The sequence below is a fragment of the Thermobia domestica genome, chromosome 4 (assembly GCF_964235325.1).
Source record: "Thermobia domestica chromosome 4, izTheDome1.hap1.1, whole genome shotgun sequence".
In the NCBI taxonomy this organism is placed as follows: domain Eukaryota; kingdom Metazoa; phylum Arthropoda; class Insecta; order Zygentoma; family Lepismatidae; genus Thermobia; species Thermobia domestica.
The window spans coordinates 268634398-268706486 of record NC_137457.1 but is presented as its reverse complement, the minus strand read 5'-3'; the positions used below and the strand labels follow the sequence as shown (position 1 = coordinate 268706486).

At 34.0% G+C, this 72089-nt stretch overlaps 1 protein-coding gene across 1 annotated transcript; it reads right to left on the bottom strand.

The window, feature by feature from the left end:
• Positions 1-16378: 16378 nt before the first annotated feature.
• On the bottom strand, positions 16379-54576 carry LOC145684058 (apolipoprotein D-like). The gene is made up of 6 exons (XM_081755899.1): positions 54315-54576; positions 43885-44012; positions 38712-38842; positions 32138-32229; positions 23719-23811; positions 16379-16867 (listed from the first exon to the last, which is right to left on the bottom strand). The coding sequence occupies exons 2-6, from the start codon at positions 44005-44007 to the stop codon at positions 16617-16619; spliced, it is 690 nt and encodes a 229-aa protein (XP_081612025.1). The 5' UTR covers positions 44008-44012; positions 54315-54576; the 3' UTR covers positions 16379-16616.
• Between the last annotated feature and the right edge of the window lie 17513 nt (positions 54577-72089).

Here is a 72089-nt window from a genome sequence, read left to right as displayed (position 1 = left end):
CCCGGGTTCGATCCCAGCCCCCGTCAAATGAACTTTGTGATGGACAAACACCTTGTGCGTGGGTTTCCTCGGGGTTCTCCCGTTTCCTTCCACTTTCTTCATTCCACCTTTCATTCATTGCTTATCATCAGCGTCTCCTTTAGCCTAACCGGCATAACTGTGGGACGTAAAACTCAAAGGTTTCATTTCATTTTTTCTTAATCTCTTTGGAATCTTGTACTTAGGTTCACAGCGGAAGCGACGAAATAACTCGACTCATCCATTGTAGCTCTCTTCGCAACCAGTTTCCAAAATGTTGGCAATAAGTTTGCGAAACGGGATATGACGACTCCAATTTTGGGTGAAAAGTCGCTATAAAAAATAATAGAGAAATTCATTGTCTATAAGCATTGTTTTAAAGTTGTAGATGTAAACTAAACAATATGTTCTACTCACTGGCGCAAATCCGTGGGGGGAGGGGGGATGACGGATACATGTCCCCTCCAATCTTGGAACTGAGGGGGACTTCTCCCCAATAATCCGATTTGAAATGTGTTTTTTGGGAGAAATTTGATTATTTTTGTCCGATTGCTACAAAGGAACGTGAGATAAAATAGATGTCCCCCAGAATAAGCCTCAAATCTGCAGCCTCCCAACGCTGAAAACAACTCTGATCCTCCACAACATTGTTTTTCAACTTCATAAGTATTTTGGACATCGTCAAAAAAAAGTATGGTAACGGTCTTACCCCCCCCCCCCTCCCAATGTTGAAGACAGATTTGCACCGCTGGTTCTACTCACATCTTTGTAAATAGGGCGCAACCAATCCTTTAATTCAGGGATCACTTTTTTGTAAAAGAAAAAGTGCAGAATAATTAAAAGACCCCAAAGGACAAATATAACAAACATCTTCTTCGCCTTTATTCACGCAATCTATAGCTAATCTTGTTGCTATCGGTAATGATGTATTACGTGTGTTTCTCAACGGAAACTCTGCGAACTAAAGGACATCAAGTTTGTAGTTGTTCTTCGTTAGAGGGCAAGGGTAACATAACAATGCAGGATTGTGGGGCAGTGAGTATGCTGTATTTCCAAACTCTTCATCAGTTGCGCTGATTAAAACAAACAAACAGAAAAAAAAGAACGTAAAAACTGTTTTGAACTAATAATGCTTCTCTACAGATGAACATTTTGTTTGGAGCAGAAAGTCGCTAAATGTGTAAGTAGGTAAATCGTCATTTAAAAATCACCCAAAAAAGTCTCCAATCGGAAAAAAATATTTTTTGTCGCTATCGTAGGGCGACCATACGTCCCGTTTTGACCGGGACAGTCCCGTTTTAGTGGCGTGTCCCGGCCGTCCCGTCAGTAGATGGAAAAAGTAGTATTCGTCCCGTTCTATGTAAATGAAAGAAGTAAATAACAAACCCAGTATCTTTACTCCTTTTAAAAGTATTAATAATTAATAATAACAAAGAGGCAAAAATTGAACTGAAATTCCCTATATTAAACATACTCTATAGTTCGCAGTACTGCTCGAAAGGCAGCAGAGGTTTTAGCAGTTGGTTGTGTGTTGAACAAATTTCAACGTGTCTTTCCTTTTTCATAAGTACCCGTTCTGTAACAAAGAGAGAGAGGAGGAAATCTGATATCAAGGCACTGATAAGAACAAAGGTAGATCTAAAAGTCTAGGGTTGCAAGAACCTGTCCCGTTTTTAACTGAAAATTTTATGGTCAACCTACGCTATCGTTGAGGTCGAATTCCCCTTATTTAGCGACTTTACCCAAAATTGGCAACATTGACCCCCACCGAACAACCAGGGTTGAATTCAGGGGGTAGCCCGGGGGGAATCTCCCCCCCGAAGAAAATTCATTCCCCCCCGGAGAAACTCCCAAAATTTCAGTCACAAAATGTAGAAATTACTTCACCCAATTATTTGCTTTTCTGTCCGTGTACGTGCAGACGAAATCCGATCTCTCAATATACATATAAATGACGCAGACCCATTCTATATAAATGTTAACATGTAACATCTAAGATAGAATACCAAATAGTGAATAAAACTTGTATTTCTTAACGCTATGACTGAGTTTGGCAGAACATGAAATTGTTAACTGTTGAAGAAAGGTTTGTATTTTAGTAGGTACTATACTCTCGCCCTATATTATATATTAGTAGGTAGCACTAGCACAGGTTGAGATACGAAAGGAAAGATAGGGAAGATCTTTCGATCATTCCATATAATCTCTCATGTCAGCAGACTTCAGTTCTTGAAAATATACAGTTCCTACATTATTTGAAATAGGGCGCCTAAATCCCATTTCTCGCATCGGAAGTAACAGACGTAAATGTGTTTTACGATTGTTAAAGTAAACACATCTTTCTTTAATTAAAAATAATTCAGTTAAAGGGTGAGATTCAGTGGGCGTCATTTAGAGGGATCAGGGAGGAACAGTTATCCCTCCTTGATTAGAGACTTATATAGAATTTATCAATATGATAATAGTATATAAGTGAAAGATTGCTATTGAAGGTGGCCAAGATCCTGCTCAGTGCCGTTCCATGGGGGAGGGGCAAGCGGGGCGACGGCCCCGGGCGCCGAAGTAAGGGGTGAAAAATTCGGGAGGGAAAAAGAAAAAAGAAGGAAAGAAAAACAGAGGAATGAAATACATGTGGACATATATAAAATGAAAGGAAAAAAGTAATGAAAAGTGCTCAAAATCAAGGAAAAGCAGGGTTTACTTTTTAAAATTTTCCCACCTTTGGCGGCTGGTCTGTCGACCTCACTCATATATACGGGGATGCCGTCGTATACTCTCGCGCCAAGCGCTGATTTTCCACGACACGGCACTAATCCTACTGAAGATTTCGTCAACTAAACTATTGATGTATATGCAGTGAAGAAACCAAGGCTAATATGTTTGATTTAGAATCAGAAGTGTGAGAAAGAATGATAACTTTTTATTAAGATATTCCTAAGTATGTTTGTTTTAGGAGAAAAAATATTTCAGTTAATTTAAATCTTTTTAAAAATTTTTACATTAGTAACAAACAGTAATTACTGAATATAGGAAATAATAAAAATAGTTACTGTAAATAGCAGTTAAAGTTTAGTCTAAACTATTTTTGCCAGTCTTTATTTAATGTTTTAGATGAAATCAAACGATTGTTTTCTTAAAATTATAATCTCATTGAATATTTATCAGCAATTAGTCTCAATATTAGGTAAGATGTGTATGTGAATGGAATTGTTAAATATGCTGCTTTCTTGAAAAAAATACAGAAAAATAACCCTCCCCGAGCAGTTGACATTCCCCCCCGGGTGTAAATGTCTGAATTCAACACTGCGAACAACACCCCGTTATCTTTAGCCTAGCCAGCATAATAGTGGGACGTAAAACTTAAAGATTTCATTTCGAACAACACTCCCAGAAACCTATTGTTATACCATTCCCAAAACACCCTTTTGTACAGTTCTCCCTATTCGAAAAAAAAATTGTAAATAGCAGTGTTCATATATAAATATGGAACTCAATTTCCCTGAATTTTCCAGGTTTTCCAGGTATTAATTTTTCAATTTCCAGGTCTAGTGGAAGAAACTAATAGTACGAGAACACATAAATTTTAAGAATACTATATTTATATATTTGAGAATGGCCACCCTTCTCCCCAATGAACGATTGCAATTAAATATTGAGTCACAAGAAAATAAATAATTAAAATAAATAAAATTTAAGTTGAAAAATATGAAGTTGAGAAACCTACTAAGGGAATTATATAATACTTTTGTTCCATACTTGAATACATTCAAAATATACAAAAATATTGGCTTGGGGAAGAAAAAAGGGCCCGCGAGATTTTAACTGATTCTTATAGTACTCGATAACAGAAATAAATTACTGAAAGAATTTTCAAAATCGGCGCAGGTAAACATGCAGAAAATCGCATTTTCATGTACCGGTTCAAAATGGGGAAGAAAAGACGACCGCGAGATTTTAATTGATTCTTGTAGTACTCGTCGAGAGAAATCGATTAGTGAAGGAATTTTCAAAATCGGCGCAGGCAAACATAGAGAAAATCTCATTTTCATTTTCCGGTTCAAAGTGGGGAAGAAAAAAGGGCCGCAAGATTTTAACTGATTCTTGTAATACTCGACGAGAGAAATCGATTAGTGAAGGAATTTTCAAAATCGGCGCAGGAAAACATGGAGAAAATGGCATTTTCATGTACCCGTTCAAAATGGGGAAGGAAAAAGGTTCCGCGAGATTTTAACTGATTCTTGTAGTACTCGTCGAGAGAAATCGATTAGTGAAGGAATTTTCAAAATCGGCGCAGGCAAACATAGAGAAAATCTCATTTTCATTTTCCGGTTCAAAGTGGGGAAGAAAAAAGGGCCGCAAGATTTTAACTGATTCTTGTAATACTCGACGAGAGAAATCGACTAGTGAAGGAATTGTCAAAATCGGCGCAGGCAAGCATGAAGAAAATGGCATTTTCATGTATCAGTTCAAAATGGGGAAGAAAAAAGGGCCCGCGAGATTTTAACTGTTTCTTGTAGTACTCGACGAGAGAAATCGATTAGTGAAGGAATTTTCAAAATCGGCGCAGGCAAACATGGAGAAAATGGCATTTTCATGTACCGGTTCAAAATGGGGAAGGAAAAAGGTTCCGCGAGTTTGAACCGCTACGATGTATGTTCACGAATGTCCCCGTCTTCTCAAATTTAGTTAATTACTGTGACACTGAAACATGTGACACAGAGTCACATTGTGGATGACTGCAATCGGCAACCACTGCACATATACTCCTCCCGCCCCACAGTTTGATTATTTCGATCCATTCCTCACGTGCTAACGGCATGGTTCAACATCTGCAAGAAAGAGGTAAATGTAACGTTCAATTGGCAATAGCTTTTCACCAAATTAAGCTGCATGAAATCTGATTGCATATTTGACATACTGAGAAAATTCTAGTCCGTGGCCATATGTATCACATATCCCATCACTTCATAAAAATTTTGAACACAAAATTACGGTCGTCCGTGTGACGTACTCCCAAAAGGCCTAATGTGTATCACCCACCTCACATTCAATGAAACCACATCCGTGTAGAATTTAGAAAGGAACTTCTTATGATGTATACAGGATGTCTCAAACGTTCCCTGACATAGGATAACTCTGTTATTATCAGAGTTACAACAAAATGTAAGAGGAAAAACATCTCGAAATATGACGTTTTCAATCTAAAGTGAACACTTTTTAAAAAAAATCGGACGAGATGTTTGTGCTGTATACTCTTTATGCACCCAATTTTAAATGAAAATGCAACGTTGTCATTTACCTGGACCCACAACATAAGTGAATGAAGTTACTGTTTGAAACGGGGGCTGGCCATCGACATGTTAGCGTAAAAGACAGTAACTTCACTCACTTACGTTGTGGGTCCAGGTAAATGGCAATGTTGCATTTTCATTTCACATTGGACGCATAGCGAGTGTACAGCGCAAACGGGTCATCCGATTTTAAAAATTCCTTCACTTTAGAATGAAAACATTATATTTGGAGACGCTTTCCAAAGTAGTATAATTTAGTTTGTTTAAATTTACAATTTAATACAAGTAGATTCGGATTTATATGCGTAGGATTTTGTATGCATCTAACTAATGAATTCTTTATTTTCATGCTTAACTTAGTGACTTGGCTTTGGACTGCAACTGATTATTGTAACCCATTATTGCTTGAGAAGAAACAAGATATCCGAATCTTCATTTGGAGAAATCAAACGTCTATTGGAAAGCTGGGGATTACAATCATTAATTTCTACATTTCAAGGTGCGTAAATTATATATTCTGTGTTTGTTGTTAAATTACTATTACTATTATTGGGTTTAGAATCAATCAAGCACTTCATGATATTTTATGGGGATCAAGATGGGTGCCGGATAGATAAGTATTTGAGCGTCAGGCTCTTATTTCTTTTCAATTTAATATTTAATCAATGATTATTTTTCTCCCTCATTATTCCACCAAATCGTATTCCAAGATCATATATCCATTTTTGATCGATATATCCATATTTTTGATCTCTTTCATATTTCTATATTTTCGATTTTTGATATTGTTTATATTTCGATATTGCTGTATTTTTCGATATTTCGAACAAGTTTCGATAGTTTGTCAATATCGATTATCTATATCTAAATTCGGATATCCCAAAGCCCTATCGAACCCCCTCCGAAATGAAGTTTTTGGCTATGGACCTGATTAGGGATGCGCACGAGACAAGACGAGACAGAATTTTTGTTACGAAATTCGAGACGAGATAGAGCTCTTCCAATAGAAACGGATCCAGTTTTCGAGACGAAACATAACTTTCGCGGCACCTTTTCGAGAGGAGACAATCTCAAATCTTTTCTCTTGCGCATCCCTACACTTGATCATGAGGTATCAAAAAAAAAAAAAGTTAATGAGAAATACCGGTAACATGTAAATACAATATAGGTAGCTAAAACATTTTTGTTTTCATTCTTCAGTAATGCATTATTATTAATCTCAGGGGGGCGCGGTGGCTCAGTGGTAGAGTGTTAACCTCCGGTGTTTGGGATCCCTGGTTCGATCCCAACTCGCGCCGTGTGGACTTTGTAGTGGACAAACACCGTGCTCGTGGGTTTTCTCGGGGTTCTCCCGTTTCCTCCCACTTTCTTCATTCCACCATTTCACTCATTTCTCATTATCTCCGTCTCCTGTAGCCTAACCGGCATAATCGTGGGACGTTAAACTTAAAGATTTCATTTTTTATTAATCTCTGTATTTTATAGTGTATTCTCTAGCTTAAGGTGATGTATAATTAAATTTTGAATTCAGTTAACTTATTTTGTTTCTCAAATTGTTTTTAAAATGTATGTACAAACGTTTATTTTCATTCTTGAGAGTTTAAAGTGACGTATAGTTATTAAACATAGTATTTAATATTGTACTCTTAACGTGGAAGTGATATACAGTTAACTTTTGAATTCAGTTAACATTTTTCTCTCTGAAATTGCTTTAAAAAGTATGTAAAAACGTTTTTATTTTATTTCTTGAGTGCTAAAAGTGATGCAAAGTTATTAAGCTTACTACTTTATATTGTATTCTTAACCCTAAACTGATACACAGTGCGTTTTTGAATAAATTATGTCAAGTTATTTGAGTGACGAACACTGGTAGAAAATCCTGACTACTACTGGAACATTTTGATTTTAAGGTGACGACTACTGGTGCAAGGATTTTAAAATATTGTTTTTCCTCCAACGGCTACTCCTTTTTTAATTCTAACTACATGGTCATTATAGGAAGGATCAGTGAGTCTCTCCAACTATGGTACAGCTCCGACAGATTCACGATGCTCAGAGAAGAGACAAAATAGTATGTTTTCAACCTTAAAGTGAGAACCACTGGCGTTTTTACCCTGCTATGCAAAAGTAAGTGAGTACTCCAATGGAGTTCCAATGCGGTACTTAATTTCTGCGTTTTAGATATATGGAAATACATGTCTCTAAAATGTAAAGAACTGATTTTTTTTTTTTTTTACTGAAAACTGCAACTCGGTAAGCCTTATGGATACCGAGGTATGGGAAAATAAACTATAGGTATGTGGGGCTTGCATACTTGACGCTACAATTCGGAAATTGAATTAAAATATGACTAACGGCTATCAAGATGTTGTCAAATAAAGGGAGGACCAACACAGTTAAGGGGTTTTCGTGTTAGATGCTAAAATTTCCGAAATCGGTCATGGAAAGTTAATAAACACCAGTAGCAATTTCATCTTAAAGTAATTAGATATCTTCATGGGGTGTTAGAACATCATGGAGTCTACCAAAATTAAATTTTAAAAGCTTTTGAAAATATAATCTGACATTTGTAAACAGTATTTGAAATATGTATTTACCCAAAACTTCCAGCTAGTACATCTAACATCTGGAGAAACACTGTGAAATAAAAACTTGAAATTTCGGAAACAATTATTGGTCGCAACAAAATTAAATAAGATGGTACTTCTATGGGTTAAATCAGTACCTCAGTACAATTTCGATCGAAAGATTAGTTCAGTCCTAGGTTTTCTTCAGGCAATTCCAAGGGTTCATCGAGCTGTGCAAAAGAATGAAAATTCGCTGTCAATATCTAAGATAGTAAATAAGATATAAGGAATTATATATTTTATGACGTGAAAATAGAGATCTTTATGGATTTGTACTTTTGGGTCTTTCCTAAAAGAAAAAAATTCAGAAAACTACTGTATATACCTTAATAGACAATTCAGTGGGCGGGGACACAGTAGCTTAGTGGTAGGGTATTTAACTAATCTTTTTTTTTTTTTTTTTTTTGCAGAAACTATTGGAGTATTCACTTAACCCATAGAAATACGATCATACTTAACTCCCTATTTAATTTTAAAATTAAATAAAAGGAAATATTTCAGTGTAGCGACCCACGATTATGCATTTTAGTCTCAGGGAGATTATGATTAAAGCAAGTGAATGTTGTTGACAGAATTGATGGAATGCAAAGGTGGGAGGAGAGTACCCCGAGAAAACCCACGAATACGATGTCCACTACAAACTGACTTGGCCGTGGATCGAACCAAGAACCCAATACACCAGAGGTAAGCACTCTACCACTAAGCCACTGTGCCCCCGCCCATTTAATTGTCTATTAAGGTATATATGGTTGTTTTCTGAAATTTCTTCTTCTTACAGCAAATACTCAAAAGTACAAATCCATGTGGGTCTCTATTTTTACGACGTCATAAAATACATAATTCCTTATATCTCGCTTGCTATATTAGATATTGACAAAAAATGTTCACTTTATTTCAGAGCCCGATGAACGCTTGGAATTGTCCAAAGAAAATTTAGAGCTGAATTAATCTTTCGATCGAAATTGTACTGACGAGTCTGAGGTTCTCACTTAACCCATATAAGTACCATCTTATTTAACTTTTGTTAGGATCAATAATTGTTTTCTGAAATTTCAAGATCTAATACGCTTTTATTGCATGGTGTCTCTCTAGCTGCTAGATGTACTAGCTGGAACTTTTAGGTAAATACATATTTCTAATACTCTTTACAAATGTCAAAATATATTTTACAAAACTTTTAAAATTTAATCTTGGTAGACCCCATGATGTTCTTAAACTCCATGGAAATACCTAATTATTTTAAGATGAAATTGCTACTGATGCTTATTAACTTTACATGACCGGTTTCGGAAATTTTACCACCTAACACGAAAACCCCATAACTATATGGATCCTCCCTTTATTTGACAATATCTTGATAGTCATATTTTAATTAATTTTCTAAATTGTACTGTCTAATATGCAAGCTCCACGTACCTATGGTGTCGCTTTTTATTTCACCATATTTCGGTAACTGTTAGGCGTACCGACTTGCGGTTTCGGTAAACACACACCTCTAACGTTCTTTAAAACGTTATTAAGACATATTTTAGAATATTTAGAAATGAGAGTTCTGGGAATATCATGGTACCCGAAAACCCCCATCAGGGCGTGTGTGTAGTGTATTTAATTGAAACTACTTTTGAGGTTGTTGTAAGCCCTCGTAATTACGTTTCCGAAACTGCACCATCTAGTACGCAAACTCCACAGTTCTGTAGTGTCGCTCTTTATTTTCCCATATCTCGATATCCATAAGGCTTACCGAGTTGAGGTTTTCGGTAAACAGATGTCAGTTCCTTACATTTTAGAGACATATATTTTCATATATCTAAAAAATACAGACATTAGGTACCCCATGGTAGCCCGAACACCATTGAGGTACCCACTTACTTTTGAATGGTAATACATTTTGAGTTGTTGTTCAGCATCAATAAACACTTCATAGTTTTTCTACGTGCAACCCAAAAGTCCATACCTGACCTAACAGATTTTGTCCATTTAATCTCAAAAATGTTAAGATACTTTGTATTGTTAAGTACAACCAAATTAAGCACACTGAATATAACATTTTAAATATTTTCTGATTTTTGTTGCAGGTATTTCGTGCATCAAACCAGGATTCTGCTTGAAAGACAGTCAAAAGAAGCAGTGTAGGTTGTGGCTAAAAGTACGCCCTTTCTGAAGACAGACTCAGTTGTACTTACATTATTTTGTACGAATATATAACCCTAATAAAGATACTGTACTACAAATTATTTCTTTCTTCCATAAATTATAATAAAATATTATCTCTGTTTAAAGAAAATGATTGTTAATGTTAAGTCATTTTAATTCTTTTTCTCTGTAATAAGAACATTATCCCTAGCAATATTTTTTATCTTTGTGCTATTGCGATTGGATGAAGTAAAATTCTATACGAAGCACTATTATTTCAGACATGCATTAATAACTAATGTATTGTTCTGTATGTAAGACAATGTGTATACTGAACATGTCTAGCGAAGGTGTTGTTTTAATACAGAATCTATAACTCAGCTTTTCAGTAGTCAACTTTATTGGGAATCCGAAGAAAGAAGTTAAAAAAAAAAAAATGTTGGACTTACCAGCGTGTGTGTGTTCGAATTCTGGACTAATCCAAATTATCCAGAGAAATCATTATATATTTCTTTGTTGCTATTTCAGATGTATCCTTTATCCAAGTCGTATGAAACGGAGACTTCATACATCGCTATACTTTGTATGAACTATGTTCCGTATTTACTTAATCACTTTGTAACTTTCTCTAGTGTTGACAAGGCCGCAGGTGTCAATCGAATAGTTTAGTGTTTCACTCATGTCACCTTGTGACTAAGGTACGTCCTGTCGGTATATATATGGTACTGGGTTCAATTAGCGATAAAATACATTTTTAGCGTTAAACAAATGCAAAAATCTATACGAAATGAGATACCGTGATCTCTGACTTACGGATAACACCAAGCAACTAATGGTACTGAGTGTGATTGAGTTTACTAATTACTATTTGGCTAAAATCAGTGTTCCTTTATCTATAGTTCTTTTCGTGCTTTGAATTGCAAAGTTTGAAATAACCGTTTTAAATTATTGTGTATATATATCTTCCGAGTAATTCTGAGAATCATTGCTCTTTCTTTAAGCAATGTATGAGACTGTTAAATTGCTCTTTCCTTAAAATGTTGCACTAAGAAGGATGCATCCAGGAAAGTCCAAATTTGCAGAATGTCTATAGCAGGGAAGAATAAATATGTTTAGTCGATGGCTGCACAACGCCTCCGCTGTCACCACGTTGTCACACAGCGAATACAGCGAACGTTTAAGAGTATTCTGCACTTACTATTAGGTATCGGCCTGGGAACTTTGGCGCATCTACCCAGTCTCCTTCTTGGTGTTTCATTTTTAATGGCGAGTACTGAGTAGGAATAATATTGTAAGCGAATGCGTTTCCGGCTGACACCACACTTTTAATTATTGCGACATTTAAAAAAAAAAAAAAAAAAACTGTTAATTAAAATGTACAGAGAAGTTATTTCTGGAAAATTCTATTCAGGCCTCTTGTGGTAACAACTGCACTTTAGTAGAAGATAAAGAAGATACTATTAAGGAAAAGAATGAGGTAAAATAATCTTTATATCGTACAAGCAATGGATGATAACAGCTTAATAAATGATTGTACGTAAATCTTGTTTGAGTTTGAATATAGGATTGTATAAGGCTGTGCATTTTGCATTATTATTGAGGTGCTGCAACTAACTAACTGCAAACCATATGATAAATTCTTACAGTAATATATCACATATTGATTTACTCTGTATGGAAACGAAAATAGTTTAATATATGGTTAACCTCCTTTGTGCCAGGGGCGGATCCAGAGGGGGGCGATCGGGGCGATCGCCCCCCCCCCCACAAGAGGAAACTTTCTTATTTTATATATAAATAAACCCATCCATAACAAGTTTGGAGCTCTTAAAAGTAGCAGTATTACCGCCGACCGCCCCCCCCAGAAGTCCGTCCTGGATCCGCCCCTGCTTTGTGCCCATAATTTTAAAATTAACGCTTGTGTCACTTTTCAACACTTGACTTTGCAGTAGCTTTCCAACGAATTAGCAGGAAGCCCAAACTTATAGGACACCCTGCAGGTAAATACATTTCTTTGGACAGTTTCACTGCTCCAAACTAAGATTTGAAAAGTGTAGTATTGTTAATTTTATTATTATTGGCACAAAGGAGATCAACCATATTTTAAGCTATTTTTGTTTTCATACAGAGTAAAACAATATTTGACAACATTACAGTAAGAATGTATCATGCACTTTGCAGTATGTTGCAGCACTTTAATAATGGTGCACTATACGTACACTCTAGATCCTGCATATGTCCGATCCATACATTACAAGAAGGCAATACGTATTCGATACAGGTAAAATCTGTATATTTCATATGGACAACCTATTAGCTATATACATCCAATCTATACATTACATATGGCCAACCTGTACGCGACATACGTATAATCTATATGCTGCATGCAGACAGTCTGTAAGCTACATATATGCACTCTGTATGGTGCATACGGATATTCTGTATGCTGTATCTGGACAAGCTGTGTGCGACATAAGGAAAATCTGTATAATACATACGTACAATACGTATACTGTATCTAGTCGTACGTATGGGGCACAAGTACAATATAGATGCTGTCTCGGGGTTGAACGCAAGAAACATACGTACAGAACGTATATTGCATACTTCTTGAAATCATGCTCCGTCCTGATAGTCAGTGTATGTCGTCATTATTAACCCACATGCTACATACGACCCTGACGTCACAAAGCTAGATATTACCTCCGTATATACTTGTTACTGCAGATAACGTCACACGAATGACGTCATTGCACTTGTGCAGACAGTACGTATAATACATACTTTTTCAGCTATACGTTTGCTGCAGGATGTTATATACGGTTGTACGTTAAGTCCAGAAACTACAGGAATTACGAATGTAACCTACGTTTTTAAGTATGCCACCTACATTTTTTTTTCTCAGTGCACTGTCATAAAGAGCTGTGCTGTGAAAAAACAAAATATACCAGTACTATAAGGATAAGTTGGGGCTTCCCTAGCTCAGTCGATAATACGGCTGACTTAAATACAACAGAAACGGATTCAAACCTGGGTCCAAACTAAAAATCTTGTGGGTGCGGCGCACCCACAAGATTGGTTGTGCGGGCGCCGGAGCCCAGAGCATTCACGTAGTCGGCGCGCAGTGGATCTATGATACAAAAGTATATTGAATGACAATGAACCAACTAACCTAAGAAATGTTTGAATAGCCTCCTTTTGTGACCAATCAAAGTACAATTTATCCTTGCCACCTGCATTAGTATCCTTGTTACTTTCTTATATTCTCTTCTTCATATTTCTTAATCTTGATTAATATTCATTAATGATATCTTGATTAATTACTTTCTATATGCCAAGAACTCAACACTTTAATAAATTGTTCTGCTTATTTTGCCCTTCAGCTTGCTAATTAACAAAGTTGTTGTGCTACTTTAAATATTCTTTTTCATTTTATTTTCTTGATAACTTTTTCATACGTTATCTAATATAATGTTTTTTTTTAAACAAAAGATTTAGACGCTACAGTAAAAAAGAATCATAAACTTATTCCGCTAACGAGAGTCAACTGTTGGATAGAATCGTAGTGTAGTTCACAGTAATATGAAACCAACAATACAAGCATTTTTCAAATATTATTATTCTGAGCATGTTATAGCTTTAAATTTTTTAAATTTGCTTCTAAAAAATATCAAAGAATTACATTTTTGAAGGATTATTTTTTTTAGTTCCTAGCACTTATTGTTTTACACTAACTTCTAAAATGACAGTTGTCTGCACAGTTCAATACCCGCGATATCGCAGGTAACAATATCTATCAGCGTCAGGCAAGCAAGCAATAGCGCTGATAGTGATATGTATTGGCGTGAATGTTTATTATTAGGATCATGCAGTAGGACTTATAATATTGCTCCACATCCGTTACTCCACACATAATATTCCTCCACATCCGTTACTCCATACTTATTTCCCCACATCCGTTACTCCATACATAATATTCCTCCACATTCGTTACTCCACACAATATTCCTCTATATCCGTTACTCCACACATAATATTCCTCCATATCCGTTACTCCACACAATATTCCTCCATATCCGTTACTCCACACATATTACTTCATGTTCATTACTCCACACGATAACCCTTTAACGAAAGCGAACTTTTAAATTATGTTTCTTGTAATCAAATAGCTATAGCGATTATCTGGGTCCCAATCGTTATGAAGCCAATCTGTTAACATCTTAACAGGTATAACGGCAACTTATGTTCGTCCGTTACTCCACATGATGACACTTGAACGAAAGTGAATTTTTCGGGAGACACGGTCGCTCAGCGGTAGAGCGCTTATCTTTGGTGTGTGGGATCCCTGGTTTGATACTCGGCCAAGTAAGTTTGTAATAGAGAACGTGGATTTTTCTCTGGGCATTCCCTTTTATGCCTACATACTCATTCTACTAATTTTTCCTACATTCTCATTCTACTAATTACATTATCATTCACCTCCGCCTCTCTTATCCTAAAGGGCATAATCTTGCGACATTAAACTGAAAGAAAGCGAACTTTTGAATTCTGTTTTTTGCAATAGAAACTATTGCAATTATCTCGGTTGACTTCACTAATGGAACCACCAATCCATTAATATTTTAACGGGAAACGCTGACTTCCGTACATTTGTTGCTTCATACAATAACTCTTGAAGAAAACCGAATTATTATTATTATTATTATTATTATTATTATTATTATTATTATTATTATTATTATTATTATTATTGCAATAGATAGCGATTATCTCGGCAAAGTTTGTTAATGGAGTCTAGGCATGCGCACGAGACAAGATTTGTGGCTGTCTCGTCTCGAAAATGTGCTGTAAAAGTAATGTCTCGACTCGAAAAATGTATATTTCTCTATTGGAAGAGCCATGTCTGGAATCGAATTTTGTCAGGAAAGTCCTGTCTCGACTCGTCTCGTGCGCATTCCTAATGGAGTCAATCAGTTAATATCACAGGTTACGGTAACTTTAATAGTAGGTATCTACAGGGTTGTCCAAAAGTAGGTATACACTCCTGCATTGATCAAGAATAACATTCTAGTTTATGGGTTTATTTGCTTCAACTTTTCCGAACTTAAGATGTAAGTAAAAATTCATTAAGAACAAATAATAAAGAAACTAAGTCTACCTGATGGATAACAATATGAAATTATATAAAATACAATGAGCTGATAAGTACGGTAGTGTATACCTACTTTTGGGCCACCCTGTATATCTCATTTTCTATTGAAACAAAGGTTAGTAAACGTTACATATCTCGCCGTTAGATAGTAGCAATCTTCCTACAACGGCTGACATCTACCAGACGAAATTTAAACTTCTACTACGTGATTTCTTTTTGCTCTCTACTAGAGGTCATAAGAAACGACGTGACGCACAGACTGAGAGGTTTATTGTTTACTATTTAGGATACCATCTATTGGAGAATTCTAGGAAACATTTCAAGGCTATGTATTGGAGTCCTAACAGACAGGGACGTACGCAGAAATTTATTTCGGGGGAAATCAAAAGATTTTCAGAGGGGCCCAAATTCAATATGAAAATACATTTATATTAAAATTTATAAAAATCAACCCTAAAATTATATTTAACTAACATAATACCTGTTCTTCGAACGGGGAGAAAACGTTTTATTTTGGACATAAAGGGCTAAATTTGGATTTAAACGGCATCGGAAGTATTACTGTTCATATCAGCCACCCCGAAAACTATGGATTCGACATTAATCTAGGTCATTTTCGATCATTTTTAAATATCTCTCACCTCCACCTCCCCTTAGTTGCAGGGCTGAATTTGGATTTGAACAGCATCAGAGGTGTCACTGCTCACTTCAGCGACCGCGAAAACTGTGGATTCGGTACTAATATCGGTTATTTTCGATCATTTTTTAAAATCTCCTTCTCCCCCTCCCCTACGTTGTACCGTCAAAGTGGATTGATAAAAGCCATCCGAGGGCCGAACCTCATCTATGTTGAAAATTTGATTGAGTCGGGTGGTTCAAATGTTATTAAGTTACAAACATAATGACTTTCATTTTTATATTGAGAAATTTACAGTAAAGTCGGGATTTCGAGGGTTCTGGACCCGCACAACTTACTCTCTGCGTACGTCCCACTTAACAGCCATTCTTCATCAGGGTTATATATGCCCACATCATCTGCAAAGCAAATACATTGAAACCTTCTGCTTTGTGTGGATATAGTACATCTTCTTTTTAAGATTTTACTTTGAAACTAAAGGTAAATTGGAATAGATATAAGTATAACAAAAGCATAAACAAATAACAATAATTTATTAACAACAAACAATGTATAACAACGATCAATAAATTAACAGAAACGTAATTAAATAAGTTTTACTTTATAATAAATACAGGAGTGTACCGAAGTATCCGTACTTCTTTGTATGGCAAAGAATGTTTGGTCCATGTTGTAAGATGGGAGAATAACTGTAGCAGTCTGTTTCGATTGTTTACCACGTTTGTCATGATGATGTATGAAAAAAGACTGTTTTACTGAGATGATGCTGCTGCAGCTGCTGGCTGTGGTTGGTCACCTTGGTCACCTTCTGCTGCGGGTGCCTGGGCAGCCTGTTCCCCTTCAGTGGCTGTTTCGTCGCCACCGAGTCCAACGTCATCACAGTTATCTTGGTTGGTCTTGATAAACAGATTTTTGTTGATGCCGAAGTCATCAAGGACTTTGTAGGCATCATTCCATACATCCTCAGCAGGTTTGCGTTCACGTGTCATTATCCATGTGTTCTCTGTAGAAGAAACAAGATTTAATGTAAATGTATTCGTAACACAAAAAAATCGGTGTCAAGGATATAATTAGAAATATAACTTACTAACTGTGTTGCTTAACTTACTAACTCTGTTGACTAACTTATTAACTTTGTTCTAAACTTACTAACTCTGTTGCCTAACTTACTAACTCTGCTGCTTAACTTACTAACTCTGTTGCCTAACTTATTAACTTTGTCCTAAACTTACTAACTCTGTTGCCTAACTTATTAACTTTGTTCTAAACATATTAACTCTGTTGCTTAACTTACTAACTCTGTTGCTTAAGAATCACTAAGGTTAATTGCTGCAGAAAAACGTCTTTCATTAGGTTCTCCCTTGCACCAATCAGGATTGTTGTTATTCTTTAAGAACATAGGAACGCTGCTAATTTGAGATCAAAGAACACTTAAGAAACTACCAAGACATGAATTGTATACTCAGTGATGGCGTTCAATATTTGACGCCTGTTGCATATCACATGCTTCTAGACGTAATTCTTTGTATTGTATTAGAAAATAAAATGCTTGGAAAATAATATATACCACAATCTATTCAAACACCAACATATCGATATAAGCACTTACGGTTTGATTAATCATGTTAGTAGCAATATCTAAGAATTTTATTTTCATTTCTGGATTTGTCATGTTAAGCTGCTTTGTTAGACATTCGATAGATATCTCTGTATTTGACTTCTTGTTCCCTAGGCCCTTTGTAGAAAATAATTACGACCCTCTGTTACATGCTCTTGCCTCAGCTCACAGTAAAACGAAGGAAGCAGTTTGCAAGGGACGGTTTTTATTTTTAATCACTCTGCACTATTAAATTAGGTTAAGGTTGCCATATGTCCCTTTTTCCTATAGATTGTTTCTGTATTTAGACTTTCCGAGGAAATTCTGTCCTCATTATGTCCCCAAGATCTAATATGTCCCTGTCCCGTGAACGATATTAACGAAGGAACAAATACCAGTAGTACCTAAGCAAATTAATTTGCGAGAAATGCACATTACTAACTCTTAGCAAGCCTTTCTATTATGGAAGAAATTAAGTGAATATCTGCAAAAAGTAAGCCTATCACTTGCTCCTTCAGATGCAAGAGTTGAAGAGTCATTCACAAGTAATTTAGGTTAAAAGATTACGAAGAAACAAGGTTTTGATGCCAATACGTAATCCAAATATACGAGAGCAAATGGATCAAAGAAAAGTTAAAAGTTACAGAATATTATAATGTGGCATATGCCCAGCAGAATCAAGATGCCTTACATCATTTAATAATTCCGGGACCAAACCTCGGCATCCGACACCACAAAGTGTGGCGCAATTACATTACACTTTGAAAGAGGCTGTCAATCGCGTTATGAGTCATAAGTAGAAAATGAAATCTTTCAGTTTTTACGTCCCACGTTTATGCTTGTTAGGCTAAGGGAAACGGGTAATTAAGGCAAGTGAATGATGATGGAATGAAAATGCGGGAGGAAACGGAAGTGCCTCGAGAAAACCCATGAATACGATGTCCGCCACAAATTTATTTGGCCGGATATCGAAGTAAGGACCCCAAGCACAAGAAGTAAGCGCTCTACCACTGAGTCACCGTGCCCCCCCCCCCCCCTTCGTGAGTAAAATTAGCAACTGTGAGTTGAAAGGTATTATAATTTTAGGAATAAACGTTTACAATTATCAACTATCATGGGTTCTTGACTGTTGGGAGATGAAGAAGTACCTGTAATATTGTTGTGAGTTTCATATAATGTTGGCAGAGAACAGTTTTATACAGTGCACTAGCTATTCTGTAATATACTGTATGAGCGGGTTGAGCATGGTTGTTGTGGATGATAATCTAAAACAATATAAAGAAGTTAGAGTGAGAGTTCAAAATAACTTTAACCCATTGGAATGATATATACATCCCCTGCTAGAAGCACATTATTCCTTATTTACATGGCAAATTCAACCCATCTGTCTCCTCTATAAGAGAAAATGAACCCAAGAATCTATCTGGACAAGGAAACACAAGAAATAAATAAATTGGATCCAAGGATATAATTAGAAGTTTAACTTACTAATTCTGTTGCTTACGAAACCCAAAGGTTTATTATCGCAGAAAAAAAAACGTCAACCATTAGGTTCTGCCGCATATTGAACTCTCGTATACTACTTTCGTCTTTACTGATCAGCTATACTTCACGAGCTCTTGTCATCATATAAATTAAACATTTAAATACTTCGTGCGACCACAGCCCTATATGATTCCAATGGATTAATAAAAGAGATAAGTGTTTGGCATTCGGTGACAGAAAGTCTTTATTTATATTTTAGTAAGAGAGTCAGAGCAAGAGAATGGAGTTCCAGAAATATGTCCCAGAGAGTGGAAACTTATTTTGTTTTTCTTAATAAAATGAATTGCCACAATTATGCCCTTTAGTCTAAAGAAGAGGAATGTTTAATGAAAGTGAATCATTGTGAAGTTAAATGTTTATGCTCTCCCACTGAGAAACAAGCTCGGAACCACGCGCATCAAAGGAACACTCTCTAACCAATAGACCAAAATAGCTACGGTGATTAACATTCACTGGAAGCGTGTTTACAGTTTATTGAGACAGTCTGATGGAGGGAGTAGTCCCCAAAAATATTACTTAGGAAAGTGGAGAAAGATAGGATTTTGTATATACCAAGTGTATTTTTATGAAAGATTGTCAGAGGGAGCTACTCCCAGCAGAGAGTATTCCATATAGACAGTATATGAAAATAAAGCAGAACAATGATCAAAAAGTGGCAGCTATTTTGGTTATTGGCTCTTTGTAATTCGTAGATTACTTATATACTGAAGTTAAATTTTTGGAGGATTAGTATGTGGTTTTGTTTTTGAGAAAACTGAAGATTCGACAAATATATCATTTACCTCTTAAATGAAAGTTTATTAGGGTCATCAATACACACACGAAGCTACACTCCTACATAGGCGTCATAGGATGGCGTGGCAAGCATTAGTGAGTGTCTTATAAATAAAAATCAAAGTTAGGGTTTAACAAATCAGGTCTATGTTCGAACTACTCAAAGGAACACTTTTAGCCACAATTCTTCTTTTCTGAAAATGGACGCAGAGTTACCTGTAGACTGCTGGCGAAGTCTTCTTCCTAGCAATAGGTCTCACCTTACCTTACAGATGGGCTTCGTTCTCAGCCTAGTGAGTGACCGATACTTGAGATGACCCAAAACCGATCCAAGTAACAGTTACTAACAACAATCTTAGAATTTCGGGTTTTAATCCCAAGGAAGAGTTCAGATTGATTCTTGTTTCTATATATACTCGCTTGGTTTAATAGAATTTTAGAAAATTTATAGGATTCTCTGCCACGCCCTTCTTTGTGTTCCTTTGGTTGTTGATTTCACTAAAAATCACACCACGAAAGCAATGTGCCCATTGAGTAATAAAAAGTTCTTGTTATTTCGAATGCTCTCCTCCCTTACTGGATGTCCATTTACGTCTATTATTTTCTTTCTCAGCTAAGATTTTATTTTATTGAACAATGGAAGAATATATTACGCTCACAAATGGATTGATTGGATGCCAAGCTGTAACTTTAAAATTGAAATTTTCAATTAGATAGACTCTGAACTTTAACATCTCATGTAAATTGCATGAAGAGGATGTTATTTACTGGCAGCATTAGGAAATATACCTTATATATATGTGATACTGAACTTCAAAGTTGTCTTCCGGAAAATTTCCACTTTGAAGTTACACAAATTAGCATTCAAGAGTGTTGAGTTTCTTCTATGGCATTTTAAGATACAGTTTCTGTATTCTAACAATCTAATATTGTACTGTACTGTACGGTAAGGTTACCAGACGTCTTCAATTACAGGAGACAGTAACCGTATTTCTTATTTTCTCCCCAAGTACTATGAATTTATCCAACTCCAGTAACACTGTTCTTTTGCTTATTAGCTATCACTGAGAAGTTGCCAGAGAACTCGTACAAGAAACTTCTGTGAAAAAGTAGTGTCTACCCGCAAATCTATTTCTCTCACAAACTTTACATATATGTTTTTCTAAATACTTTTAAGTATTTTTCATCTAGTACGTATAAATCCTTATTCTCACATTTCTACTGTTTCTAGTATTAGTAAGAATCTAAATTTAGCTACCTAAACTCCCCTCACCTAGAAAAACTTAAAAATTTGATTAAGTATCTTAGGTTAGATAAGCCAAATAAAACTGAAAGATATGTTTTCTCCTTTATTTTATATGTTATTTTATTTTTTACGTAAGCTCGGGTTGTTTGCTGTTCCTCTTAAGTATACTAACTATTTTCTTTTACCTTCGCTAGACAATAGGAAAGAAGAAAGAATGATGGTCCGAGATTTCAAGGATTTACATGTTTCATGGTCCCTACATGCTGAAAAAGTTATTTTTGGATGTATCTCCGTCCTTTCGTTCCAATGCATGTTCAAAAGCTTAAGGACCGCACCGCGCTACGTATCCAGATTAATTTAAAACATAATGTTATTTATAAGATTCTGCAAGGAGGTTCGAAATTTCTCTAATCCTAATAGCAGCACACATACTACTCCTAACAATGAAGTATGTAGTCCTGATACCGACATTACTTGTAAGTCATGCAAAAAGAAACTGCAATATTTTACCCTTGGGTAGAAAAAAATTAGCAATATTTTTGCTGTCAGGATCATCCCGTTAGATAAGATTGTTGTCTCAAGCATATAAAGCATATAAGCACCTACTGCAAGTTAACCCCAGACGACAAGCCCTTTCATCACTAGCTCTTTTGTCAGTGTGAAATCAATATTTATATAAATTATATTAGAATCTATAATGATCTAAAGAAGTTCTATCCAAAAGAGTGGATATTTTTAAAGGGCAGTAGGGGCTAGTATCCATTCAAGTAAAACTTCATACTCCTAGATTTCATACCTTGACTCAAAACTCCACACTGAACAAAGGCTTTAGTTAAGATCAAATAGGTTTCCATTTAAATTATCCAAAGGAATTATACATACAATATATGTTGCTATCATACCTACGAGTATTCGAATTCAACTGTTTTACGTCCCCCTTCGCCAGACCTGCACCAGATTTACTTACATGTTACTTTCCTGAGATTTTAAAATTTCACTTTTGTAGAGAAGAATTATTTAAGAGAAAAGTTGTATGAAAGTTGCTAAAAGTAATCTGAATTTACGTTTGTTGATTTTCTGGAACTTCCAATCAACGCAAATAACGAAGTTGTAACGGAAATTGCACACTCAATAATCTACAAATATACATGTTTTTACCACATACGAACACACAACATGAAAGTGTGAGTTTGTGAGTACGAATATTATATAAGTAAAATAGAAAATTTTATTCATGTTATATATGAAACTATTTATTTAAAAAAAGAATACGGATATTTTCCTAACAAAAAATATATTTTTGTTGAACTATATAGCAATAAAAGTAATTTCTTATTACTCACAGATCATGTTTGTTTTATGGTGGACAGTATCACATATTTTGCATAAGTTTTTTGTGGTTGTCCGATTCTTTGACTCATCCACTCTTTCGTCAATAATCTTAACTTGCATTTATTATCAATTTTACTGACTAAAATTGCAGTCGAGTCGATGGAAACGTTTTAAACTTTACTCAGGACTTGCTAAAGAAGACTAGAGTACTGTTTTCTATTATAAAAACGTGTTGTAGCTTCAAAATTTCCGCACATAGGATGCTGTGTGAAAGAAAAGTTGAGAACAGCTGACTGTAAAGCAGTATCATCATGATTAGAGACCGGATGTTAGGCAAAATGCTTATTCTTTAATATTAAAGATATGATCAAAACTAACGTTTTAAAGTTTATATTGGGTTATAGTGGGGTTATAGTTTCAATTTAAGCCAATTGCATTTTGCCTATTTTTCCTATTTCGCTAATTTCTGCCTAAATAATTGCTTTAGTGACTAACGTTGCCTATTCTATGCATTTTCTTCAAAATAAGACTTTATTAGGAGAAAAATATATAATTTAGTATTTCAAGAAAGGATTCTGCCTCTTCTGAGAAATATAAGTGTTGTTTGTAGTGATAAGATGTAAAACTTTGGACTGCAATGTGTACTGATAAGGTGCTGCAAAACTTTGCTATGTGTACTGCTAAGTGTATAAAATTTGGACTGTTATGTGAAGTGGTAAAATGCTGTAGAGAATGTATTTACCAAATATATATGGAATACATATCAAGCTTTGTTAACAAACAGTATGTTTCTACATTTTTTGAACGTTATCTATGACTTGAATTTATTTTTTAATTGCATTCAGTATTTATCTTCACTATTTCGAGTTACATTTTAGTGCCTATTTTTAAATTTTAAGTGCCTATTTTCCAGATTTTTAGTGCCTAAACATCCGTTCTCTAATCATGATGAATAAAATGTATCTTAGACGCACAATTAAATTCATGAAACTCTAAAGCAAATCCGCGAAGCATATTCGGATGAAGTGTTTTCTTTTTGAACGATTATTACACTGTAAAACATTTTAAAGTTACGTTAACTTCGTTTCTTGAATTACAAGAATTTGATTACTGAACTGGAGATACGCTTCGAGACTCAGATGGAGGAGTCCTCAATGAGTGCATGAAAAACCTGAAGCACAAATTACATAACTGTATCATCTTAATGCATACAGTTTCTTCATATTCAGGTGAAAACTTTTCGACCGACCTTCGTAGGTCAAAGATGAGTACAAAATAAAGTTACTCATAAGCATAAAATATCTTAAATAAATTAGGTATGCTAAACTACAATTCCCATTTGATTTCTTTTCATACTTACGTGCACTGAAAAGTCCCAAACCATAGCATGACCAGACAACAGAGTATCTATCATAATCCGTATCCAAAATCCAGTAGGGAGTGTCAACGGGAACTAAAATAAATAAATATATTACAATTAAGTGTTACATATAAGTTCCGTTAATGATATACAAAAAATTATCTTTTTAAGAGTCTTCATCCCGGCAAAATTAAAATACCGCTAATTTTACAGTAATTATGTGATATCTTCAAATAGATAAAAGATAATCGAAATGTGGAACAAGAGCGCCCTAGACAATATTATTTTACATGAGAAACCGTTATCACGACTCACTTATCTGCTTTCGATTTCGAGCCATTTTGAAAATCGGCATTTATTTTCGCGTTTCTAAACAGCTGAAAACGGAAAGCCACTAGGTGACTTTGATAACGGTACCGGGGATGAAGACTCTTAAAGTTTTCAAACGTATTAGCACTATGAGTTATATGACACCTTTCTGAATATCATATATGCTGTCTTTGATTTGAAAAGTCTCGCAAACAAAAGCTTAAAACTGCTTAATGTGAGGTTAGTTTGGTAAAGATTAAAATGGCTTTTAATCTCAGTAGAATACTTTTTGGAGATACTTGTAAGTTTAGGTAGTATGTTTTAAAATATTTGTCTATTAATTGTACGTCGTAATTTATGTGAGTTTCAATTTATATATGAATGGTTGAAAACCATAACAGTAGAAATAACATTTTTTTCAAAACTGAGACGGGTTCATACATGATAACTACACACAAAAAAAAACATATAATAAGGAGATCTAAGAACATTTATGTTAGCCAAAGATATAGTTATTTAAAATTACCAGTACACTTTCCTTTTAAAAACAATTATAACAGCCAACTTCAAATTAGTTTTTTTCTCAGAGACAAGATTTATTCTCCCATTATCATTCTCACCCATTCATATATACTGTATGATCAACCATTGATTATCATTTATATGTGATATTATTATTATTATTACTTGATATCACTACTTCGAGCACATACTATTTCATTTTTATATTATTACATTAATTCATGTTATTAAATTAAATAAATTCATATTAAATTACCCTCACTATTTTGTATAATTAAATATTTAATCATCATTACAATTCTTAATTGCTTCATTACATCCTTCCTTTCCTCAAACCTATCTAGGTTGTAGTGTTTTGAGATAGCCACTTCGGCCAACTCTTCAATACAACACTAAAATTGTTGTAAGTGGAATTGCAATAATAACTTAATAGTTCATAATGAATGTCAATAACAATTTCGGTTATGATAGGATTCATTTATACAATATAAAAATCACCTAATCATTAATTATCCAAGTTGCATTAAGTAACAAATGAAAATCTAAATGAATGATAAGTTATACAAACTCTTGAACTGAACCGAAAGCCATTTTATTTTTATTTTACAAGAATTCTTCAATTTCTCTTAAAAGAGGAGTTTATTAATTAATATTTAAATATTTTATGGTAATTGTTTAAGCCGAGAAAGCCCACGCTAATTTTACCCTTAAAAGGTCCCAGGGGTGCCTCTGAGGCTCCCTGCTGCATATACAAGCTACCTGAACTCCCGCGACCATTTGTATTTTCCGTCATTAATAGGAAAGGCTAGTCACTACTTTGCTATGAAATCATTTGTCAATGGTAATAAACAATGAACAGTAGAAAATAATTAGAAAAGTACATAGTTCAATAGGAGCCTCACAGGCACCACTTAGGCCTTTACGTTAGTATAAAAAATAACGCTACTTTTTCTGAGGTAAAGTAAAAAGAAAAAATGCTTAGCAAACGCAATCAGAGGGTGTATTTCAAAGAGACAGAAGAATTCTAGAGCACAGGACACTGGACGAAATATGTATTAAGAATAATGGCATTAAAAATTGACCAGGGTGCCTCCGAAGCACCCCTTGGGCCTTTAAGTCAATATAAAAAATAACCCTATTTCTTTCTGAAGTAAAATAAGAAAACGTATGAACAACTCAATCAGGGGGCATATTCCAAAGAGATAGGAGAATTCTAGAGCGAAAGACATGCGACGAAACATCTATTAAGAATAATTGCATTAAAAGTGGACCAGGCTGCCTCTGAGGCACCCCCTGGGCTTTCTCGGGTTAATATAATGGCACAAGCTCCGAAAGCATATATCCTGAATTAAACACTAAAGTATAAATAAAATTGTTAGGAATTATATGTTCGTAGATTGTCATTCGTTGTAGTTGTAATGAATGTTCGTGCTTTTTGTAGAAGTAACTCATTCGAAGATTATAGTTGATTATTCTTTTATATTAGTATGTTGTCATTTTTTAAAATTGAATTAAAATAGAATTGACAAGAACTATAACAATAATTTTAGAAATGATCAAAAAATGCATCAAAAGATTGCGATCTTGGCCAATAATTAATGTTTCGATCAGGGGACACAAAATTTTTGAATGGCCCCTAAATGGAGTTTTTTGTATGTTCTACGGAATAAGCACATCATACTGAGTTAAATGATAGTTTGAGTTTGACTACACTATATGTAGTTCTCCAGATATAAGCCGTACAAGGAAATGTTCGATTGAAATATATTGGATCTTTTGATCCAAAAATGTTGGTAAATAAACAAAATTCATTCGCACAGCACTAGCACTGCCGGCCTCTACCACGCTATCTTTCACTCTTCCTTCCTGACATCACATAAAAATTCAATAACTAACAACCATAATATCAGCATTCATTTATTTTTAAATCATTGCATATAAGCATCAAAGCACTTTCTATCAATATCAATGCATTTCACTCCGTTTCTACGAATATCAAAGCATTTAACTTCCTAATAAAGTCTATCTCAACGATACGTTGAAGCAAATATGGATCAATGATTTCAATTTCAAATTTAGTTATTAAAATGCTAATATATGGGGTGCCATAAGTACCATAACCCACGGATTTTAGTGTAAAGAAGACGAGTACTATCGGGTAGATGATGAAGCAAGGGAAACTCAAATATCAATCATGGCTCCACGTAGCTTTTAAAATCTCTGAATTCCAAATTTTATTTAAGAACACTTTTCGACTCTGAATAGCATCCTGCTCTACACATTATTTTCAATTATATTTGTCATACTTTTCATATTAATCAAGCATTCTCAATCTAAGTTACCCCTAGAATAAAACTAGCTATTTTTACAAGAGTTCTATCTTTCTTTAAGAGTCTTCATCCCGGCGAAATTAAAATACCGCTAATTTTACAGTAATTATGTGATATCTTCAAATAGATAAGAGATAATCGAAATATGAAACAAGAGCGCCCTAGACAATATTATTTTGCGTGAGGTACCGTTATCACAAGTCACCTAGCGGCTTTCCGTTTTCAGCTGTTTAGAAACGCGAAAATAAATGCCGATTTTCAAAATGGCTCGAAATCGAAAGCAGATAAGTGAGTCGTGATAACGGTTTCTCATGTAAAATAATATTGTCTAGGGCGCTCTTGTTCCACATTTCGATTATCTTTTATCTATTTGAAGATATCACATAATTACTGTAAAATTAGCGGTATTTTAATTTCGCCGGGATGAAGACTCTTAACTACCTATCTTCAAATGTGTAGACACCAACAGAACTGGGTTCTTTTAACAATGTATTTTGAACGATTGACCAAGTAGAATACAATTTTCAGTTCTATACGGAGAATAACGTTCTCTGACTAGGTGAGGCGAAGTCGACGCTCACAATGAAAATAATAATAACTTTATTAAATTACAATATCCAAAATAAAATCTTTATGTGTTAGAAAGGTAAGATATGGAGGAATTTAATACTTTAAATTTATTTACTATTTATTTACTAATAAAGTGTATGAAAAATTTAAAATATTGATCGACTTCACCTTACATTACGGCACAGGTTCAAAACAATTTTGGAACATAAAATATGTAAAAATTATAGTTGACGTCATTAAAGATTACGATAAACAACTCACCTAAACCTTAAATTTATATCTGAAGGTACTTCCGAAAGAAAAAAAAAGATATTGACAAAGCAAGCGCTTTTAACTTTCTTTTTGAAAGGTAAACATTACTGCTCTTGATTGAGATTAAAATTGGCGAAAGGTACAAATCACGTAAATACCAAATTAAAAATCAAATATACCTGCTTACCTGTAATAATTTACCCATTTATCACCTTCATCAACTCTCATTAAATATCTTTCCGTCTTTGCATAATATATTATATAATTAGTAAAGCAATAGGATAATCACTCTTTTTATCAAGCTGGACATTATGCATAAGATAATCTATCTGTAAACTAGGCTTTTTCTCCCCGTCCCCCCCACACATTCGTTATTACAATGTGCAAAAAATTACAATTAAAGATCTATATTATACCACACATCATGCTTCAAACCTTTCGATTGATATGATTAAATGTTTTGCAATTTGAATAATAATAATAATAATAATAATAATAATAATAATAATAATAATAATAATAATAATAATAATAATAATAATAATAATTATTATTATTATTATTATTATTATTATTATTATTATTATTATTATTATTATTATTATTATTATTATTACCATCACACGGAATAACGAAAACAAAACTATTGTTTACAAGTGGTATAAAGTATTCTTTTATAAGTACTTTACTTAGTTTTTGTAATAAGAAACTAATCGCACAACGTTTATTATTATTTATTACGTTTTACCTGGTACAATCAATAATTTACACATGGTTCTCTCTTATGCATAGTTATCTATATTTTAATATTAGACAAATCGAATCTTGATAGTCATATGTTGTTGCGAATTATTATAAAATCTATCTAAATGAAAAAATTTTTACAATCTATCTAAATTCAAATTATGGACAAATATGAATAATTCGTGATTGTTTTCAGCATGTTATAATGTTGTTCTTAAAATTCAATAATTAATAACAGTAACATTATCCTAGTGTAAGGGTGATAGAATGTTCCAGATAGAATGTAATAGAATACTTATTTCCGTAGAATGTTCCAGAAATTCTTGGAATCATTGATATTCTTCAGTACACACACACACACACACACACACACACATATATATATATATATATATATATATATATATATATATATATATATATATATATATATATATATATATATATATATATATATATATATATATATATATATATATATATATATATATATATCATATTGTACTTATTATGGATTATTTATATCAGTTATGGTCAATTTCTTTGAACTAAGGAGCCGCACCATAGAAATTTCTATGTTGCGAGGGCCGCAACTTCATATGATACTTTACGTTTATAGTATACACTCATGATACCTTAGCCCAGAAATCGTCGAATTTGCGGGTGTCTATTAAAATATCGTCAATCAAAATACCGGCATTGGAAACACAGACAACGAAACATCGACACTCAAAACACCGATATAGCGAAATCATATTTCAAGAGAGTCTAACCTAACGTTTGTCTAACCTTACCAAAACGACATTTTTGACGTGTCGGTATTTTGTTGTCTGTTGTGACCGCAGCCCCAAATTTACATAATTCAAGATTTTTCTCAGAGAATATTAGTTGAAGAAAGATAATATTCATTGCAAATAATAACATAATACTCAAATTTGAAGAAGTTATGTTTCAACTACCTTTTTGTTAAATCGTTATGTACATAATAAAATAAAATGTTAGCAATTATCTTCTCGAAGACTGAACGTTGAGACCTCGCTGGCCCGTAGTTGGTCATTCCTGATTTATATTATATAACATTCTTTATTATATGAATTGTTCTTAGTATCATAATGAATTTTCACAATATAAGTTTGTGTATTCATAGGAATGAAATATTTTAGTTTAATGTCCCACGTTTATATCCTTTAGGCTAAAGGGGATGGATGGTTAATGAAAGTGTATGATTGTGAAATTAATTTTTGTGCTCTTCCACCGGGAATCGAAACTGGAATCATGTCCATCAAAGGCACACACACTAGCCACGAGACCAGCGTGGAAGGCGATTTGTATTCATAGATCGTAAGATGTTTAATCTGTTATTATGTATGATAATTACTATATTAGAATATTCGAGTAATATATAGTAAACTCAAGATTTGCAAAAATAATTTCTATATTAGAATATTCGAGTAATAGATAGTAAACTCGAGATTTGCAAAGATAATTACTATATTAGAATATTCGAGTAATAGATAGTAAACTCAAGATTCGCAAAGATAATTACTATATTAGAATATTCGAGTAATAGATAGTAAACTCGAGATTTGCAAAGATAATTACTATATTAGAATACTCGAGTAATAGATAGTAAACTCAAGATTTGCAAAGATAATTTTTATATTAGAATATTCGAGTAATAGATAGTAAACTCGAGATTTGCAAAGATAATTACTATATTAGAATATTCGAGTAATAGATAGTAAACTCAAGATTTGCAAAGATAATTACTATATTAGAATATTCGAGTAATAGATAGTAAACTCGAGATTTGCAAAGACTTTTTAATGTTTCACGTATTATTTTCTTAAGTAGTTATATGATATATACCTTCTACCCATAGTTGTTGATGTTTAAATGATAAATCGAATAAAAGGATACAACAAAACTAACGATCATGCTGCTAGTAAAAAAATGTTCACACTTGAATATATTTCTAATTCTTCTCTTTATACCAACTTGAGGATCCTGAATTCTGAATTCAAACATATCCCTCCATGGAGTCACGAGAAAAATTACCCCAAATATAGAAAGATTACATTTATTTTACGATATATTCTAAATTTGAATTCACCTTTTTAGGGATCCCATGAACGATTATGTTTAAAAAGAGTTTCATTGGATCCAGTGTTCTCAAATTTCAGTATAAAAAGTACAGTTAATGTGAAAAGTGCAGCTAGTATAAAAAGTGCAGTTAATATAAAAAGTGCAGTCAATATACAAAGTGCAGTTAATATAAAAGTGCAGCTAGTATAAAAGTGCAGTTAATATAAAAAGTGCAGTAAATATAAAAAGTGCAGTCAATATAAAAAGTGCAGTTAATATAAAAGTGCAGCTAGTATAAAAGTGCAATTAATATAAAAAGTGCAGTAAATATAAAAGTGCAGTTAGCATAAAAAGTGCAATTAACATAAAAAGTGCAGTTAGAAATGTATCCAAGCGTGTGCATTTTTGCTATTGTCAAAAGCAGTACTTCAAGGATCAAAACTTTTTTTTTTGTGACTCCCATGCTCAGATATACTTTTAAAATAATTTGATTCAGCATGCTCAAGTTAGTATAGAAGGAGTAATTAGAAATTTATCTAAGTGTGGGCACATTTTACTAGTGACATGATGGTTAGTTCTTTCTGTAAAAAGTTACTTTTTTAAAAATACATTCTCTACACACATACCAGAATTGTCTCTCAACATGTTAAACTAAACACTCGCAATTAATTGATCATATCACGTTATTTTTAAATAAACAAATATTTTTCCCTATTCTTCAGTTTTTTTGTATAATTTATAAGTGATCATTATCCTGAGTTAAAGATATACAGTACCTGCGTCATCTTTATTTACCCATTAATTGGACGGGTTAAAATTGCAGTGGTTTAAGTCACATTTTCTTTGTTTTCTAGAAATTAACTCAAAAGGTTGGGTTAACAAAAAAGAAACTATTTCTCTTATTACTAGAAATTCTTGCCATCTTTTGGCACTTAAATGAAGCTCTAATTTTCGTTTTCTGTAACAAACTGACCTATCTAGATCTTGTTTTTGTGTCTAATCTTTCTGTTTGAAAAAATGATTACCGCTATTACTTTAACCCATCCAATTTATACGGAGGAGTGTTTTTTTTATGTTACTAGAAATATTAATAATATAGTAATAATATTAATATTAGATACTACAAAATATAGTTATCACAAGGCATGGACCATTGAAATAGATCTGTAGAAGAATTCAGTTCATTTCAAAGAATCAAATGCCAGTTCATTTCAAATGAAAAGAAAAAAAATTATCATATAAAAGAATTGGTTTATAAAAAAAGAAAAATACGTAAATTGCACTGGTCCCAACAACCACAAATACATTTCATGATGACTAACAGTTATATCTGTCCTAGACGAGAAACTTGAATGAAATTAATTAACTTTTTTATTTATTTATTTATTTTGAACATAATAGACGAAAAGCGAATCACGTTGAGGGTAGGGAATAGTAGCCCTGCTTACAGTTACGAAACAAGCTATAATATGATTTAGAAAAGAGCAGGAAGGGATATTATTAGGAATAATCTTGAGATACCAATTCAAATTAAACAACTAAAAAAAATATTAAACCCACAACGGTGCTACGATTATTAACTTGACAAACCTTGCAATGTTATTTACCTGGTAATTGCGAAAATCTCACGGACAATTTGGCTTCTCCATTCTTTCCGTTGTTTTTAATTTCTCCATTAACCACTCGCTTTATGCCAGTTCTGAAAAATAAAAACAAACAGTTTTGATTAAAGAAATACATTGTAAATTAATAGGGTTTTCTTGTAGTTCTATTCTTCTATTATTAATTATTGCATTTATTATCATGTTTATCATATTACTATTCTATCAGGCCTTGTTTCCATTTTGTACTAATACACAATAACACACTGAGCAAGGCTGTGATAATATGTAAAAAAAAAAAAAAGAAAGAAAAAAAAGTTTAACGTAACAGTTTCAACACAATAACTGTGTCTTCATCAGACTTCCACTCCGGGAGAAGGAGTGGAAGTCTGATGAAGACACAGTTATTGTGTTGAAACTGTTACGTGATACTGTTTTTTTCTTTCCTTTTTTTTTTTTTTACATATTATCACATAGCCTTGCTCAGTGTGTTATTGTGTATATTTATCATGTTCACAGAAATAATTATGCATTTATAACCCTTCTTGATTTGGCTACTCATAACAATATGGCGTTAAAGATGCAATACTAGATTGTATTGAGTATTTCTAAAGTGTGTTCGTACGAAAGGGCAAAATGGATCTACACAATTCGGTTGGCAGAAAATACTCTTTATGTGAGGCAGCCAAACGAGCTTCTTATGTTAACGTGTAGCCAATACCGTGACCCCCCTATCTGAACCAATCAGCTTCAGCTACGAGGAAATTACTAAAATAAATAGTTGCCTGGACTCATTTACATCACAGAGACGATATCGTATGTCAATGTTATGTATATTTAATGGATATACACCGACCGGTCACTGAATTGTGACCAACGTTTCGAATACTGGGTTTGCTTTATTGCCACGCCAGTTTCATGCCCAGTGCACAGGTTTTGGTAGTGCATAGCTACCATCCTATATAGTCAGTCAGTAATGGTACTTCTTCAGTAATGTATAAGTGTCAAGGTTTATCAGTACCACTGATGATCACATAATCAAACAACGGTCAGATTATGTGGTCTAAAATATCGTCCTTCTACATGGCAGCACAAATATAGCGTGAGAGACGAGTAACTGACGAACCGACGGCAAAACTGCAGACGACAAAGCAAGATTGATAGTCACAGTAGGCATCGATTCAGTAACAGGTATGAACTCAGAGACGCTACATAGTGACTACTCAATACAATCATGGTCAATTCGAGCACGTATCTCCTATAACCAGAAACTATCATCCCTCTCAGACCCCCCAGTGTTACCCACTCACCCGAATTTAGCACCGCCAACAAGCAACAACTCTCTTGGTGCGACAAACATGGGAGTAAGGTTATAAAAGGGTAGAAGGACTGCTGATCTCATGAGTCGCGATTTTTACTTCACTCCAGTGAGTATGAGTTCGGAGAAAACCTGATGAGTCGTTTCAGTCTCGTGCATAGTGTCAACAGTGCAGGTTGTGGTGAGTTATATTTATACGACAAGAACTAGGTCTCTTTTGTGTTTATAAATGAATGCACGATGTAGGAACAGAGTGCGGACTTCTAGCGTCAAACTCTCCGAATCTCAACCCCATTGAATACTTGTGAGGCTTCATGGAAGGAAACATCTCCATTCAAAACAGTCTCCACTTTCATGTCGACATTTTAGGTCCCATTACACGCAGCTGTGTGGACCATGCTAGTGGTCGACTACAAACATCTCATTATATTTCTGTCACGTCGGATCGCTGCTTTACGAAGGACGGAGTGAGGATCTACATGGAATTAGGTAGATGATCATAATGCAGTGATCTATCTATATATCTAGCGTACTCCTTATCCATAGTTAGAGAAGACACATAAATAGATAAAAGAAATAATTCTACTTAAGAAACTCGAAAATAGATCTTATGTATTATTTTTTTTTAAAATCCTAATCGCCTATTTTCCTTTAAAGAGGAATGCCTTCTTATTATCAACATAAGAAGAACTAATTCGAGCAAATGCGAATCTTCTCAGGTGCTAAGGTATTTATTTCAAGTCAAATTAACTGCTCTTCGTAGGTTGAAAGAATATTGTCTTCATATATGTATGTATTTTATGCGGATGAGTTATATGGTGGAATGCCTATAATCGATTTGCTAAGTCTCAAGAGAAAGTGATGGAAAGGAAGGGATAATATTTTAGTGTGTATTGTTGGGCTTATATGCATTAATAAATAAAATGGATTCTTTCAAGTAAAAATCATTATTCGTTTTTAATGCCAAAAATTTCCTGAAGTACATGTAGTGCTCATGATTTCATGGTTCTGTATGAATATTAAATAATGAAAACATACAATAAAACACTATAATCGTTTTTCCTTGCTCTTTTACGAAATATTTTGTGAAAAGTGAAAAATTTTGACTTTGCATCATTTTGAAATTTTGAAAATTTTGAAGTCTATCAAACTTTTGATGATAAGACTAATGTGTATAAGATGTGTGATCAAAATTAATTGCAATCACGTAAGATGTAACTGAATAGAACACTGATCTAGTGTCTAATAGACTAGTACACTAATCTGAGTTTTAAACTTTCGAGTTTGGTAACATGTCTAAATGGTTTGATTTCTTTTTTGTATTGGATAATGGAAAATAATAAAAGTTATAGATATAAAGAGGGTTAGGATTTGCAAACGCACATTTTTTTAGAGCAAATGAGAAAGACAGCTCTTCGAAAATACCCAAGGTGTCAAATGATCCTAGTTAAGAATAGGAATAATTTTCCAGCTTCTTTTTACCTCGTCCTTTTTGGGGCAATTTATCTTCTTATTCCCTTAATCTGCCTCAATTAAATGTTCTCCCCTTTCTTATACTGCTATTTAAAAAAAAAACAATATTCCTACGCATATTCATCAGTTCGCCTTATTTTGACTTCGCTTAACATTTTATCAGCTGTCATTCAGAAATACGTATAAATCACACACGTCATTTTAAAGCAAAATGCAATATTGAATTTGGCCTAATTCTCACTCCATCTAAAAATTATATCAGGGAATCTATATTTTCCGGTATACAAAAATAAGTATGCCATAGTATACCATAGTAGAGATACAAGAGCTTTGAAAAGACACATTTTTTTTGGGGGGGGGGTTTATTTTTTCCACGGCTTTTTTGCTTAGGGTGCTTTGGGCTCATCTGAATAAGAAATAATCGTACGTTTTACCATTCTTTTATCATAATAACACGAACAGAAGTTACTGCATTCTGAAGGAAAAATATGAGAAGTTCAATAATGAAGGATAATCGATCACTTAACAGGAAAGAAAAGTGCAAATCGGAGGATGTAACAGTTTTTCTAGTTAGAGCAAATTATTTATAAAGTTTGCTCTATAACAATTTATTTTTTTAATTTAATAGCCTTAGTAATGATTGTTCTAAAAAAAATGTAGTAGTTAGATTTAGAAGAATAAAATATCATTTAGAACTCGTGCATAAACTAAAAGTTAGCCTAATAACGTTTTGATAGCTGAAAATATATTCTATGTAAGATGTTACACAGAAGAAGTGTATCTACTCTATACACTTGTTCTTTATTAAGGGTGTTAAAAGATTTAGTGGGGGAAGATTAAAAACGCTGTAACCAAGTTTCTCTTTTTCAAACATGTGGGTAAGATATAACACTGAAGAAAAAATAAATTTTGTAAATAATGAACTTTTACTAGCATTATACTACTGTAAAACATCATACCCAAAGTGATCGTTTGTAGTTTTAATTTTTCAGCTATTTATATCTGGTTCTAATAGAACATCTGAAGGTCTCAATAATATCTCCCGAACGGAGAGCAAAATTCTACACCAAAACAAAAATGTCTATTATCTATTTCTTGATTTATGATACCCTTTTTTCTTATAACTATTCCATCAGGTCTTATTTCCATATTGTCAACTAAACACAACACGGTAGGCAAGGCTAATTGATGAAAATGCATAAAAACACAATCATGTAACAGTTTCAACACACTCGCTGTGCCTTCATCATAGCAAGTGATGAAGACACATTTAGTGTTTTGAAACTGTTACGTGATTGTGTTTTTATACATCCTTTTATTACATAGCCTTTTTTTCTTATCTGTCAGTTTGACCTATACAACACACATGACAAGATGTATAATTTTCAGGAACTTGATGGTTAGGCAAGCCGCCTGACGCTTGTGATATGCTGAATTGCATAACTTACACTTGCTTGCCACCAATTAAATTCCAGTAGGAAACAAATAAAGATAGATAGTATATAGATATCTAGCACGAGACTGAACAATGAACACCAATTTGGAAGTTGTGAACGTTATAATGAGACTCTTTAATTGCAGAGATTATTAATTTACTTGCCAGAATGAGCAAATAAGTCGTGCCTCAAAATTAATTTTTCTTAATTAATGGTATTAATATCTGTAATAAATACAGAGCTTTTCGGCAAAAAGACACAGCTGTTGTCGCCCTTTGTCAAGAATACAATTCAACATCACATTGCGATTTCAGAGTTTTTGTTTCAGATTATTTGCGAGTCAAACAGATAACAAAGTAGGTTTAGAATAGAAAAGCAATCGTTCTTCAGGCAGGCAGCTGGCCTTAATCCTCAAACTACAGTATTTACTAGGAATTGACAAAATTTTCCGGATCCGGAAAATCGGAAATTTCACTTTCCAGATTTTGTAAAAATTCCGAAATTCAGAAATTTGGAAAAAAAAATCCGGAACTTTTCCAAAATCGAAATTTTTAAAATTCCAGATTTTTTCCGAATTCCGGATTTTTTCTGACATCGGAATTTTTCCGAAATCCCGAATTTTTCCATTTTACTTTCCGGATTCCGGAAGGTAAAAATTCTGGAATTGGCCATCCCTAGTATTTACTTTAGCACTTAATCTTACGTTAGTAGTGGCGGGGTACGGGAGAGGACTATCCGATATAAGCAGACGTTTTTTTTAAAAAAAAAATCAATAGTATATTATTATATCATTGATTAAGAAGTAGTTATATCTTGAACTCAAAGGGGCAAATGCCCTCACGAAGGCTCAAATGGCATTGCTATTTAATCTACTTTACATTGATGACATGAAAATTTAACAATTTTAGATGTGGATGAAGTCTTCTAGTGCTAAAGGGAAAAAGAAGGGTCTCGAAGACAAGTTTAGTAATCTTTGCGACTTAGGTTTCGGAAATATGATTCTATCTGCAGCATGTCGATCAAAGTGCCATTTACAGTAAATTAATATGACACAAAATGTAACGTTAACTTTTTTTTTTAAATATATGTAGGATCGTAGAGCATAAAAAGTATTATGGAATAAAGATTGGTAGGAGTATCGAACATCGTTTTAGCTGAGTAATGTCACAAAGTGCACAACTTAAAGTAATCATGTTATCGACGGTGTTAAGGTAAAACGTCGTAAGCCTCATTTCCAACCTTTTTCAGGAGAACAAAAAAACAACCTCTAATTTCCATTTACATCCTTGCAAGACACAAGTATAAAAAGTGGTTTATTTGCCTTGATAATACACACAAGCTTACAATATTATTTCACCTATGGCCTGATCTATAGTAAGCTGAATAAGATAAAAATCCACATTTTGAATTTTTTGAGTATATATTTCAATCTGAGCTGAACCTTGCAGTGGGTGAAGCTGTGGTTTGACTTTCCAGTGATGGTTTCGGTTCTATAGAACACTTCAAAACAGTCATATTTCAATCTGAGCTAAATACAACAACGGGTGGAGTTGTGGTTTGAGCTTTCAGTGCTGGTTTCAGATTTCTTTATAGAACACTCCAGAACAATCATATTTCAATCTGAGCTAAATACAACAACGGGTGGAGTTGTGGTTTGAGCTTTCAGTGCGGGTTTCAGATTTCTATATAGAACACTTCAGAACAATCATATTTCAATGTGAGCTAAATAGAACAACGGGTGAAGCTGTGGTTTGACTTTTCAGTGATGGTTTCGGTGCTATAGAACACTTCAAAACAATTATATTTCAATCTGAGCTAAATACAACAACAGTTGGAGCTGTGGTTTGAGCTTTCAGTGCTGGTTTCAGATTTCTATATAGAACACTCCAGAACAATCATATTTCAATCTGAGCTAAATATAACAGTGGGTGGAGCTGTGGTTTGAGCTTCCAATGCTGGTTTCAGATCTTCTATATAGTACATTTCAGAACACTATCAGATCTTCTGTATAGGATCTTGATAATGTCGTTAGGCAGATGAGAATTAGGTCACAATCGAATTCACATTTCATCTAAAGTGGTAGATGTGATTTTAATCTGTAAATGACAGCTGTAAAGTGTTAGGCAAAGTAAGAAGAAACCATTGAAGATCGTACTAATTCTTGAGATTTTCCTGTGTTTTTCCAGTTTGAAAATTAAAGAAATGAAACAATGATCTTCTCTCAATAGTTTTCCAATTGAGAAAAATTGTATCAAAGTTACACACATATAAAATGTCGTTTTGCTACTCTTTTCATGTGAAATAACAGCAACTACATAAACCTTACGTAATATTTGTTGAAGGTACTACTTACAGACTTCCAATCATTTCGTTGCTTGCCAAAATCTTTTTGTCAGGCATTCTTGTGTAATTAGACATCATACATTTCCCACCAACTTCGAGAACAGTGAAAAATCTGGCTACTTCGTACCATACTCCCAAATACTGAAACAAAACCATCTTTAAATATTCCATTCTCGAATGATATTTTAAAGTTAATTAACAGTCGAAAGTTAAGTTGTCCGAGACACAAACATTGATACACAACTTCGGAACAAATGTATTTTACTGTTTTACATATGGCGTTATTTCGCAATAATTATTACACAAACCAATACATTAGCACAAATTGGATAAGCTTATCTTAATGTATATTAGCACCCAACAAATGGTATCTAAATAACAAACTATCATGAATAAAAATATCTTCATCAAATCATCATAAAAATTTAATAACAATTACTATTCACAGTGACGTGCTATAATATCAAAACTCTACTAGTATGCATGAGTCTTACACTTTCAATTTTTGCCTACAATTGCAGAAATATATATATTCTGACATGTAAATTGTAACTCTGTTGCTGTTTCTTTAAACAAATCTATAATTGAAGTTGCGGATTACGGATATCCTTAATATTTCAAATTCCTTTTCAGCGTCAAAAGATGGTTAAATAAGCACCTTGAGTTTACTAAGAAAGAGGCAAAAGGTAACGTAAAGATATATATCATGAATGGATGAATTACACATAAAATTATATCTACTATGAAGAGTATCATTGTCAGAAGGGATCATCAAGAGACAGTATTATCTACAGGAAGAGCGTCATCATTAATGACTAGTAGCATCAAGTAAATATATATAGTAATTACATATACGTACGATCGACCGATCTATTATGTTTATTTATATTACTGCAAAAACTGTCAGAGGTTATAAACATCAGTACTGACTTCAATGGATGATGAAAACAAATAGACTATGTTAAACCATTTGACATTCGACGTAATGGAAAGATGTAATATAACTTTTGTATTAGTATTCATTGGCATTCATTCAGATCCGGAAATAATGTATTTAGCTATATATATATATATATATATATATATATATATATATATATATATTATTGACATAACTTGCTTTCAAAGTCACAGAGGTATTATTACATGTACAGGAAATTGCATATTGTGTAATTATTGTCTTCAAAGTACGACGTAACTATTTGGATGTGTATTATTGCATTTTTTATCTATGACTTTAAAAAGATGGAATTAATGCAAACTTTTACATTTGAAAGTTGAATTATATTTACGTATTGGCATTTTAACATGTTCATTTTACAATTGGTTGAGAGTATTTTGATATTACTACTATTTAATTACGAATATTAATCATTCATAACGCGGGTCATTATCACCGAAGTTCCTTTCCTGTACATTTACCATTTACACTTTGGCGTTCCACTATTATGCCTCAAAGCGAAGGGAAATGATGATGATGAGATAAATTATAGTTGAGGAATGAAGGATGAGGGAGCTAACGGATAAAACGAGAAAACCCATTATTCACTGTGTTTGTCAAGCACAAACTTCGCTTGGGGCCGGCTGGGATCAAAACAGTGACGCTATGAACCACAGGTAAGCAATACACGAGCGAGCTACCGCGGTCCCCCCTGTACTTTTGCCGAAGTCCTTTATTTTAAAGTGAGTCGTTATGCCTAAGTTTATAATTATTTCCTTTTCTTGGAAGGAATTGTATAGCATCTCTGGTCCTATACTTTAACATTCTACTTGAAAATATCTCTGCATGACAGAAGGAAGGTTATAAACAGGAGCTACAATATGTCAGTGGCTAATGATTCTTTTTTTTTTTTTTTTTTTTTTTTTTGCTACAACACTGAAATATGGAGCACAACATTACATTATAATTTACTTTACTTACGCAATCATAACCACCTAAGATATATTAAATAGAATGCACTTATCTATCATTTATTTAACACTACAAAATAATAATACGGATTATTCTACAACATGCCTTTCTCTCTGTCCTATTCATAGAGAGAATTTACACATTTACACATTCACTCGTGTAAAAGTATTTTCAAAAGACATGCACATATGAACCCACAATAAAAAAAATATATATACGTTATAATTCCGTAAATTTATTTTCATTTTACTCAGTTATTTGTACTTACTAATCGTCCTCTTTCCAGATCTCTTTCGGTAAAATAATGTTACTACTATAAGTTTTAGAATAATTCCGTATTGGCACCTCACTAAACTTTAATCCAATAAAGTAAACTTCAATATTTAGAAATTTAATCAACTTTGATATTTCACTTCTTCCAAAACATTAGATTGCTTTTAATCAAAATAAAATTAAATAAGAGCTTTTATTTCTGAGCCTTAAATCTGCTAGCTCCGTAAGTCGTATGGTTAATTACAACATAGATATTTGAAAAAAAAATCAACATTACAGATAAGCTACATTAATTTGTTTTCCAAGGCATTATTTATTAGATTGAAATTATGTTATTTTATGCAGATATATGCTACATTTCCAATTAAACATTGATTGTAGTACCTAGCCCAAAGACGAAATAAGATTTTTTTAGGACATAGGAAATGTGTTTATGGTCTGAACTCATTTGTGTAGAATCATCCATATTCGAACTCCTGGGCTTACTATATTGATTTAATGATGTGATTGATTTTCGTTGGCTTGAAGCTAGGCATTTCTTGGAATAGATTACGTCAATATCGAAACGTTGTTTTTTTCTGTCTTTCGCTACTAACCTCTCACTATTTTTTCTTTACTCCATAATTTCATTTTTTTTTTAAGTTTGTCTCCAACGCGGGTTTGAACCATTGATTTTTGCTTTTAACAATTTCTTTTATTTACCGACTTACTCCGCTGGACGAGACATTTCGCTTGCTCATTTATGTATAAAGACAGTGAGTGAAGTTTGCAATTCATATGTGTTCAATACATTTTTCTTGTGTACTTGATATATATATACACAAGGATTGGAAATTATTAACATCGGAAGATTTGCTATTAGTTTAAAATTAGAAAGGGATATTTTAATATAATGAGACATACGCATTATTCTTATATTAAAAAGAAAACTGCTCTTCATGGTAACAGCAGAATTGCTACAACATTTAGTTACAAATAGTTTCTTGGGTTCTAATTTAAAGATAGAGGTAACGAAAGTCACTATCATTTTTATACGTTCATAATTTTAAAGATTTCTTCACAGTGCTCACCACTTTATTTAGAATACTAATTGCAGTGTTCTTTGAGGTAGGCTTCTCACAAATTACTTGATATTACTTACAAAAAATACAGTACAACAGAAAATAAGTTACAAAAGTATTTGAAAAGGTCCAAAATTGTTTCAAGTTTTTTCTGTGAAAACAAGAAAGTTCGGAGAACATGACCTTTTTTTGATATAGGTAAACAATTAAAACGAAGCCACCACGTAAAATACCCTCGTATACCCAATTACATTTTAGACTAATGTAAATAAATACACCCATTAATGCAATCGTTACAGTTCGAAAGAAACTAGATGAGTCTGAATAGAGTTGCTCATAAGAGAAGACAAGATAGATTTTTTGGGACTAGAAATGGCACGAGACATCTTCCAAAAGAAGCAGATGAATATTCCGAGACGAGGGATTACATTTACTACTTTTTTAAAACGAAAAACAAGCCTCAATTCGTATCACGTAGGCAACCTTACCACCAAGTATCTATAGCACGTATTTCCTTTGCGTATGGTCCCAGAGTCAGCACTTGCTTCGGATACAAATCTGAATACTGATTCGGACACCACTTTAAGCAGCAAGTCTCATCTCATATAGCCTCGGTGCTAGAAAGGAACGTCCCATTCGAGTCAAACTACATTCCGTGGTTGACAACAGCATGTCCGTGGGTTTGTCTGGATTCACCTCTTTCCTCTCACATTATCATTCCACTAACTATTTCATAACCATTCACCATAATGATGATTGTCATTTTATATTTAGACAATTCACTTGGTAGTGTTTTATAACACATTACTACGGATGAACTAAAACACATTATTAAATTACTAACTCATCTGCACATGACTCAGACATACTTCAGTGTATTATTTTTTTCTATCTATGCATACAATTGCGTTAAGAATATTTAGTGTAGATTGTAATGAACTGAGATGTACACTCATATTCAAAATTATTGTCGCATGTTTATAAATATGTTGTTGTAGGAATATAACTTGATAACGAATTCACCCGGTATTTCTTACAATGTTAGTATGTGTATAATCGGCAAAGACATGTATGTTGCAAATTTTGATGTCAAAAGAGCAGAAAATAAGAACAATAAAACGAAAATAAAACTTTCTTCTCCATTTAGCAACATTTTGTTTTACTCATTCTAATTTTCGTACTTATAATTCTTTGCTTTTATGTGAGCCTGCAACACCAAAAAGAAATGTGGGTTGCAAATACACCAGACATTCTTAGAAAATGTAGATATATTTTCAGCCTCCTGGAAACCTCCTTCCCCGAACAGAAAATCGATAAAATAGCTTCGTAGACGGCCAGATTTGTTGAACGTCTACCCGTGCACCGAATTTGGTGACCCTAGGACACATCTTTCTATGCAAAAAAAAGTTGATGACAGATAAACACATAAAAAACTCCTGTTATTATTATTAAAGATTTAAGATTCTAACTTTCATGTTATAAACATTTTAGACAAAGTGAATTTGTGTAATGCATCACTATAAGAATTATTTAAAATAGTTGTGGGTAAAAAAAAAAAAAAAAAAAAAAAACTTTATTTTGTGCTTTAGCTGATCTTAGACATTATGTTATGGTATACCATAATATTAAAAATAAAGACTAAAATGTGTAATACGTATAGTATAGATAGATGTAGTCATGTTACTAAAATTTTGACTTCTTGAACTATGATATAAAGCAGGAGTTATTAACCTTTTATACCGGTGTATCACCAAAGCATATTAATTGTTAATACTACCATAAGTCATACGCACAACCAACGGCGGCTTGCGTACCACACGTTGAGAAACCGTGCTATAAAGGAATATATACAATGGAGCAATGCTTTAAAGATGTCCTTTGCTATCTAATGTACTTACAGGTAAACTTGGCAAAGAGATAAAAACTTCAACGCTTACCCTATCCATGTCGAATGCTCCCATAGGTTGTCTGTCAGGACATGATCCAAAACCTGGTAGCTGAGCAACTGCAAACGTTACTCCTGACAACAGGATTAATAAAACCCGAAAATTGTCCATCATTATGTCTGAAACAAATAAAAATTGTTCATATTAGAAACATGGTGGTGAAACTTTCGAAAATAATATAACATTTATTTACCTTGGTACTTATAGTGATACGAAGTAACCTACTAACGTGCGGTAGAGTTTTAGGTTATTTAATTTTTAACAAGACGAAACACTTTATTACTGTTGTTAGAGTATAATCACTAATTAGCAAGATAGTGAACAAATGCTATAATACAATCAAACAACAGTTCAGGCTTTGAACAATTAAATTAACCTCCAGCTACACACTAGGATTAGTAGAACTCCAAACTACACTTTAAATTTATACTGTGACTAGTGGGAGAGACTTAATGTAAATTTAGTTCCCAGTTCGGAAACATTATTCATAATTTCTGTATGGGCGAAACCTCTTCAAATGTACGGTGTAATGTTGCGAGCGCATGTCTTCTGCAGTATAGTTGGGTTTATTTGAAATTGAGCAGCAATGATACGCCTATTTCTTGATTATCTATGCTAGAAATTCTAGAAAAAATCGCCTCCTTATTAGGATTAGGCAAATAGGACTGGCAAATTGTAAGTACATCTGTCCGTCCGTTACTCCACAAGGTAACTCTTGATATGATATTTTAGATAAGAAGAATATATTAGGCCCTATATTTATTTGAATAACTTACACTTTGACAAGATGGTGATTAAACCAAATATTTAAAAAAATGTGGTTCTCTGCGATTTGAGATTTATTTCGTTCAAACGTGTCAAGAACTTACGAAGATATGAAAAAAAATATGTAAATCTTGAACATCAGCTTCTTCTTCTTCTTTTTGCTACTCGATTATCACGTCCGAGTTTATTAATGGAGTCAATATGTTGACATCGTAATGGGTAATGGTGACTTTAACGCTAGGTATCCATATTCAATTTTCTACTTTTTAAATAACGGGTAGTACGAGTTACCCACATCACCGTTAGATGGCATCAAACTTCCTCCATCGGCTGACATCTAGCGGAAGAAATTGAAACTTCTATTGTGTGATTTTTTTTTCTTTTACTGTCTACCGAAGTTTATTCCTATATTAAGACATTTAGCCACGTAATTTTACTAATTACTTTCGAAATCTTATGTAAAATCACCTACGTACTCCAGTGTCTCCCAAACCTCAGTATGTAGTTTGTGTACCTACAAAAGAATTGTCAGTTTGTAGGAATAAGTGCAGTTTCAGTCACTCTGTGGAAACTGAGACACATAATGTTGGGGGGTGGGGGAATCTACATACTTAAATTAATCCGACATTCTTATGCTCCACACTGATCTCTCTTCACCTTCCTTATGCCTTAGAAGCAGTGGCATAGACAAGAGGACTTAAACTTCCTCCGAAGCCTAAGATATATTTTAATATTGTGTAAACCAAATTTTGGTGGATATAAAATATGTTATCTCGTTAATTCTTCTATGAAATAACTGATTCTAGTTCCGATACTTGTTTCGTCTTTGCATACGCTTCCGAGTAGAGCATTTCGTATCCCTCACTCAACCGCAGGTCAACGTGTTAAAAAAAAAAAAAAATGAATGAAAACATTAAACTATACCTAGCAAAAACATACAAAGGTGAGTCGAAAATATCGCAATATTTTCACAATCCAAATATCAGGCCATGTGTATACGTCGTCATCGATCGCAAGTTCAAGGTCAAACCACCAGAAGAGATTATGTGGCAATCAGAGTATTTAAGACGAGAGTTCCTCACTCTGTCACTATCTTGAGTCAGTTTTTAGTGGCAGTGACAATAAGTCCTCAACAACCTTTGATACGCGAAATGTTACTATATGAGTTCCAACTCGGACATACCTATCCGACAGCAACCCAAAACATTTATCATACGAAAGAGAAAAGTGTAGTGAACCATAGCATAGCAACTCGTTAATATCAGAAATTTCGTGCGGGTTGTAAAAATGTCGAAGATCAGCCAAGGTTCGGGCGCCCCAGGGTAAAAGATTCTAAGATCATACAGCACATCATTAAGAGTCTTCATCCCAGCGAAATTAAAATACCGCTAATTTTACAGTAATTATGTGATATCTTCAAATAGATCAAAGATAATCGAAATGTGGAACAAGAGCGCCCTAGACAATATTATTTTACATGAGAAACCGTTATCATGACTCACTTATCTGCTTTCGATTTCGAGCCATTTTGAAAATCGGTATTTATTTTCGCGTTTCTAAACATCTGAAAACATAAAGCCACTAGGTGACTTGTGATAACGGTACCTCACGCTATAATATTGTCTCTTGTTCCATATTTCAATTATCATTTATCTATTTGAAGATATCACATAATTACTGTAAAATTAGCGGTATTTTAATTTCGCCGGAATGAAGACTTAAGTAAAACCCATCCACTAGCAAACGACAATTGTCAAATCAACTCATCACATCCCAGTCTGCTGTAGTATGTCACCTTCATGAACTCGGAAAACACATCAGAAGCTGCTGCATTGTGCCACATCAGTTGTCTCCAACTTAGCCCTAAAGGACAGTAGATGTGTCGCCAACAACTAATGCGAAATGTGCGTGATGTGCGTTATGTGACCTGAAACGGATTGTCACTTGCGACTAAAACTCGGATCTTTTCCGAAATTCGAGTATACTAGAACAGTGGTTGATAAATGGCCAACTTCCAAAATCGGTCATCAAACGGGATCGTTTCTACCATAATGCCATGCTTTGTGTGTGGTGGAACTACGAAGAGGTAATGCACTTCGAGTTCGTTCCTACTTGTCGTAACATCAATGCCGATCTTTGTTCGGTTCAGTTGGTGCAAATGAATGCTGTACTACAACAAAAATATCGTGCATTGTTGAACTAAAAGTGCCTTTCTGTACCAGGATAATACCAGATCAAAAGAGTACAACAGAAAATTCAGGACCTTCACGGCATGGAGCTGATGCCACATCCGTTATATAACCTTGACCTTGCTCCTCCGGATTACTGTACTAACTATTTCGGCCCATGGTTCATTTCCTGAAATCACGATGCTTTACCAACGAGTAGGAAGTATAAACAGCAATTATTGACTTCTTTGCCTCTAAGGATAAGGTGTGTTAGCGAGAAACAGATACAAAGGTGTCTGTAGGCAACCCAACACAACTAAACTGCTTTCATTGTATTGTGATGATACAGTTATATTGAGTTGAGTTGAGTTTAACGCCTCTTTCAGCAGCGAGGCTATATGAGACGGGACCTAGTGATTAACGTAGAATCCGAACTGCATAAGCTCCCGCCTGGAATCGAATCAGGATCTTTCACGCCAAAAGCGCCTACGCTAACCCCTTAGCCACAAAGAAGCTCATAGTTATATAGTTAATGTTGCCAGATTTGTAAAATCAGAAAGAAGGATACTTTGACTTAAAAAGAATCACAAAAATGCTTCTACCGAAACTTAAGTTTGCTCCAAGATTATATCAAACAGCACACTTTAAAGAAAAAAATATAAAAATTAATAAATTATTAAAGTTAGCAGGTAACAATACTAGTGATACTTTTTTGTCCGTTTGAGCTGCTTCTATCAATGATTTGTCACTTAAGACCATATTATACATTGAGGCCTACAGACATGTTTCAGAATCACTGCTATAATTCATACAGATTTGAAGTTAGCCTTCACAGTATCAACACTAAGTCTGTTTTTAACATCCGTCCGAAGTAATTTCATTCTTGAGAATATTCTTTAGAGTACTGTAGTGTCCCGTGATCAAGTATTTAATAAAGTCGTGGTACTAATAACTTATTTATCCTGTCTCTATTCTGGTAATATTTTATGTATCTTGAAACTTTATTGACCTGTTTTATTATTTAGTTTCCAAACTCGAAAACGAGGACAAAAACGCGTCAGGCTTGGGTACAAAGCCGGACATCAATTTTTATGTGCAAAAGCTAGACAGTCCGGATACAAGCCGGACGTCTGGCAATCCTATAATAGTGCATCAGAATATTACAAGACTTTTGACTTACCCTTGTATACTAATGGACTTCTGCTAGAATGAGATTCGAACTACTCTAGGACTTATATTTATATAAGTTAAGAAATCCAGTACATTAACATCTACAAGTGTTTGATGTATTTAAACTGTTAAAATTCGGCATACGAATTGCTGTATGAGACAAAAAGAGATACTGTTTATTTGGAGATAATTTCCTTACAATGCTAATGATTTGGTGAATTCTTTTATTATTCAAAGTATGGTTACACACTATCCACTATCTACTATAGATCTATCTACTATATTTTGGCTCGATAAAATTCACCAATATCATAAAAGATGCACGGAATTACGTTGAAAAATTCTACTTTATTTTTATTATTTTTTTTAATAGCATCAACTGGATATAAAGGTACACTGAATTTGCTTCAAGAGATATTCATAGGCAGGAGTAATTAACTTACAGGAATGCAATACGGTGGACAAGCGAAAAGGAGAGAGGAAGGCGTTTCTGAACACTGAGTGCATAAGTATGACACTTCAGTTTTATTTATTTATTTATTTATTTATTAATGCAGAGAATACGAACATCCCATTCAGGAATTTTAGAAAATCTATCCTGAATTGGAAAAAAGAAAGGAGGAATTTACATTATTACTGCTTATGTCTTTAAAACCATTAGTTATAAAGTTTTTTTTTTTAAAAAAAAAAAAAAAAAAGATTACAAATCTATTATTCACTTTTGCGAATTGAATATGAAGGACATAGAAGAAGCGAAGCAAAGAGTGAAGAGGTGCAAAATATTGTCTACTGAAGTACATGATATTAATATCATATTTTAATAACAAAATGAAACCGCAAGTTTGTATATTTCTGGATGCCAGTACGAATAATTCAATGAAATGAACTAAGTTACATTACATTCAGGCAATAGTGTACGCATAATTTCACTAAGAGGAGTTCTTACATCCTTATAGGACGAGTGAGTTTTGGTATGTATATTTTAGTATAGTAAATGTTTATTTCTGTGTAATATCTTGCTTAAAGAGGTTGAAACTCCGAGCACTGCCTGAGAAATGTAACATATTTGTAACATTTTTTCCCCTTTTAAACAGCTTAACAGATGTTGAGCAAACACTCCACGACGGTCAAGACAATTGCTGGCTGAGGAATAATCACCGAAAACTTCTTCTCCGAAGCGAGTAAATGGAGCTGTGCAACGCCTAAACATACGCAGCCATTCACACACGTGTGTTTGCCACCATTGTGTACTTCCTAGGAGTATAAAATTTAAACTTGGATTTCTTCCTAATACATTTGGATCGAAATACGTGTTGTAAGGAGGATGGATTCAAAATTTAAATTTAAATTAAAATTTAAATAAAAAAGTTGAAAACCTGGATACCCCTTAAAGTCACGAAGATGAAAGTGAACATACGATTTTGGATTGGCAAGATAGCTCAGGGGTAGAGCGCTTACTTCTTGTGCGTGAGGTCCCTGGTTCGAACCCTAGCCAAGTAAGTTTGTGATGGACAACATCGTGTCCGTGAATTTTCTCGGGGTACTCACTTCCCTCACACTTTCTCATTCCACTAATCCTCCCATCATCATTCACTTGCCCTAATCATCGTCTCCCTTAGCCTAAAAGGTTTAATTGTGGGACGTCAAACTAAAAAATTTAATTATATTTTCAATATCATCGTCACCGTCTCCTTTAGCCTACCCGGCATAATCGTGGGACGTAAAACTTAAATGATTTCATCTCTATTTGCAACATACAATCTCATTAAAAATAAGTAAAAACGTGTTTTACTGGCTTCCAAAATTTCGCTCTTAAAGGAAGGTAGGAGCAATTGCTATATATTTTCTCTACATTCAAATTGACGTCTGTATAATCATCACGGGAAAATCGTTGAACCGTTTCAAGTTAATTTTGGAACGTAGATAGCACTGTCTTCGAACCAGGGTTTCAACCCGTCACTTCCATTAAAATTTACATCCTAAGAGAGGGAGGGAGTTTAATATGTGTACCAAATGTGTGGGTGTTTAACCCTTTTAGGATTTTCACTTTTTGAGGTAAATTTTAGACTCTCACTCAACAAGCTACTGCTTCCTTACTATTTATCGTAGAATCATGGTTTATACCTAGCTTTTTTCAGGATAAAGCGTCTTTCTAACGGTAACACTTGCTTATCCGTATTATACACCAAAAAATGGAAAAAATCGAGTACAACCGGGAGATTTTTCGAAAAAAAATCAAATTTTTTGCGCCTCTCTAGCCCGGGCCTGGCTTTACGTAGAGATCTATTAAAAAAAAAAAAGAATACGTTGCTATATACATATACATGTGAAAAATTTTAACCTTGTATCATGAAAACTAAGGACGAGAGAAATTTTGAAAGTCTCAAGATGACCCATTTTTCATATAAATATAACATATACATAAGAAAAATAATTCAAAAATATTCTTCGTCATTACTATTTGGCCTAGAGCCATGCTTCAGATGCCACTTTCTTTAGTATAATGGGTCCTTTCCAACGGTACCACTCACATCCGTATTGTGTATCTGAACCGGAAAAATCGGGAAAAACGGATTTTTTCCTGAAAAATCTCCCTCTCGAAACACTTGCTCCCCTCGGGCCCGGCCCTGGTTTCGCGTAGGAATATCAAAACAAACTCAGAAATACCCAACGATACACACAATCCGTATGCAAAGTTTCAATCTGATGTCTTGAAAACTAAAGGCGTGAAAAATTTTTGAAATCTGCCTTCAGAAAACATAAAAGTCACGCACCTTCGCCAAGTCGACCATCCAATTCTAAAACGCATCTGGAGTGTTCTTTGGTTCATCCTTGACTTGACCAATAGAAGAAACCTGGCTTAAATACCTGTTATAGAACCTAAATAAGCGGTCAAAGACGATACTACGCCATGGTAACAAAAGTTACCAAAAATCCTAAAAGGGTTAATATGCAGATCTACACTTTAACGTGAGATTCGAAGTACCGAACATATGTAACGTTACCCATATAAACTTTGGGGGACTTCTATGCACCTTGTGTTCTATACTATACAAAATCTACTATTAATCCGAAATACAGGGATAAGTTCTATAGAAATGTGATCAATACATCTAGAACGACAAGTGGGTCTATGGATATATGTAGATATCGTAAGTACGTAGAAAAATTATATAAAAATCGAAACTTAACTTAGTAGTAGATGCAAGGCTTAACATTAAAGATAACTTAACCAACAAAGTTATTCTTTAACATATGATTTTACTATTTTACCTAAATGTAAGTATCCGAAAGGCACTGAACTCTAGGTAAAATAGTAAAATTAAAGATTCAACACCAGGCAAAAGCACATCTGGATCAAATCGCAAGTTCAACTCTAGGCTCTTTCTCGAGAAAGGATTCACTCATACACAAATGGTTAGCATTTCTGATTTTCATGTAGTAAGGTCGAGTTGGGCTCCCAGTTCGAACCCCATATTAAATTATAGACCTACGTATAGCACCGGTGCTAAGTGGAGGCGTTAAGGGAACAAACACACAAACTAATCATCCCCATAAAACCAGTGACGAATCTAGCCCGGGACCCCAAATGAGAAAATAATATGTTATTTACATATTTTTGAAAGTTTACAGTAAATTCATGATATACCTATCATAGTCTGGTTACTGATTGTTCCCCCTTAGCTTTTACGTTCCTGACCTGCCACTGGATAAAACTTTGAATTTTTAAAAATCCAAATAATCAAAGAAAAGTATTTGTAATGTTATTTCGAAAAAGTAACACATGCATATCAGTAACGCTGATTGAATTTATGAGAGTTACTAAGTCAGCAACGTGAGTAGTCAAGATATTTGGTCCTGTTGCCACATTTTCTGGATTGGGGGGGGGGGTGATTTCACTGGATCCCACTTGTAGATCCCTCACCTCTGGTGTTAGAGATCCTTGATTCGACCCCAGGTCGAGTGATTTTGTAGATGACAACATCGTATCAGTAGGTTTTCTCGGGATTCTTCCGTTTCCTCTCATTCCACCAATTCGTTCACCAATCATTCACTTTCATTGATCGTCAGTCTCCTTTGGTGGTAGTAAAAATTACAAATTTCACTTCATTTCCGCACTATCATAGACGTGAGTACCAAATGCTAGGTGCCAAATGCTCCTCTAATGTTTTATTATCTTACCGTAAGAGAGAACTATTAAACGGCATCCAATTTTGAAGAAATACTTGGTTTGTTACACACAAAATGATGTTCTACCATGCGGAACTTAAACTGCAACGTGCAACGAGGCCGATTCACTAGATCACATGAAAAGAGAGTTGAATTGAGTTGATTTTAAGTTTAACGTCCCGTTCAGCAGCGAGGCTATAATGAGACGTGGACCTTACTAATTAATGTGGAATCCGAAGCACATGAGCTTCCGCCGGAAGTCGAACCCGAGTCTCCCACGCCAAAGGCGCGTATGCTAACCGCTGAGCCACGGAGAAGCTCTCACATGGAAAGAGAGTTATATGAGATACAAAATGGATCTTTCAGTTTAACGTCGTACAGTTATACCTTATAGGCTAAGGAAAACGATAATTAAAACAAGTGAACGATGATAAAAGAATTGGTGGAATGAAAATGAGGGAGGTAACAGGAGGTACACCGAGAAAATCCACGAACGCGATGTCCACCACAAAGTTACTTGGGCGGGATCGATCAGGGGCTCTATACACAAGATGTAATGAATCTACCACTGAGCTACAGTATCCCCTATATAAAATACATCTAACTGCTATTAATAAGTAAAAATAATTGACGAATATTCTCAGAGAGTGTCCAATACTAACAATATCGAAAGAAAAAATATTCGTGCATCAACAAACTCATATTGAATGTAATTAATTTATTTTTCAATTTTTAAAAGAAAAAAGCCTCGTAAATAACTGTTTTTGTTCTTTACGACCACACAAGAAAAATACTTTAAAAACCAAAAGAATATAATTAAATCACACTAACATAATCACAATTATTTAGCTTTTACTTCTGCTACGTGTGGGGTCCCTGGTTCAATTTCCGGCCAGGTAAGTTTGTGGTGAACAACATCGTGCCCATGAGTTTTCTCTGGGTACTCCCGTTTCCTCCTACATTCTCATTCGATCAATTCTTCCGTCACCATATCACTTGCTTTAATCATACATATTCCTTATCCTAACGGATGTAATCGTGGGACGTTAAATTGAAAGATTTGATTTCTTTTTTCATTAGCAGAAAGCAAGCTAGAACTCTATTTTCATTGCGAAAAGTTTTTTTGAGTGCAAAAATATGTAAAGTGTGTTTCTGACCACGTGTACTTTCAGGCCCGTAGCCAGCCCAAAAATGTACGGGGGGGCTCGACTGAAGTTTGGGGTCCCGATCCAACTATATGATAGTTCATCACCGTATTAAAGTTCATTTGCAAGCATACCGTGAAACTTTTAGGGGGCCAGTAAAAATTTAGGGGGGTCCGGCCCCCCTAGACCCCCCGTGGATACGGGCCTGTGTACTTTCAATTGAAACAAAATATAAACGTGTTCCGACCACGGAACACAAAATATAGACCTATTTCAGTCAGTCAGTTTTTTTTTAAATAATTCAAATGCTTCGGCTATTAAATTTGTTGGCGTGGAAACATTAATAAAAAAAAAAAAAACGTAATATTTCAAATGCCTTTGTGGCCAAATTTATGATAATTGAAATAAAATATACCGGTATAACTATTTCCAGCCACAGTTTTCTTTTCTTTTTTTCTTTTTTCCCCTTTAAAAACAATAAATGCAATCCAAAATTATTTCGAATGTTTTTGTGGCCAAACTGACCAAACTTGCTAAGAATTGAAGCAAAATATATACCTATATTCCAGTCACGAAAAGCAAAATTTAAATATGCACATTCAAATCACTGAAAGTTCTCGTATATGGTGCAGAAATATTTCGTGCTTTTGTCACCAACTTCGGTAAGTGTCGCATACTTACATGCACATTCAAAATATAGAGTAATAAGTGACTATAAACAAAATAAATTGATTGAAAAACCAATTTAATTTAATTTAAGTTACCCTAATTCCTTTGTAGGTTATACTTTTAGCAAAGATCAGCGTGATCAGTAAGGAACCTAAAAGCAATTGAAGTAATAGGCAATAACTGTATAAAATGAATTACCAGTATTGGAAATTTACGGATATTAATTAATTAATTGAAAATTTTGTGAAGGAAATGCACTAATCGACGGAATAAGATGTGAAATGCATTTAAGATAGTTGGTAATAATGCCTAAAGGTTATGTTGCTTAACTTACCTTTTTGGCTAGAGTTCACTAGAGAAAGAGGCCGTATACTGTCTCTGGTTGGCAGATGAACGGAGATTTTATGCCCTCTGTTGATCCAACGGAACAAGTAGAGTCTTCTTATCAATTTGCACTTTGGAGAAGATGAAGAAGGAGGAGTGAAAACGGGGCTGCTAAGATTTCAAAGAAGAATAAAAAAAAAACTACTCCAGCAGCCAATAAAACTGAAGCCCAGTTGAGGGAGGAAGCGTCTTTCCTTTTTGTTTTGTTTTTTGAACAACGTCATTCCATGCCACGAAGGTAGCCTGGTCTTGTCTTCTGCATCTCTGACTAGAATTACGGATTGTGGCGTGTCCTGCTTCCAGGCTGGGCTGCAGTTTAACTTCCACGGAAGATCAAGGTCAGAGTTAAGAGACAACCAAGCAGCAGGGGAGGACAAAAATCCAGGACAAGAAGTACTACTACAACAAGAACAAAACACAGATAACTAGCTCAGATCGTACATAATGCACTGATTCTAATTGGAGGGAAATTTACCGCGACCTAGGGAAACTTTTACAAGGAAAAATAATTTAATTCTGGGTCCTTCCTTATTCCAGAACTCATTAATTGAATAGGGGGAACAAAATGATATCAGATTAATATTCAGCATAAAGCTTGCCATATGCGGAATTAAGTAATCGATTTCCGATGGGGGCATAGAACATTTTGATATAGCTACATTCTAAAAGAACTGATAGGGTAATTAAACCAAGAGGTAGAGAGCAAAGAAGATTGAGACAAATAGAAGACGGTGGTAATGATATAACAGATATATGCGGCTTATTTGTTCTATAAACAGTTATGATTTCAAAAATAGTTTCTAGCATTATAACAATTGTAAATACATACTTTGCAGTTTTGTAAACCTTATAGTAAGTTATCGATTAAAAAAATTAAATACAATCTCTTCCTGTTGTAAGTACGCTAACTAAAATGCAGTAAAATCCATGCAGACACAAATTACGAAATTAATGCAAAAAATACTCAGTTACTTGAAGATTTCTCAAATACTGATTTGTAACAAAAATATATATACAGTATATATATAACGTTATATATATATATATATATATATATATATATATATATATATATATATATATATATATATATATATACAGTGAAACCTCTGAATAACGGACACCAATGGGACGGGAATTTTTGTCCGTTACTGAGAGGTGTCCGTTACAGAGAGTTTACAAAAATTTAATTTTCTCAACGGTAATTGTATGCAGTAATATACAGTAAATACATTATGTATGAGCGTAAGTACGTAAAATTCAATATGAAAATACTCTATTTAGTACTATTTGAATTACTGTGAGGGATGAAGGAGAAATTCATTTCTGTTAAATAATATTATTGTTGGGGAATGTGTTAATATGTTCGTATACTGCAAATGTTAATGCATGTATGGTAATTTTCTTAAGAACATGTCATCACCCTGTAAAAAATCCATTAATTCACTTACCGCCTATATTAAAAGTAAAAATAGCTTTAAAAAGTATGCAATATTATTATTAAATACTGAAAATGTGGAGAAGAAACTCATCAAATTTCTTGGGGAAAAGTCTGCAGTAGTTGTCTGCCGTGTACATCCTACGGACACTAGTTTCTGTTCAAAATTTGCTTGCAACTGTTGGATCAATTGGAGAACTTCTTTTTCACCGCGATTAATGGCAAATTTCTTTAATTGTTCAACTGTTTGACACACAAATTTGTAAAAAAGAAAAATTTTGCTTTTCCAAAAAAGTAAGAGAGAAAACATTGCTCGTTGAAAAATGTTATCGCGAAATAAACAATGATTCTTTTGTTATCTATAAAATTGTCGGGAAAGATGCAAGGCCCAGAGGAAAAAGCACTAAATTTGTTAGGGAAGGGAAGATCCGCATAGAATTCTTGACCATACTACTAATCCAGCATGAGTGTTAGTGCTTATTGAAGATTTCCTAGGATTTCCACCAGAAAGCAGTTTATTGCGGGCAGAAAAAAAGAAGCATTTCAAGTTCAGCTTGAAGTTGTTCTGTTTGATGATAGATACACTTGTGGGGAAAAGACTTTTCTGTCTACTGTCAAATATCGCAGAACCAAGAATAATTCCTGTCCGTTATGAAGAGGTTATTGAAACGTTTGGGGGTAAAAAAAAGGAGTGTCCGCGTCCGTATCTGAGAGTAAAAGGGAGGGTTTTGTTCCGTAAGAGAACATATATTTTTGCCGGGACAAAAAAAAAAATCTGTCCGTATTATAGAGGTGTCCGTTAAGGGAGGTTTCACTGTATATATATATATATATATATATATATATATATATATATATATATATATATATATATATAACGTAAAAGTCACTTGACGTAACGGCCCGATTTGTGGGCCTGGGCCGTTCCACACCATCTGTTAAGGGAGGTTTCACTGTATATATATATATATATATATATATATATATATATATATATATATATATATATATATATATATATATATATATATATATATATATATATATACGCAGTGGTTGTCACGTCTTTATTTACGTGACTCCCCAGTTTCGCCTCACGATGTTTGGTGGTGCCGAAAAGTACCGGCCGGGAATCGAACCCACGGGACCACGCGGACATGAATCCAACGCTCTAACCATAATGTGTGAAATAATCTCAAATCACCTTTTTTTTTTTTTTTAATCTCGCTGTTTATAAAACATGAGTGTCTTTGTTTAGAACACAAAGGTGAGAAGAAAATACAGAATTACAGCGAGAGCCAACTCAACACAAACTCACATAAAAAAAAAAAAAAGCAGAGAAAAGAAACCCTAATGATACACAGTTTTGATGACCCGAAATCTTACTAAACACATTTTATTAATACAAGCATTCAATAATTAATAGAACGCTTCGGAAAATGATTATTTTATTTTTTATTTTTTTGTTAGTATCCGCAATTTCATTTAACCAAGAAAATAAAATTATACACGCAAGAAAGTGATGTGGATGTGGATATTCACATCTGCCCAGATCTCTATCGGTGGGAGCCGCTAACTAAAGAAGTAACAATGGAGTATTTATTGTGACCCGACTTAAGAGTCTTCATCCCGTCGAAATTAAAATACCGCTAATTTTACAGTAATTATGTGATATCTTCAAATAGATAAAAGATAATCGAAAAGTGGAACAAGAGCGCCCTAGACAATATTATTTTACATGAGATACCTTTATCACGACTCACTTATCTGCTTTCGATTTCGAGCCATTTTGAAAATCGGCATTTATTTTCGCGTTTCTAAACAGCTGAAAACGAAAAGCTACTAGGTGACTTGTGATCAGGGAGTAATCTACACCCCCCCAACACCCCCCTAACACCCCTCCAAATTTCTTTACACACACCCCTGGATGGAAAAGGAATACTCCGCCAAATCCAATTGTATCAATGAGTATCATATAGGTTATTTATTACATCAAGTTAAAAAAAGGTTTAGCGTTTAGGAAAGAAGGCAGTATTCTTATTTATTTATTTATTTCACTTCAAAATACGAAGCGACCTCGTTCTCATGTATGGCTTCGAGAACCACATGACCTCATTGTTTCGGGCGGTGTTCGATCTAAACAATTGACAAAACAGACCGCTGATATCTACCCTCCTGGGCTCCGCGGTCGTTTCCGAGAAAAGAGATTGATGGACAGATGCAGATTACTGAAATTAGCAACGCCTTGAGAGGTCATTCACCTACCTACCTCCTCAATAAGGAAAAATGTGACAATATAGTAATAAGCCTATACCAGATTCAGTTGGTAAGTGCTACTGTGGAACAGGCTCGCAACCAGAAGGGGGCTAAAGAGGGCCTGGCACTCCCTAAATTTTTCATGTCCAGCCCAGAGCTCAATACAAAATACACAATTTAGATATTTATAAGATAATTTTTAATGACTTGACCCCTCCTAACATATTCATGGATACCAAAGCTCTGTGGCTGGTTTCGAGCCTGCTCTGCAAATGGTATATCAACGGAAGGGACGTTACAAGGGTGTAGTCAAGACGTTTTTAGAAATGAAGAGATCGATCGAAGTAAGAATTATATATTTTTTAGACTGAGTCTAGTGTTATGCAGGAACGCATTTGGCGCTAGCTTAATTTTTGTAAAGTATATTTTTATTCACGTAAATTCATTGAGCGGAATAGGGCTCATAGCGAGTTACTTTTTTAACTAAAATTTACTTTTTTTCAAGTTGGTCACTAAAAGTTACTTTTTTGAGAGGTAAAGTGACTTTTTCGTGTGATTTACGTTTTGCATTGGCAGCTTTCTAAAGAAAAATATAAAAACAAATGGAAAAAGGCAGAAATTTGTTACTCATTAATCTTCTGAAAGCTTCAGAACTTGCAGCCACATGTGAAACAGTCAGCTTTATTCTCACTTCAATTTTTATTCTTTCTAAAGCACAGTGAACGGTTGGTGGATGCTTAAGCTCTCAAGGTGTGGTTGAGAACCCTTCTGTGTCTATTCTTTCTTCCATCATAATAATCTTTTAGTTTTCTCTCGTTATAGTTATCGCTCCATTCAACGTTGTGTGAGTGTGTTTGTGTGGTTCATCACGTTCGCCTTGTGTTATGCTTCTTGTATGTTCTTCTTAAGAGTAGGTGATGAATTTGAATATTTCACGTTTTTGAGTACTCTTAATGCGAAGTTAAATATAATGTCTGGGATGAAGAAATTCGAAAATAGGCCAGAACTGGTTCCAATTACTCATAAGCTTTTTACATTTGCTAAGTCTGCTTACCGTAACTACAAAGCATACTTTCAAATCCTAAGAAAGGAGAAAGCTCAAAAAGAAGTAAAGAAAAACAAAAGAACAAAAAGAGAGGTGATGGAGAAATTCACAAGGGGGAAAAGGGTCATGATGAGATTTTGGTCACCTTTTTGTGTGCTTTTGGCCATTTTTTGGTCACTTTTCCACTATTTACAAGAAATCAGACCACTATGTGCCCTGGGATTATTAAAATTAGGGTATATTAAAGAAAACAAAACAGAAAGATACAACATATTTGTAAATTGAAAAACTGGATTTCTGGAAAACAACTAAATCAATGAATAATTTTCTTATGAAAGATGTTCAGAGACAATAACGTAGCTAGGAAGGGGCAGGAACGGAGATTAAGAGATCAAATAATATTACTACAATTAACGTTAACAACAGGGTTAGAATATTAAATGAAATGAAATTGGAACTATGTCAGTATTAATTACTAAACGAATGTGATTTCAGCGTAGGACGAGGGAATTTTTTTTCCAATTAATATATATTTAAAAAAAAGTCACCCACTAAAACTTGCTGGGGTGAATAAATTGAAATAATAGCAGAATTTTGCGAAATAATTAGACTACAATAATTCGTATGTAATCAATTCGCATGTAATTACTAGGTAAAATAGTGGAGGTTAATTCCTAATACAATGAAACCTCTCTTAACGGGCATCTCTCAATAGTGGACGTCTTCGTAAGAGGACAAACTTTCTTACTTTTCCATGCCATAAATATGTGTGATGTGGTGTTATGAGAGAAAACCCTTCCTTTTAGGGACACCTCTCATTTACGGACAAATAATCGGTTCCACCGACGTCCGTTTTGAGAGGTTTCACTGTATTACTTAGTTTAATAATAATAATAAATACTCAAATGTGTGAACTTACTTTATTGAACCTACCACTGCAAAGAGTTGATATTATTATTATTATTAATAATAATAATAATAATAATAATAATAATAATAATAATAATAATAATAATAATAATAATAATAATAATAATAATAATAATAATAATAATAATAATAATAATAATAATAGTATTGCAATAATTGCGTAACAAAATATACTGTTTTCTTGTTTGATTTTGTTTAAAAATTATATCACTATTCTGAGAGCACACCCCCCTTTTATTTTGAACACCCCCCTAAGTAAAAATTTCTGGCGTACTTACTGCTTGTGATAACGGTACCTCACGCAAAATAATATTGTCTAGGGCGCTTTTGTTCCATATTTCAATTATCTTTTATCTATTTGCAAGTATCACATAATTACTGTAAAATTAGCTGTATTTTAATTTCGCCGGGATGAAGACTCTTAATGTCAATGTGCACAATTTCATCCTTAGAAGACGTCCAAAAATAAGTTAAACTTGCACAATTTAAAGAAAAGATTGGAACCATATTGTAAATTAAAGGAAAAGAAAGCACGTAATAATAAATTTGATGCAATATGATACATATATTTCTTTCGAGCTTCTCAGTCATTCATGTTTCTATGGAGTTGAAATCAATTTAAAAAGAAAAAAGAAAAGGAAATTCATTCATCTCGTCTCATTCAACATGTAACCAACTAACTAATTCTATGGAACCTGGAGGTTCAATGCTACGTTCATGAAAGCTCTCCACTGACTTCTGTCCTTAGCCAACTGAATCCAGTTTCTACCTTGTATTCCTATTGCTGCGAGATCCATCTCAATATTGTCCTCCCATCTGCGTCTGGGTCTTCCTAATTGTCGTTTTCCGATTGGACTTTCAGTTAAAACTTAGAAAGCGTTCCTACTTACTTCCATTCCAGCTACATGACCTGCCCACCTGAGCCTCCTAGATTTGATGACCCTAACAATGTTTGATAAACAGTATAAGCTATGCTGTTCCTAGTTATGAAGTTTTCGGCATTCCCCCATTCCCGTTCCTCTTGGGTCTGAATATTCATGTCAGGATATTATTCTCAAATACTTTCAGTCTGCGTTCTTGCTTCAGAGTAGGCGACCATATTTCACCACTATACAGCACAATATGCATAATTATCGTTTTATATATTTTAAGCTTCAATTGTTTAACATGTTCCACGATAAATTTCGTAAAAAAAAATCTAAGTTTCTAGAAACATAAAGATGTCTCCTTAGATACTACTTGCGGCTAAATTAGTAATCGGCATTCCCACTCCCAGTAGAACAGTAGCTAATGTGCAGCCTTTAATTCACGGGGTTGCAGCTTCGATTCCAAGAGGAAACCATTGAATGCATTATGATGGTTTGAATTCCAGCCACGTCTCACATAACTTCAGTGCTAGAAAGAGATGTTAAACTTCAATAAACAAACAAACAAACAAACAAAACAGAAATAATCAGAGACAAAAGATGAACTAATATTTTAAAATTAAACAGGCTTAACAATAATTTTCCTACAAGTTACCATATCTTCCAGTATTTCTGTGTCCAGTCCAGTTCTTTCTTTGAAGTTCCCAATGTGGTCTGTTACTTGTATTGAAACAAATCAAAAGCAAAGAATGAATTCATTTGTCTCTAAATAATAATAATAATAATAATAATAATAATAATAATAATAATAATAATAATAATAATAATAATAATAATAATAATAATAATAATAAGAAGAAGAAGAAGAAGAAGAAGAAGAAGAAGAAGAAGAAGGAGGAGGAGGAGGAGGAGGAGGAGGAGGAGGAGAAATTGGAGAATAATTTTCCTATATATTGGTCGACATTCAATGATATAAGGTGTGAACATTCTCTTTGGAGCTTCACAATGGAATCTCCTGTAGGAGTTTAACTTTAAGAGTGAGTAAACTGCTCACTTTCAGAAAATGTTTTTAACATTTTTGATTTTCATGAAATATGACTCATTTGTTGATTTTGAGGGTCCCTTCGGCCAACGTGACCGTGAACGTACAGCTTCAAATGGGATCCTAACCATAAGCTCTCATTGTAGATCAAACTCGTGCTGAAAACATACACGGTTTCTATATAGCCACCAGGGAGATCGAAACCTAGGTTGTGTTTCCTTCAAAGCTATTTTTTTTCCAAGTGATGGAGGAGAGTCGCCTATGTTCCCTATACATGAAACAGCTTTGAATATTTGGTGACTTTTCAGCAACAGTTTTTTACACTACACTAAAAAAAAGAACTCTAATTATTTGCTGTATTAATAATAACATGCTTGTAGCATCTACCGAGCAACAGAAATAATAATAATAAAAAATATTTCTTGCTGGAAAAGTGTAATTGCCACTATGCTAACCTTTCAGTTACAGATAGAAATGCAACCCAACCGTCATGCTTGAAAGAGATGGGTATTATTTGTTTTATTTGAGAATGAAATAGGTAAAGTGTAAGACGCTAAAATCCTTTATTCAAAACATAAAATACTTTGATCTCTCTCACAATGAATGACGTCATCAGTTTATTCTTTTGAAACATTCTTAATCGGGAATATACTATGTGAACAGAATTTTTTTTTTTTTTTTTTTTTTTTGCTATCGAAAACATAAATAAATAAATTATTACTTACTAGCATATATTACCCGCTTCGCTGGGTTGAAGTTAAAATTTAAATGCACAACTCCGTATCTCATGTGTTTAAGTGTTTAGTACCCGTGAAACATGCTGTTTTCGTAAGTTAGTTTATGATGGTTGAATCAATATTGACATTTTGTATCCCATTCTGGAACCGAACCTTGAACTGTACATACTAAAACAATCACGTAAAATTCATTCTGCTATGCACTGTGTACTTTTTGCCCGGTACAGATTGTAGTGTGTAAATATTTACTACGAACCATAATGTATCTTAAAATAAAAAGTTACAATTTGTTACAAAACGTGTATAGTACCAAGAAGTTAAAATCTTACAAATTATTATTACAAAATGTAATATATTTTATTTTATAAATTATTGCACAACTATAATAAGATACCCTCGTGTAAAAGATTGTAATTTATAGGAAAAGTGTAATGTATCCTAAAGTTACAAATTTTACAAAAATTTTACAGTGTACTAAAGTAAAAAGCCACATACTATTACAAAGAGTTCAATGTATCTAGAAGTAAAAAGCTTTAATAATTATTACAAATAGTGAAAAATTTCTGATCTTACACATTATTGCCGAATTTACTGCATACTTTTTTCTGGAGTAAAGAAAATGTAAATAGTTTCAAAAAGTGTAATTTTGCCTTGAAGCACGGTTAAAATTGTAACGAAACTGTAACGTATTTTGAATATAAAAAATTACAAAAAAAAAGTGTAATGAATATTGAAATTAAAAGTTACAAATTATTAATATAGTGTAATGTATCATGAAACAAAAAGTTACAAATTATTGAAAAAGCGTACTCCATTCTGAAATTAAACATTACAGATAATCGAATCGTTTGTTTTTGTTAAACGACATATGTCAAGTTTTGTCAGACACGAAATTAACAACATTATTGTGTTTGCTAGGCATAGATACACATTTTGTGAGATATCTACACCTGTCAACCTGTTGCCTACGTTTGGTATATTTATAAATAAATAAACGTTTTTTTGATAAACTATAGTGTGTAGTACAGCTTTTATTATTTTTGTCAAAACTTGTTGTTTTACAAAAAAAACTCAATTATAAAAAATATATCTTGAAATAAAAAGTAACAAATTTATTCTAAAAAGAATAATCTGGCCTGAAATTACAAGTCATTACAAAAAGTATATTGTGCCATTGCAAAATGTTACGAAAGTGCAATTTATTCTGAATTAAAATGTCACAGGTGATTTATTTTCTTTTAAATCTTGATAGGTACCTTAAAAAACAGTTTACATTAAATTAGGAGGAGCATTGAAATTGTGGGCGTACCCTATTTTTCCCTAACTACAAGCTTGATACATTACACAGTATAAAGGTATATTTAATCCTTGCATGTGTTTTTGTAAGATACCGCAAGCATAAGAGTAATTACATAGCCTCAAATTACATATTTAAGTCTTTGGGAAACCAGAAGAAGAGAAAAAGATAATTGTTTACTTTCTTTTACCCGTAGGCCACAGAAACAACATGAGCATGCAATTCTTAAGAAAATATCCACAAGTTTTAATTAGGAAGTTCCAGTGCATGCGTGAAAATACACATACGCAAATTATGTATACAAACAATTCGTGAAAGGAAGAAAGAATGCAGAGGGAACAAGATGCGTTTACAATGTGCAATTAGGGAGCAAGTTAACAGCTTTTTCCGTTAATATATCTTTGGAATATAATTTTAAAAATATGTTCGGTTAAGTAGGTTTGTGAATGCTTGTTTGTTTACTGCGCAATTTTTTCATAGCTGAAAAAAAAATACTAAAAGAAAGCGTTCACTTGTTCAGGTTATATATGTTTTAATGGTAGTCTAATAATACCTACTTTTAGAATTTCGCATCTGGAACTGCGATTATGATTAGGAATTAGATTTTTTTTTATATTTATTTATTTGTGAACGACAACACAACAGGCAAAGCCCAATTATAGTGTTGGTGCATTACAAAATACAATGATTTTCTTAAACATATTATAGTTCATATTACATATATCAATTTCGTTGTGTTCGATACATAATTGGTTATAAAAAGAGCATATTCTCCTGATTGGTGACTTCAATAATACGTTGCTCCTTGCCTTTTTGCAATAAAACAGGCCAGAGTTTTCAACACGAGTTTTAAGAGTCGAGACATGAAAATTTAGTGTGGACATCAGATCTGTACAATTAAACTCATTTTGTACTATTTTACGAAGAAACATATCTATCACATTTCGCCTTTGTTCTAATGTAGGAATACAGAAGTTGTCTATTAATGTAAGATAGTTTTCGTAAGATGGATAGATTCCAGTACTCTTGTATACTAAGTATTTGACATAACTTTCTTACAAGGCTGTCTAGTTATATTAAGTATTTGATAAATTTGGATTGGACTTTTTCGAGTTGGTTTCGGTATTGTTGTTGCGATGGATTCCGGATCACACCGGCATATTCCAGTTTTGATCGGACATAAGAGTAATACATTTTCGTTAGTGTGGTGATATTGTTAAAACTCCTTTCCCGTTCTAATTATGAATCCTAACATTTTAAAAGATTCATTAACAATGTTCACTATATGATCATCAAATGTTAGTTTCGTATCAAACGTAACCCCGAGATCTTTCACTGAATATAATCTGTTTAATACGATCTGATTAAATGAATAATTAAACTCTACTTGATTTTTGTTTCTAGTAAACGATAAAATACTACATTTATTTATGTTTACACTAAGTTCATTAAGAGAACACCAGTTTGCAATAGTTTCTAAGTCATGTTGTAAGTTGAGACAGTCATGGATAATCTCTATCCTGGCGTATATTTTGAGGTCATCCGCAAAGAGCAATTTGTTACTTAATGATATGTGATCAGGGAGATTGTTAATGAATAAAAGAAAGAATAACGGATCTAGATTGGAGCCCTGTGGAATTCCAGAGTACGCAGTATAGTCAGTTGATTTAAACTCTTTGTAGATAACGTTTTGTTTACGATTGCTTAAATATGATGAGAAGAACTTGATCAAGGGAGGAGAGAAATTATAGTTGTTTAGTTTATGTAATAATTCTTTGTGATTGACTCTGTCAAACGCCTTTTCAAAATCTATATATATTACATCCACCTGACATCCAACGTCTAACGAGTTCGCTATGAAGTCTATGATAATTGCAAGATTAGTTGTTGATTTGTGTTTAATTTCTGGCCTTTCCGCATCTATGACTATGTTAGCTTGTCACATATATGAAGGATGATGTCCCTTGACAATCACACTGCCCGGAGAATTAGAGAGGAAGAAAGCAATGGGGAAGGATGCAAGCAGTTTGAGACTATTATTTTAGATACCATATCGGCATTTGCTTAGTGTGAGTGAGGAAAAACCTCACTAAGGAATGACTGGCCTGAAAAAGCTGTTCACCTTTTCGACAATGTGTCCGCACTGGGAATCGAACCCGGGACCGCTCGCACCAAAAGCGAGAGGGATCTGGAACTGAATGCATATTAATAACACAGTTTGTGAAACACATTATAAAGTTAACTTTATAAAATACTCATACCTAAAATTACTTATTTCTCCATATACAACAAGAGGAACAAATGGATTGTAGTTATTTTAAATTATGAAAAGAGATGCCACCTAGGAAGATATAAAATACGTCTCTAAGCTCGTCATCTAATGAGGCACACATAAAAAAAATTTAAAGTCCACTAATTTTGGGTAATCCGATTAAAACCCGATTAGCCGGATGTCAGTCTAACCCAAAGGTGTAAAAATTGGAGCTTTTTTCGGTGAAAGATAGTGTAGGTATAAATCCGCCCCTACCAGCTAGTGTAAGTGTTTTTGAGTGCTACCTTTCAAATCTAGAGACCTGAATTTGGTTCAACCTTTAGGGTATGAGAATTGCTTACGGAACAAGAGCTGATACCGTCTAGTCTAGGAAATATATGTCGTGAAAGTAATGTCTTGTCTCGTATCCTGGTCAATTCTAGCCTGTGTGAGGCTCTTGAAGTACTCGCTTTTACGAGTGATTGTAGGAACTTGAACTATTACGAAAGTATGAGTAAGCCGTTCCAATATGTTTTCTACTTAAGGAGATATTATGGGGGGGAAATATCAAATTTAGCTTCTTCAATTAAAAATTAAATCTTTAGTTTAAAGCCCCACGTTATACCCTTTAGGCTATTGAAACTGAATGATTAACAGACTTCGTGGTTAATCCCCGTCGTGAAGATTCCCCTCCTCGTTAATGAAGTGGCTTTCGCCAGTCAGAAGAATGTACAGTAATCATGACTTTTCTTCCTTGCTCAAGGCCACAAAATCAATCATGAGTGAATGAAATACGTAAATATATTATTTTCTTCTGACTGAAATACGTAGATACATTATTTTCTTTGACTGAAATACGTAGATACATTATTTTCTTTGACTGAAATACGTAGATACATTATTTTCTTGTGACTGAAATACATAGACACATTATTTTCTTGTGATTAATACGTAGATACGTTACTTTCTTGTGACTGAAATGCGTAGATACATTATTTCTTGTGATTGAAATATGTAGATACATTATTTTCTTGTGACTGAAATATGTACTTAATTATTTTCTTGTGACTAAAATACGTAGTTACATTTTCTTGTGATTGAAATACGTAGATACGTTACTTTCTTGTGACTGTAGATACGTTACTTTCTTGTGACTGAAATACGTAGATACATTATTTTCTTGTGATTAATACGTATATACGTTACTTTTTGTGACTGAAATACGTAGATACATTATTTTTTGTGATTGAAATATGTAGATACATTATTTTCTTGTGACTGAAATACGTAGTTACATTTTCTTGTGATTGGAATATGTATATACGTTACTTTCTTGTGATTGAAATACGTAGATACATTATTTTCTTGTGATTAATACGTAGATACGTTACTTTCTTGTGACTGAAATACGTAGATACATTATTTTCTTGTGACTGAAGTACGTACTTAATTATTTTCTTGAGACTGAAATACGTAGATCCATTATTTTCTTGTGACTGAAATACGTATAGGTACATTATTTTCCAATACAACACATTAAATATTAGGCCTACTGATTTAAATTTTGCACTGTTAATAGAGACCCAGAATTATAGTTTGAAGTTCAACTACTGCAAGCAACTTTCCAAATATGAACGATTTGACACGAAATCATTCATTTTGGTCACAATAATGCATGACTATGAACAAATTTAGGGAATGTTTGTATCACATCTGGCTCAGAATGTGCACGCATTTCACAAGAATTAAGATCATATAGAATATCAATAGAAACACTTGGCATGCATAAACAGCACCAAGAAATTATTTGAAACTGAAATTATTTGAATATTAAAAATAACAATATGAGAACTTCAGTCAGTAAAGAACAAAACATTTTTAAAATATATATATTTCTGTTCACATTCTACAAACATCATGGATAAATTTCCTTTAACATACGAACAAACAGCATCATTTGACAATATTCAGATATTTGAGAACAAATCAATAACTATGCTCACCTTTAAAGGAATTAACAAAGAAGGTAAGAATTCAATACAATCAACACGGAATAAACTCCATACGAGGGTCATTCAGAAAGTAATGCCTCCAAGCTCACTACTTGCCCAATAGTACTGCAAACCTTTTGAACTATCTACCATTCATGCACTGATGTTTAAGCTATAAAGTAGTACTTGTTTCACCTTCCTATCTCTTCTTGTTCCAGAGTAATGGAGCAATCCATGGCATCCAGTAGTGACATCTGGTTGATGCAGCGGACTGTCATTGAATTTCTGACAGCGGAAGATTGTGGACCCAGGAACATTCATCGCCGGCGACAAGTCGTGGATACACCATAACGACCCAGAAACAAAATGTTAGTCGATGGAGTACCGCCACACGTCCTCTCCTCTGGCCAAAAAATTTAAAATTGTCCCATCTTCTGTCAAACTGTTGTTGACATTCTGCTTCATCCTCCTTATAGTTCGGATCTTGCACCGTTCCCCAAACTAGATGACCTTAAGGACCAACGCTACAGTTGTGACGTCGAGGTGGAAGCAGCAGTTCAGCAATGCAGTTGCCAGCAGCCACGGGGACGCGGCAGAAGTCCTAAAAGGCAGAAGTCCTAAAAGGCAGAAGTCCTAAAAATCATATCGCGGCAGAAGTCCTAAAAGGCAGAAGTCCTAAATGGCAGAAGTCCTAAAAGGCAGAAGTCCTAAAAATCATATCGCGGCAGAAGTCCTAAAAGGCAGAAGTCCTAAATGGCAGAAGTCCTAAAAGGCAGAAGTCCTAAACGGCATTAGACCTAAAATGCACAAGTCCTAAAAATTATTTCGCGGCACAAGTCCTAAATGGCAGAAGTCCTAAAAGGCAGAAGTCCTAAAAATCATATCGCGGCAGAAGTCCTAAAAGGCAGAAGTCCTAAATGGCAGAAGTCCTAAAAGGCAGAAGTCCTAAACGGCATTAGACCTAAAATGCACAAGTCCTAAAAATTATTTCGCGGCACAAGTCCTAAATGGCAGAAGTCCTAAAAGGCAGAAGTCCTAAAAATCATATCGCGGCAGAAGTCCTAAAAGGCAGAAGTCCTAAACGGCAGAAGTCCTAAAAATCATATCGCGGCAGAAGTCCTAAAAGGCAGAAGTCCTAAATGGCAGAAGTCCTAAAAGGCAGAAGTCCTAAACGGCATTAGACCTAAAATGCACAAGTCCTAAAAATTATTTCGCGGCACAAGTCCTAAAAGGCAGAAGTCCTAAAAATCATATCGCGGCAGAAGTCCTAAAAGGCAGAAGTCCCAAACGGCAGAAGTCCTAAAAATCATACCGAGGCAGAAGTCCTAAATGGCAGAAGTCCTAAAAGGCACAAGTCCTAAAAATCATATCGCGGCAGAAGTCCTAAACGGCAGAAGTCCTAAAAATCATACCTAGGCAGAAGTCCTAAACTGCAGAAGTCCTAAAGTGCAGAAGTCCTAAAGTGCAGAAGTCCTAAAATTGTAGGACTTCTGGATGTCACCCGCAGCCACCACAATTCTTCGCCGATGGCATGAAAAACCTTGTTTCGCGTTGACGCAAATGTGTTGCCCGTAATGGGGACTATATTGAAAAATGATGCTATCATTTGTAGCTTACATTGCTAGCTTTCAACTAATACCTATATCGACGCTATTTGTCAAACACAAATAAAGGTATCACCTTGAGGTCATTACTTTCAGTATCACCCTCGTATATTCGACGGGAACAAGAAAAAAATGTTTCTTTCCGTCATCTAAAATATATAGTTCTTTATGTAAAATACAAGGTATACACTTTTTTCTGTTGTGGAGCACCGCTTTGCTTCAGTTGAACATTACGAGAAAGTAATAATAACGAGAAGAAAATATTTTCGAGTTTTTCACCTTATTTAGCTTTCGTTGTTCTTGTTCTCGATTCAGACGGACCCAAGAAATTCATTACCTCTCGACTCACTCGTGGCTTTAGGGAAATTGTTACGAGTAGAAAATCATTAAAAGTTAAAACCACGACAGGAAAAAGCCACGCAACAAATCAATAGAAATGAATAATTATGGAAGAATTGGTGGAGAAAGATCATGGGAGGAAACGGGAAAACCTCGAGAAAACCCCCAAACTCAATGTTAAAAAGAAATACGGGCGCCTATTTTCAATGAGACTTTCTTTTTTAAAAAATGACATGATGGTTTGGAATATTCACCCCACTACTGACAAGGAATGGACATGAACATGTCATCCGGACATCCGAATCAAACCTACTTTTTTTTTAGTAGTCCATTCGGTAAATATAGCAAAGATATGTTCATGCACAAAAAAATTAGGTGCCATGGACAACGGAGTAAACCCCTGGAGTCCATTAACCTTGTTAGTATAAAGAAAATCTTAAACTCGCAGTGAAATAGCTATTGCATCAACACTGTTCGTTTTAAAGTCATGGTTTGTAGTTCATTCTCTTCAGCATGAAACAAGCTTTCCAGAGGTCCCACGTATTAGCGCTCATAATGTACCTGAACAGAGAAAATTGGGAGAATGCCGAGAAAATTCAATCCAGAAATCCCTACCATTATCTGTTCTACCTTACTTCTAAACAATCACAAATAAAGCCACGTGTAACTAAGTCACGCTGATTTGCTGCTGAGTAATTACCGAATGTATTCTTATACAAAATAGTTCATGATTAGAATTATAATAAGTTTACTACAAAATATCTATATAATAATAAGGGATGCAGTAGCTCAGTGGTAGAGCGTCCCTTCTGGTGCATGGAGTCCCTGGTTCGCTCCCAGCTCACGCCAAGTGTATTTTATGGTGGATAAACACCGTGTTCGTGGGTTTTCTCCGTGTTATTCCGTTTCCTCCCACTTTACTCATGGCATTATTGCATCTACTTCTCATCATCACCGTCTCCTTTAGCCTAGCCAGCGTAAACGTGGGACGTAAAACTGAAAAATGTCATTTCATTTCTATATAAAACTAACAATACTGACATTGTAAGACACTGTAATAAGAGACATTACCAAGGCAGAATTTATCTAATAAGATTACACTCAAGTACGATTAATAAAATAACCGAAGCATTCTGTTTAAGAACGCGCAATGATTGACTTTCTCTCCTGTCGCTAGTTCCACTACGTAAGTGTTTTGTTCTGCCTTTAAGTTGGGGAAAATATCTGACTCCTGGTTGAGTAAGTGCTAAAATGAAACGAAAATTAAAGATGTCTTTATTTGATATATAAGGTATTTGTATTTTACTTAATGTACTAGCTGAAACTACGATCTCTACACAGCGCATCATTCACACATGAGCATGAATCTCCTTGTCATTCCTCACAATATCTGTACATGTTCTTCTACAGATACAAGTCAAAGGTATCTTGATAAAAATCGGCAAGGGGTACCATAAAGGGGAGATTTTTTGGATTATTTTTTTCAATATCTCGCACCATTTGCAAGATTTGCCTATTTCCCGGTTGGAGTTTCTAATTCATGTATGATCAGTGTTTTCTTTCTTCTTGCATAATTATAATGTCAGTGAAATACGGTATTTATTGGGCAAAACACTCCAAACAATAAAGATTCATCTTAGACTGGAGAAATGGTTATCCTCCATTTTTCATTATCATTTGACCATGTAATAACGCTTGAGAGATATACAAACCCTATATACAAATATATGGTGTTGGAAAGTATAACTTGTAGGATAGGGTGCTTTACTTTAAAAAAAAATCAATACTTCCAGTGTACCTTTCAAAAATGTAATAAAGAAATAACGGCCATGTTTTTAAATATTCAAATAGAACTGAAGAATCTACGCAAAATTTGCGATCGATTAGCGAAAACGGCATCTTTCTAGAACCTATGGTTCCCGAGGACTC

Excerpts from the sequence above, each read along its gene's own strand:
- LOC145684058 (XM_081755899.1), bottom strand. The coding sequence starts at position 44,007 with ATGATGGACAATTTTCGGGTTTTATTAATCCTGTTGTCAGGAGTAACG. Across the intron at positions 38,843-43,884 it reads GAGCATTCGACATGGATAGG|TATTTGGGAGTATGGTACGA; the intron begins GTAAGCGTTGAA and ends GTTTTGTTTCAG. Across the intron at positions 23,812-32,137 it reads GAGATTTTCGCAATTACCAG|TTCCCGTTGACACTCCCTAC; the intron begins GTAAATAACATT and ends TATTTATTTTAG.